This window comes from Ochotona curzoniae, unplaced genomic scaffold, assembly GCF_017591425.1.
Source record: "Ochotona curzoniae isolate NIBS_2020 unplaced genomic scaffold, NIBS_Ocur_1.0 contig_1696, whole genome shotgun sequence".
Classification (NCBI taxonomy): domain Eukaryota; kingdom Metazoa; phylum Chordata; class Mammalia; order Lagomorpha; family Ochotonidae; genus Ochotona; species Ochotona curzoniae.
In genome coordinates, this window is record NW_024465164.1 from 49637 (window position 1) to 121658 (window position 72022).

At 40.9% G+C, this 72022-nt stretch overlaps 1 protein-coding gene across 1 annotated transcript; it reads right to left on the bottom strand.

Moving 5' to 3' along the window:
* Nucleotides 1–24961: 24961 nt before the first annotated feature.
* Nucleotides 24962–60357, bottom strand: LOC121148634 (potassium channel subfamily U member 1-like). Its single transcript, XM_040968833.1, is given in 11 exon segments — nucleotides 24962–25526; nucleotides 28015–28139; nucleotides 29921–30064; nucleotides 30066–30116; nucleotides 38287–38426; nucleotides 41433–41503; nucleotides 45068–45089; nucleotides 47964–48144; nucleotides 48520–48744; nucleotides 51843–51939; nucleotides 60329–60357. Coding segments are annotated over 11 exon segments (1506 nt in total). The 3' UTR covers nucleotides 24962–25105.
* Between the last annotated feature and the right edge of the window lie 11665 nt (nucleotides 60358–72022).

Genomic DNA, 72022 nt, shown 5'->3' on the forward strand with positions numbered 1-72022 from the left:
GTCAGAGTGAGGTCACACACATGATGACCTTGGCTGCAGGAGATGGAGAGCATTGTGAGAGGGTAAAGAAGGGGCAGGTTCTGAGTTCTTGCAATTTCAGTCTGTCCTGATGCTTCAGCCCCTACTGAGCCTGTCTCCTCATGGCTCCTCGCTCAGCAAGTGATCCAGTCGGTGTGTTTTGTTTTGCTTTTTCCTGCACTTGGCTTATACTTCTGTCGCTGCTGCAGGCCTGACTCAAACTTCTGGTGCCCCATGGCTGTGCGTGGGGTCACCTAGGATATGCCCCTGGAGCCATGACTGATGCTCACCAGTGGAGCACATGCTACTGCCAACATCTAAGGGTCTTGAGTGCCGGGAAGGCTGCCAGGCACCTGACAATGCACAGGATACCCCTCTGCCAGAAGAATGTCTTACCCTCATGTGGGTGTATCCTGACCTAAGAGACCCTGCCTTTCCCATACATCTACTCCCCTTGTCATCCATTCATCCATCTTTATTCATTTATCCAAGTTGCATCGATTTGTCCATCCATCAACTTTGCATTCATCAATAATTCCACCAAGCTAACATCTGGATATCTATCCATCAGTTGATTATTCAATCATATTTCCACCCTCTTCTCCTGTGTATCTATCAATTCATCATGGCTATTTTATCTACCCACCGATCATACCTGCATATTGACCCATCTATTCACCCAACCACCTATCAACACAGCCATCCATCAATGCTTCCATCTATCCGTCTATTTATCTACATAAACACCTATCTTTCTTGCTCTCATCTATTTACCTATACACCTATCCATCCATCATCCATCAATTCATCTGTCTGCCTGTTCAGATAATCTACCAGTCATGTATCTACCCGTCCATCCATCATCATAGATCTGTCCACAAAAATCAGGCTATATATATATCTATTCAACAACGTGTTACTTCATCAACTTGTTCATCCAGACACATATCAAATATCAAATAATTATTCATCCACACTACAATCTAGTCATCTATCAATCACTTTATCTACCTGTTCTTATCTATATAATTGCCCATGTATTCATCCATCACTCCATTAGTCCCATTCATCCATCCATCCATCCATCCATCCATCCATCCATCCATCCATTGTTTCCTATCCTTCTTCCCTTTTTCTCTTCTATTGTTTAGAGATCTATCTCAGTGAATATCACCCAGAGATGATGTAGTTGAGCTATAGGCAGTCCCCACACCAGAGAATGATCTAGGTTACAAGTGTCCCAAGCACAAATACATGCTGGGGGCCCTGGATACACAGGAAAAGATGGATGACATGAGGAGCATGCATTCTCAAGCAAAGAGAGAACAAGCGTGTGAGACTCTCACTCCCAATCAGTGCAAAGTAAAAACAGTTTCAGAAAGCCCATGTCCTCTCCCCTCCAGCAGCTGGCCACTGCCCTCATTTAGGGGAACGCACAGCTGCTCTGCCAGAAGTGGTTGAACTGTGTACAGAGAGTAGGGTGAGTGACACCTCTAAGGACTTTCACACTCAGGTTCCAGCCCAGAGCCCACCCTTCCCCCAGGTGGTCTAAATGGAAGTCTGACAGTCAGAGGAATATGTGCCCAGACCTTGCAGGAGAGGCTTCCTGGTGGCGGGGTGGGGCTCATCTATCTGATCTTGGAGGTAACCCAAGCAGCTTGTTTAGCCACACTGACTGTTATAAACATAAAAGCCTGGAGCTTCCCAAAGACCAGCTCCAGGAAGTGGATTCATGCTGGTATTTCTGCATTTGGTTAGAGCTGAGGATGCATGCACCCATCCCACTCTGGGATTGCTGCATCCCTGCTGACCAGGATCCAGTAGACTGGTGGCTCAGGCTCAAACATGTTAGCCCCTGCAGGCATGCACAGCAGGAAGGATGCCAGCCTGAGGGAGAAAGGCTTCAGCCTTCGAAGTCAGGAGCTCTAGGTAGTCCCTCTGCCCAGGCCAAAGCAAATGTGGGAGCATGCAGGACAGCAACAATGTTTTACTTTCAGATAAGAAGGACCATCAGAATCAATTGGGACCTAAGAGCCATTCCAGGGCTTTCCTCAGCTCCAAGCAAACAGGCCTGGCCTGACTCCACCAATGACTGCTTTCCCCACACATCCTCATTCTATGTCCATGGCTTCTCATGTTCTTTGTAACTCACTCTTGGCCAGTCTTTTCCAGGACTCACACCAAGACACAGTCCCTGTGTGCCCATAACCAGGCACACATTCATGAGGCTTGATGACTTATCCAAGGGGGACCCTAGAATTGTGCTCCAAGGCAGCCATTAGGACTTCTAACAGGGATCTGTGCACACCAGAACCCAAAACTGCATTTTCATAGAACATGTGAACAAAGGAGCAAAGCAGCAAACTCCAGGAAGAGGAGACTTGGTAACACCCCAGCAGGTCAGGGCTTTTGCAATAGCACCTTTGGGCCTCTGCCATAGGGCCACCTTCTCTTTCCCATCTGCAGCTCTGTGTGAGGCAGCCTCTCCTCACTGGCCCTCACTTGAAGACCCTCCTCACTTGATGACCCTGCAGATCCAGAATGAGTGAGTGGAGAAAGGGGGCAGGCAGGAGTGGAGCGTGATTCCCCACACTCCAGAGACCCACACGTGACAAAATAAAAAAGCACACACACACAAACACAGACAGAGCCTTCCAACCTTTGTAGACAAATAGTTGTAGCCCTGCCTGGACTGGACTATCTCCAGTTCCTGTCCTCACACTCACCAGTGGGAGTAGTGGATGCAGAAGATCTTTGCATGTTTCCTTCTCTGTACATCTGCCTTTCCAATAAAAATTATAATAAAAAAAATCAAACAGCATATCACACACAGTCGCCTAGTAGCTAACATCCTCACCTTGCATGCACCGGTCTCCTATGAGCTCCAGTTTATGTTTTGGCTGATCCACTTCCCTTTCAATTCTCTGCTCATGACCTGGGAAAGCAATGGAGGACTGCCCAAACCCTTGGCACCCTGTACCTGCATGGGGACCTAGAATAAGCTCCTGGCTCCTGGCTACTGAACAATTCAGCTCCAGTCATTGTGATCACTTGGGGAGTGAGCCGGTAGACAGATGATCTTCCTTTGTGTCTCTCCTTTTTGTAAATCTGAATTGCCAATAAAAATAAATAAATCTTTTTTTTAAAAAAAGGTCATGAAAAGGTTCGCTATACTTTTTTCTGTTAAAATATGAAAGTTTTAATAAAACTTTTATGTAATTATATTTTTTCCAACAATATTGAAATTTTGAACTGGTTAAAATATTTATCAGGTTATTAAATTTAATCTATTTCTATAAATTTTGAAATGTTATGAGATTTAAATAAAATTTCAGTTTATTAAAATTTTATGAAATGTATCTTAAACTATGGTATTAAACTTTCATGAAATATAAAATTTATTTGAAAAACATCCCAATACTTATATTTAAATAAGATGCAATAAAAAATGTTCATTAACCTTTCATAAAATTTCAAATATTTAAAAATTTCAAAATGTTTAAAATACAAACATAATTTGATATTATTTAAATTTTATGCAATATAAACTTTTTGGAACTTTTCGCACACTTTTCTCTTAATAAGATATTTTCATAGTTTTACCCAAGTATTGCTCTCTGTATGATATTTTACCTGAACTGCGGCACAACACATCTTCCTCTATGCATTTTTACTTATTTATTTATTGATTGATTGATTGATTGATTGATTGATTTTATTGAAAAGGCAGATGAGAGGCACAGGGAGAAGGTGAGACGGCAACATGTACTTTTGCAGATTCACTCCCCAAATGACCACAACAGCTAGAGCTGAGCTGATCTGAAGCCAGGAGTCAGGAGTATCTTCCAGATCTCCCACACAGGTGTAGGGTCCCAACACTATGTGCCATCCTCTACTGCTTTCCCGGGCCATAAAGCAGGGAGCTGGATGGGACATAGGGCGGCTGGGACACAAAGCAGTGCCCATATGGGATCCCAGCACTTGCAAGTCGGGGATTTCTCTTTGAGCCATCACACCAAAACTGTAATACTTTTTTTTACTTGGTTTACTGCCCCCGTTCCAGTTTCCCTTGAAACTTTGCTGAGAGCTAAACTGATCAGACCCCATCTCTCCTCTGCATGAAGCCCATGAACGGATCTTGTCAACCCAGGTGCTCCTGGGTGTGACAGTGGATGTCAGAAACACAAAATATGATTTTGCCTACAGTTTTTACCTGGGAAAAGCATAGTCAGCTCACCATAAAGGGAATGCAAAAATAAGTGTTAGTTTCACTAGAATACACTGTTTTTGACCAGGAAATTGAAAAAAAATCTCCAAAGTCCACATTTAGTCCAACAACTCAGCAGACAATAGACTTGGGCATTTACTGCTTTGCAAAAATGTCAAAGGTATAAAGATGAGGAAGGCCTGCTACCTACCCTCAGCGGGCACACGTTCTAGCAAAGAATCCAGCCCAAGGAAAAGACCATTGCATTCTATGAAGTGATAACACTGGGAGTGGTCATGGAGCAGGCTATATGTAGGTGAGCTCAGAGGAGCAAGGGGTGGGCTCTCCTTGGAGAACAAGTGACACTTTGTAAGGAAGAGCTCTGAAGCAGGCAAAAGGGTCAAGGTCAATGAAAACAGAACTGGAAGTCTCAGTAAGGATCCTTCCAGTATCTAAATGGCCCAGATGTGATCACAGAGGTGACTCGAACCTGTGCCCATTTGGCCTGCTGGCCCTGGAAACAGCAGTTCAACTCACTAAGCTTCACTGCTGGCTAGTAGGGTCTACTTTTGCATATACGACATTATATTTTTTGTTGTAGGTTTGATCCCTACTAGTAATATATTCACAAATTTGGTCCTTCCATGTTCACTTGGATATTTAGTCTTGACTAGTTTATTTTTATTGTTGAATTACACACATACACACAAGCACATACCTACATTCCTATGCTTTCAACCAAAATTTAACAGGAAAAAGGACATTGCTATGCTATTAGGGTTTCATCACTGTTTTATAATTTTAGGGAAGTTTCTGCTTTCTGTCAGCTGACACCACTGTTATCAGAAATTAATGCTCAGGATTATCAAATAGCTTCACCATGTATAAGTGGTGAATCATGTTTATTCTCTCTCTGATTATATACTAATAGGGAGTAGCTCCAATGATTCTTCCCGATCTCACAGGAATTAATTCCACTTAGTTATCTTTTATCTGAATAACAACATTCTAGATTTGCATTCATTTAATTCACGTATTTACACTAAACTGTCAGATTTTCTCTGTCAGATTTTGCTGACCAGTTTTGTTCTTTCTGCAAATTCTAGGATTCTTTTCCATTATCTCTGGACTTCGTGCCTTACCAATTTTGTAAAAATAATAATAATGCCAAATGAATCTGAATGTATTTTGTGCAAAACCAGGAGCACAAGTTATGAAATGTCCTTTGAGTTTACTTTTCTGTAAAATCATTGAGTTTTGACAGAATCTGTGTTTTTTATGTCTTCCCACCACACTGTGTACATCAGTATCTTTCCACATGTATTCCCACAGACATCCACTTCTTGCTTTTCTGTATGTCCACTCATTTTCCTTTGCACAAATGCTGTTTAGGAATTTTACTTAAACTGAATATTGAAAGTGGAAAGATGATGTACTGTCATATATTCTGTTGATAACACTGCCCAAGATGTCAAAACTAGGATGTGTTTTTCTGTGTTCATGCACCAGTTCCTTTTAAATGATCCCCTTGCTTTTTCTGTCAGTTACTGCTGTGACCTTCACCTCTTATCCTCTCTAATTTTATATTGGTGATAGTAAAAATTTACTCTAATTACAGTTTGCTGCTGCTAACTAATGCAGAGGATATTCAGAAGCTCAACAGTTCAACATTACCAGTGTTTAGTTCGCCTTTATAGAAAGTCCTCTTTTGGTTGCTATCAAAGCAGTTTTCAAATTAATTACTCCTCCTTTCATTTTCTCCTTATCTCATTGAGCTCCTTTTGCCATTCCTGCTGGACTCAGTCACGCATGCCCAGCTGGGGCTGTACACCCCTCTCCCCTCAGTTGGTTTCTTCCAGTTTTCCAAGGCAGAAGCCCCGCCCACGAGCAGCTAGTGTAGCCTGCTTGCCCATGTGACCCACAGAGCTCTGCTGGTGCGCATGCACCTTACCTGTGCCCGAAGCCGGCCAGAGCTGCCAGTGTCCCTGAGGCCAGTGAGCCCAGGATGGCTGCTCATCCCGAGGCTGGTGGGTAGGAGGATTGCACTGACCCAGATACCCACCCCAAGGCCTGAGGCCTGAGGGTGGCCGCTGTGTCCTGAGGCCAGCAAGCGCCAGGACAGTGGTGGTCCTTGCTCCCTGACCTGAGCTGGGTTGAAGAGCTCCCCTCATAGGAGCCCATCTTCCTGAATTCTCCCATCTCCTGTGTCCTGGCCCTGTCAGCCTCATGGGCATCCCTGGCTGGGCAGAGGTGAGGAGGGCGGGAGATCCTGACCCATGGGCGCCAGGTGTTTCTGAAGGCAGTCTTGTCCCAGGCCACAGCTGTGGAGCACTGCCTACAGTGCATGGGAGATATTGTGCCCAGTGAGTGTACACACTGGACAGGAGGAGTACAAGGGGCTGGCAGGGCAGGAGGTCGCGAGGTCACAAGTGAGACCCAGGAGAACATGGGGTGGTTTAGACAGTGGGACCTGGAGCCAGAGGATGCTGTCCTTGGCTGCCAAGTCAGCACGAGGAACCTGTCCAGACAGTGGCCAGACAAACCAGAAGCCACGAGATGGTACAGCATGTCTGTGGTCGCTGGGCATGGAGGAGGCTGGGAAGCCACCAGCTAGGCCACGCTTGGTGCCATGGCCAGGGCTGGGAGCCACCTGGGCGTTTGGGCCTTGGAGAAGGTAGAGACAACACTCCAGCCGGTCTTGAAGGTTGCTGCTGTGCTGCCCCTTTGCTGATCCTGATCCAGAACCTGGACTCTGAGCCCTGGAGCTTGCACTGCAGGTCCTGGGAACAAGCAGGCTGCTGGTGGAGATCCTCAGGGCAGCCCTGGGGTAGGAGTGCCGCCAGAGCAGCTCAGGCCTTGCTTTCAGTGAATTGCAGGAAGGAAAGAAGGGGTGGCCTTAAAAAACAAAAATGTATGTGGGATTGGGCAAGCTCCTGCTGTGGTTCCCTGTGAACAGAGGCCACTAGAAGGCACCCTTCTGACCGGGCTCCCTGCTGTGGGGGCTGAGTTAGAGCCAGGACAGGGTTGAGGCTGAGTGGCCTATCTGACTGGCATGTCCTCCTTGCCTCCTGAGGAGCCCTGCATGGGTTTCTGGTGGCTACACTTCTACCATGGCAGCTGTACATCCACTGCATTCTTACTAAGTTCCTACTGAATACTTGATATTGTACTAAACTTTAGCACTTGAAGAACAAAGTCATCCTACTCTGGAGAACTAGAAATTTTTTTAAAGGTTTCTAATGGGAGATTGACATGTGAGTTAAAAAGATAAAATGTTACTGAGATATATAATTCATGAGGCCAATAAGGTACATATTAAATAAACATTGTAATATATAACCACAGGGTATGACCTATACTTTTAAAAATGTTATAGTTTCTGTGTGTAACTTATATACTGCTTCGTTCATATGTAATTATTCAGAGAGGAGAGACAGAGAAAGATCTTCAGTCCACTGGTTCACTTCCCAAGTGGCAACAATGGATAGAGTTGAGCTGATCCAAAGGTACAAGCATTTCCCAGGCCTCCACAGTGGGTTTAGGATCCCAAGTCTTTGAGCCATCTTCAACTGCTTTGGAAGGCCTCAAGTAATGAGCTGGATGTGAAGTGGAGCATCTGGAATACTAACCAGTGCCCATATGTGATCCTGGCAAACGCAAGGTGAGGATTTAGCCATGAGGTTCTCACATCAGACCCTATCTGATTATTTAATAACCTCATTTATTTGATCAAAAGCACTGACAGACCTAAAGCTTGCCAGGCTGATTGTTCTGCCATTGGTCTTGTTTATACAAGCTGAGTCCATCGGGGTTTTCCATTGATTCCATCAGCAGATGTTTCATTTTGTTTTGTTCTGGTTTTAACACACAAGGAGTGGTAGCCACTGATCCCTTCCCTAGAGTTGAAGGGAAACCTGAATCACACCATCATCTGTCTCCATATCTTCATTTATGCTGCATGATTTGTTTTATTATTACAACTGGACTTTGCAATCTTTTCTTTAAAGGTGCTTTATCCTCTGTGGCTTTCAGAGATCTCTTGTTCTATTTTAGAACACTTTTATTTCACCCCATCCCTTTACTGCCCTCTATCAAACTACATCCTGGGTGAGTTCTTGTTTTATGCAGATAATGTGAATCCATGATTGTTTTTCTAATTCCAACCAAATCTTACACAATTTGTCCATGTTCCAGGTTAGAAGTAAATAAGCTGAATTTTCTGACTGCAGAAAGAGTAGTCAGTTGGTTACCAAAATATCAAAGGATTATTTATGTATTTCTGGTCTAATATCAGAAGACCTACACTGTGCAAGGAAAATGTTGACATGGCTAAGACCATTGCACAACTGCAAAAATCATACCCTGTTTTACTGTGCTTCACAACTGGAGTGTAATTTAATTCTACAATTTTGAGTTTTTCCCTAGACGTTTTTTCATTTCCCTTCTTTATTCTATCACTCCTTTTAATTTTTTAGTTATGTTATCCCAAGCAGAATTCTCAAAGTATGGTCTTCAAATCCCTGCAGTTTTCAAAAACACCTCAGAAGTATGACAGGAGGTCAGTAGTGTTTTCATAGTGGCGCTAAAATAATATTTGTTTTTTGCACTGTCAACCACAGGAGGTGAGGGGCCTTTTTCTTACTTCTGGGAGTGAATATACAAATGTTCCAAGAACATTTGTTGAAAAGCCCACTGTCTTTGCTTGGGCATGTTCAGTTCTCTTGTCCAAGATGAGTTGGCTGTCCATGTGTGGGCTCCCTTCTATTCTGTTCCCTTGACCATTTCTGTTTCTGTATCAGTACCAGATTGTTTGGATGACCAAACTGCTGGTGTATGTCTTGAAATCTGGTATTGTGGTTTTTCCAACTTTCTTTTTGTTCTTCAAGATAGCTTTGGCTATTCATGGTTGTTTGTATTTCCAGATGAATTTTTATATGATCTAACCTTGTTCTGAGAAGAATGTTGGGATTTTCATTGCTATTGCCTTGAATCTGTATATTACTTTCTGTAATATGGACATTTTGATGATGTTGTTCTGCCGATCCAAGAACATGGTAGACTTATCCATCTCTCCATGTCATTGTCTATGTCTTTATGGTTAGGTTTATTCCAGGGTGTATCAGTTCCTTCTCTGCTATTTTGAAAGGGACTGGCCTTACAAGTTCTTTCTCAGCAATGGAATTAATGTGAATACTATTGTCATCAATTTATGTTTGTTAAGTTTGTGTTCCCTGCTAGCTTTCCAAGCTCATTTATTAGTTCCAGTAGTGTCTTGAATGAATCTTCTACTTCTATATATATAACTATCCTATATATAGAATCATGTCATCTGCAAACAGAAAATGTTGCTTCTTTATTTTCAGTTTGAAATTCTGTAATTTCTTGTTCTTGCGTAATAGCTCTAGGGAGGACTTCCAATACTATGTTGACTAGCAGTGTTGAAAGTGGACATCTTAGAAGGAAAGCTTCCGTATTTTGCCGTTCAGTATGATGATGGCATTGGAGTTTTTATGGATTGCAATGCTTGTGTTGTATAATATTCCTCCTATGTATACCTTGCTTAAGGATTTTTAGCATGAAATGGTGTTGGATTTTATGAGATGCCTTCTTCGCATCTAGTTAGATGATCATATGGTTTTTATACTTCATTTTGTAGATTTTGTGTATCATGTGTATTTATTTGGTAAGGTTAAACCATTGCTGTATACCGGGGATAGATCCCACCTGGTCTAGGTCTGTCATCTGTCTGGTGTAGTTTTGGATTCCACTGGATCATATTTTGTTAATGACTTTTGCATCAGTGGTCATCAGGGATATCAGTCTGTAGTTTTCTTTCTCTGTTGTGTCTCAGTCTGCTTTGGTGTTAAAGTGATGCTGGCTTCATAGAAAGAGTATGGAAGGATTGCTTGTGGAGGATGGGGGTACATTCTTGCACTGTTTGTTAGAATTCAGCAGTGAAGTCATCTGGTCCAGGCATTTCTTGGCTACAAAAGATTAAACTCCTAATTCAATTTATGTCCTGATTATAACTCTGTATCAGTTTTGAATGAATTCATGATTCAGGTTTGGTGATTTTTTTTTGTCCAGCAGTCTGTCCATTTCTTCTAAGTCTTTTGATTTGTTGGTCTATAATTGCTTATAATATTTCCAGATTATTCTTTGTACGTCAGAGCTACTTATTGTTATATTTTGTCTCTGATGGAATTGATTTGTATCTTCTCCCTCTTTTTCTGATTGTTTGGGTTAGTGCTGTGTCTATATGGTTGATTCTTTCTTTAAAGGAACCAGCTCCTTGATTCAGTGATTTTATCCATTGTTATTTTGGTCCCTACTTATTTCATAACTGATTTTGATTATTGCTTGTTTGATATCTTCTCGAGCCCACTGTCCATTCAGCAGCATGTTGTAGTGTGTGACATGGGTGTGACACATTGCCAAAGGATGTGAATCCAGGAAGGTGTTTAGCCAGTGGAGAACATTAATACCTTCTCTTTTAACAAAGAATAATCCTATTTATCTCAAATGAAAAAATAAATTTAAGAGACTAAAAAATCCACAAAGTTACATGATTTCAGTGCATATTTAGGACAAGCTAAAGTATAGGTGTAACTTGCTGCAATAAAAAATTTAAAGAAAACAGATTATATTCCAGACATGAAGACTGAATGTGTCAGTTGAAACACTTGTACTCAGTTATGTTTCAGAAAATAAATCAACATAAAATCACCACAGGGTCAGCAGGCTGGATGATTTGTTCTTGTTGCTGATGATTTGGCTTTGATGTTTTATTCTTTTTTTTTTACATGATGACCATTTATTAACAGAAAATAATGTGGCGAGTCCTGTTCGCAGGCGGCGACCTTGGCGACCCCCCTTCCTGCGGGTGCTGTCGGAGGGGATGGGGGTGACATCCTCAATTTGCCCAATTTTCATCCCCAAGCGGGCAAGAGGTCTGAGAGCTGACTGGGCTCCAGGTCCAGTGGTTTTGGTCCTATTTCCTCCTGTGGCCCACAGTTTGATGTGTAGGGCAGTGATACCTAGCTCTTTGGACCTCTGGGCTACATCCTGGGCAGTCAACACGGCAGCATATGGTGACGATTCATCTCGATCAGCCTTCACCTTCATTCCACCAGTCACGCGGCACATGGTTTCCTTGCCAGAAAGATCAGTGACAAGGACAAAGGTGTCATTGAAGGATGCAAAGATGTTGCAGACCCCAAAGACATTCTCCCCTTCTGACGTTTGATTCACTCCCCAAGTGTCTGCAATGGCTGCAGCTGAGCCTATGCAAAGCCCGGAGCCAGGAGCCTCTTCTGGGTCTGCCACATGAGTGCAGGTTCCCAAGGATTTGGCTGGTCCTGGACTGCTTTTGCAGGGAGCTGGATGGGAAGCAGCACTACGGGGCTTGAGGTGAGTTTCTGTTATATTTCATTTGCAGAGGATTTTTATTATACACTTGTGTAGCTATGCCACACAAACACTCCTGATCCTTTTTGTTTCAGTGGTGTCAGTTGTAGTGTTTCCTTTTTATTCACTTGCTTTATATATTTGATATTTTCTTTTTTCTTTTCTTTGTGATTCTGGCTAGGGTTTTATCACATGGTTTTTCTGCATCCATTGAAAGGATCACATAGATTTCTTCTTCATACTGTTAATGTGATTTGTAACATTTCTTGGATATGGGAATGTTGCTGAATTCTCAGAATAAATGTCACTTGATCAAGATGTGGTTTTGGGTTCAATTTACTCGTCTTGTTGAGCATCTTGGCATGGACGTTCATCAAGGATAGGTGTGTGGTTTCTTTTCTGTTATGACTTTGATTTTTATTATCAGAATGAACTTGACCTCATAAAGGATTTGACTGAATTCCATTTTGCTCAACATCTTGGAATAGTTGGAAAAGTATAGGAGCTACCTGTCTTTTGTTATTTTGTGGATTTTTGTAGTGAGGTCATCAGATAGGCCCTGGAATTCTTCTGAATGGAAGCCTTTTGATTACTACTACCATCTCGTTGCTTGTAGTAGGTTTGTTTAGGTTTCCTTGTAACAGAACTGTCTATGTCTTCTGTATTTGCTCTCAGTAGGTTACATGCATGCAGGCTCTTATGCATTACCTCAGGAGTCTCCAGTTCATTCCCATGTAGCTCTCAGTATTTCCATACGATCCTTTCCTTTTAAATTCTTTTCATGTAAAACAGGATTTATTTAGTTATTTATTTGTTTAAATGCCAGTTACAGAGAGAAGGAGCAAGCAGGCTAGCAAGAGAGAGACTTTTTGTCTGCCGGTTAATCCGCAATGGCTAAAGTAGCTGTCTGTGGGCTGGTCTGAAGGCAGGGACCCCAGCAGTCAGGCCATCTTGTGCTGCTGTCCCATGCATATTATCAGAGAGCTAAGTCAGAGGTGGCACTACTAGAACTCACAGTGATACCTGTGTGGAATGGCGGCACCATAGGCTGAGGATTAGCTTTCTGTGCCACAGAGTCATTCCTGATCCTTTTTATTTCTTTGGTGTCAATTGTAATGTCTCCTTTTTCATAAATTTTTCTCACTTGTTTTTTGTTAGTTGGCCTAGAGGTTTATCTCTCTTCTTATAAATGACTTTTTGTTTTCTTGCATTTTTGGGTGTGTTACAGCCGTGTGTGTGTGTGCCTGTGTGTGTGTATAACATCACTTCAACATCACTTATTTCTACTCGGATTCTTACAGTTTCTCATGCTGCTGATTTTGAGTTTGGTTTGTTCTTTGTTTTTAAGATTTATTTTTGTTAGAAAGTCAGATATACAGAGAGGGGAAGAGACAGAGAGGAAGATCTTCCATCCGATGCTTCACTCCCCAAATGAGCACAATGGCCAGTGCTGTGCCTATCCAAAGCCGGGAGCCATGAACTTCCTCCAGGTCTCCCACATGGGTGCAGGATCACAAGGCTTTGGGCCGTCCTTGACTGCTGTCCCAGGCTACAAGCAGTGCAGTGCCCTGGGTTTGAATCCCACCTCAACTCCTGCTTGCATTTCCTGCTGTGAGCTAGCAGGTGATGGCTCACATAGATGGGTTACTGCTACTCACATGCCCATCCAGGTGATGTTCTGCATTTCTGGCTTCACTCTGTCCCAGACCTGGCTTTGAAGTCACTCAGGAAGTGAGTCAGAGGATAGAAAATTCTCTGTCTTTCTGTCTCTGTCTCTGTCTCCACCTCTCTGACCTTTTAGTAAAATGGAAAAATAGTAGTGATAATAAAAACATCTCTGAATCATTGCTTGAAAGAAGTAACATGAGATACAGAAAAAAAATATGAATCTTGGTTGGTTCATCCCAAACAGACTGCAAAAGATTCCATGCCAGTGACAGTGACCTCAGCACCTGAGATACCTCCTGCTGCTATCCCAGGGGCAATGAACAGGAAACTGGCCTGGAAGTGGAGCAGCTATAACTCCAGACTCAAGTGTAAGATCTGCACTATGGGAGGACTACTACAACACCAGTCCACAAAGAGGTTTTCAATAATTGGAACACTCCATGAATTTTTAGTGATTTTTAATTGTATAAACTTTAGGTGTCAGCTAAAAATAAAATTATTTGAATTAATTCATTATTGGAATGCAGAATTCTGACATGTTCAAAGCATTATATAATTTTTTAAAGATTTATTTATTTTTATTACAAAGATATATAGGGATGAGGAGAGACAGAAAGGAAAATCTTCTGTCCGATGATTCACTCTCCAAGTGACTGCAAGGACCGGTGATGTGAGCATCTGAAGCCGGGAACCAGGAACCTCTTCCAGGTCTCACACACGGGTGCAGAGTCCCAAGGCTTTGGGCTGTCCAGGCCACAAGCAGGGAGCTGGATGGGAAGTGGAGCTTCCAGGATTAGAACCGGCACCCATGTGGAATCCGGCACGTTCAAGGCGAGGACTTTAGCTGCCAGGCCGCCAGGCACCGGGCCCCAGAAGCGTTATATTTTAAAATTAATGATAACATTGGCAATTGGTTGAAACTGAAATAAACTCATCTGAGTATCCTTTCTAAAGCACTTATCAAGTTTTCATGGAAATAATGGGCCTATGATCATTTTTCATATTTATGAACACAATGGAATGATTTTAATAATCTTCTCATGAACAATGATGCAATAAAATGCAAACTCTTTGTAGTCCAAAAAATAAATAGTCTTTTAAATAAATATTTATTCTAAAAACAATTGAACATTAGCTTTAGTAATCTAAAGCTTAAGAAGTGTTCTAGAGTTATTTTTTTTATTTTGATGATGAACTAGTATTTTTAAATTTTTAAAGATAATTTACAATTATAACAGTCAATATAATTTACAGTTCTAGGAATATAATACTTCCTTCTTCTCTCCTTTGGTTTGGTTCAACTTTCTTGAATCAATACAATATTTACACTCCCTGCAGACAGTTACAATTTTATATATAACAACAAATTTTATATGTAGCAGTTATTATTCTGCTACACTGGAAATAGTAAAATACATCCCTGTCAAGGAAAAGCTTAGCGGTAAAATCCTCAGATACTGATAATGACTTAAAAGTCTCCCCTAAGATCACAAGACCAACTTGAATTCACTAAAAACATTAAGCTTCAAATGATTATGAAACTGCATGAAACATATTCCCTGTTAAGACCCTCTCTAAAGTGATAATGAGTGCATACACATTTGAGAACTATGAGCAACAACATGGCTTACAGAATTTTTTTGTCATCCCATTCCTAAGATTATCTAATATCTTTTCTAATTCCACTGATTGTTTTAAATGTGCTCTTTACTATAGTACTAGATCTTTCTTAAATGTTCAGAATGTGATTCTTAAAAGCAGCATCTTATATCCTGGGCAAAGTTTACATGGTAACTTGGAGTGAGAAAGATAGCTTGTTTGATTCAAAGTCCAGAGTCTATTTTTTCCTCTTTAATGATGCATTTTTTTCTTTGAAAGATTTACAGAGAGAAGGAGAGACATGGAAGGATCAGATCGTCTATGCACTGCCTCACTCTGCAAGTTCCGGATCGCCCACGTGGGTGCAGGGTCTCAAAGCTTTGGGCCATCCTCTACTGCTTTCCCAAGCCACAAGCAGAGAGACCTGGCTGGGAAGTGGAGAAGCCAGAACAAGAACTGGCACTCATCTGGGATCCTGGCACATGCAAAGGTGAGGATTTAGCCACTAGGCCATTGGGCCGGGCCTCATATTCTAGTCTTGACACTTTACAACACTGTTGTCACAGACCCATTGGCAGAAGAATCCAGGGAGTTAAGGGCTCAGTTTTGGCTACTAGCAAGAACAAAGGGAAAAGCAGAGGACTGTGAGTTAGATGATTGGCTGTTGAATTTCCCTCAAAGAACTGCAGGATATCAGATGAGTCATTTGGCAACATGGCACCCAGTTTGTCAAACTAACAAAGCACAAGCAAATACAAGGTTTATATAATTTATTTGTAATATTTTATTTTTCATGCATCACTTCCAAAGACTGCTTCCCATTCCCTTCCCCACATGTTCATTTCTCCTATATTATTGAAATACTGTAGTCTTCAACAGGAGTAACAAGTCCATCATTTTGCTATTTAAGTATATCCTGACACTGTAGGTACAGACACTGGTAGCAATTGAAGCATGCTGTTGTCCAGACATATGTCACAATTTCATTGGGAGTTCATCTTTTATTCAGTAGAGAGGCATACTGTGATGTATCTTCACCTGTCAGTACGACAATCTCCATTAAAGAGTTCCTATAAGTGTATATATGTATATACATGTTTATCTAAAATGTGTTTATCTTGCATTTTGTATGAAGCTTGATTTAGAATTGAACTGGCTTATTTTACTGAGCTTAATGATCTCTAGTTGAGCCCATTTTGTTGCAAATGGCTGGATATCCTTTTTCCCCACAGAGTAGATATGCCATATTTTCTATATACATTCCTCTTTCCGTGGCCATCGGGATTGTTTCCATTTCATCAGTATTGCAAATTGTGCTGCTGTAAAAATAGGATTACAGGTCATTTTCTCATGCAGATTTAATTTCCTTTGGATATATTCCCACAAGTAGGAATAACTAGGTCATATGGTAGATCAATGTTCGATTCTCTTAGCACTCTCCATACTGACTTCCACAGTCGTTGTACTAGCCTGCACTCCCATCAACAATGGAATAGGGTGACATTCTTCCCACATCCATGCCAGCAAGTGTTGTTAGTCGAGTTCAGAGTGATGGTCAATCTCACTGGAACTGCTTGAATCTGAGTGTAGTTTTTATTTGTATTTCCCTGATATCCTGAGCATTTTTTCATATGTCTAATTGTTACTTGAGTTTGTTGTTTTGAAAAATGTCTGTTCATTTCCTTCACTAAGTTCTTCACAGGGTTGTTTGTTTTGTTGTCACTGAATTTCTGAAGCTCTTAAAATCCTGGGTATTAGTCCCCTCACAGTTGTGTAGTGTGCAAAGATTTTCTCACATTCTGGTGGTTTTTCTTCACTTTATTTTTCATTTGCTTTGCTGTACATAAGCTTCCTACTGATGTAATCCCATTCATTTATTTTAATGTTGACTGCGTATGCTTTTGGAGACTTTTCTAAGAAGTGTGTCTTATGTATTCCTCTGATATCTTGCTGGTTTCTGAGTGAAAATGTATGTTCTTGACTCATTTAGAGCTCATTTTTGTGTAAGGTGACAGGTGGTATTTTTATTTCTTGATACATTTTTTGGTTTTGATCAGATTTTTTCCCCAGATACTCTATTAGTTGTGTGTTCTTATTTTGGTTATCTTCTACATGTGATATTCTTTCCTCCATATTGTTCATGCTGTTGTTAGGCTTGCTATTGTGTTTTTCAGTTGTGAAAATTTATGTTAGACCTGTTTAATTTTTGTGATAATGTTATTTTTCAATTCTCTGAGCTTTTCTTAACACTTCTCATTTTCTCTGAAGAGTTTGAAGAGTTTCTTTCTTTCTTTTTTCTTTTTTCTTTCTTTCTTACTCTTTTCCTCTTTCTTTTCTTTTTTCTTTCTTTTTTTTTATAGTTCTTATCTGTTAGCACATTAATGTCTTTGTCTTACAACTCTTTGATTGAAATTGTTTTTTGGCCATTTTTGGGAAGAGTCCTGGCTCTTTCATCTGAATACTTAGTTTTTCTGATACTCCTCCCCATTCCTTTCTGCTTTCATTTTGTTTTGAGATTTTAGCCTCTGAAGGACTTTTGGGGGTTTCTGGAAACATTGTATTTGTCTGTTGCTCTGTGGGATTCAAGGTCATCAGGTGGCCAGCCAACTACAGTGTTTGTCACCTGCTGTCACCTTGTACTTTCACTCTCCTCAGCATTTGACTTCCCCAGCCTCAGGCAGGTATTGAGCTTTTCAATTTAAAGCCTACAAATGTTGGTTCCATGTGCAATCCACCTGTCATCTGGCACTTTCACAGCCTCTGCCCGCTGTGTAGTTGCCCAGCCGCTGGCACACAGTGTACAATCAGTACTCTGTGTACTCTGGGTGGCACCGCTCCTACCTTAGCTTCCTACACTGTATTTGGAAATCAAACTCAGGCATTCTACCTTGACACATAAACCGGGTAAGTGATGTCCTCATTGCTAATACAAATTCACACTTTTTCATCAGTATTTCATTTACCTTGACCTGTAACTCACATGCAAGAACTTTGATCAAATTTTAGAATAACAATTTCTTAAATCTATTGCAATTGGACATAGTTATGGTATACAAAGTGAAGAGTCAGCACTTGAGCTCAGTGAGTGATGATCACATCAGATTAGTAAGCATTTCATTTTTAAATATTAAGTAATATTTGATTAAAATAATTACAGATATGGATGAGATGCAGTATGACATGCTAAAGCCGAAATCAATATGTGCTGAGAAAGTCAGGGTGTTTAACATTGTCCCTCTTTGTGCTGACTTGAAGTCTACAACCTATGAGCTCCTGTCTTCTGTTTGTACAGAAATATCTAATAGGCTACTGTGACCTGTGTAACACCAGGAGCTTGGTCCTCCTTTCTAGCCAATGTGGGTGGTTTCCTTTATTGCTTCATTCTCCCTCTGCCCTCTCCTTCCCTGCCCTTAGTTATCCCTGTTGTGTGTTCAGCTGCACAGTTGTGACACACTGTGGTCTTTGTCTTTCTGTGTCTAGATGACTTCATAATGCCCTTCAAATCCACCCATTTTGCTACATTATTTATTTTTATTTATTACTCATTGTATTTTCAAAATCATTTTGCATTACAATATAATAATAAAAATTGGTTAGTTTTTTTAAGAGAAGAAAACACGTGGTTTACCCAGAGGCTGAATGTGGCAGAAACACAGGACCCAGAGCAGAAGCACATTCTGGCATAGAAAAGCCACCATGGTGCAGTTAATATATTTTAACGTATGGCTGTGTGCCAGAGTGGAATGGCGCATAACTCATTTTTGTTTTCCACAGGTGAGGCTCCAGGAGCAAGCCAGAACAGGCTTCAATACACAGCCTTTTGTCCAGTAGGCTAGAGAAACTGAGGTAGGACAGTTTTTTTTTTTCATTTTTCTACATTTATGCATATTCCTACAATTATTTTCGATTCAAGTACACATACCCATGTGTACCACCAATTTGGGTGGAGAGGGTTGAGGAATGGGGGAAAGTGGATAAGACAACTGTTTCCAGGTTGCTTTTCCCTTCTTGTATCTGGGGAAATTGGGGATAGAATGGGACAGGGCTGCTCACAGCAGCCCAGTTGCATCAGTATCCAGAAATGGGGGATGGACAACCAATGTCATCCTAGGGTACCCAATGTGGAGTATTTTCTAACCTATAGTTTAAGTGGTGTTGATAATTCTGAGATACTATTTATTTCATTTCTCTGAAGCTGAGGAAATCTTCCCAAGGTCCATTAGCTGACATAATCCACCTTAGAGTCTCCACTAGCCCAGATAATCACTGTCTAAGCTTGAATGGGAGAGCTTTCAAATTTCTTCTACTCTCCAAAGTACTAGATATAGTTTGCAGGCCTCAATGTACTGGTTCTCATGGTATCTGTGTGCATCTAGGCATGCTGTCTACTGCACAGGCTTCAACAACTGAGCAGATCCAGTTCTGACACATGAACTGCATGGGCAGATCACAGGTCCTGTGATTTTCATCATGTTTGTCATTCCAATACCAGTGATCTATTTTGGGGCTCCCCAAAGAAACCTCACCAGAGGTGAATCAAAACCCGACTCCTGTGTGTTCCAGCTGGTGCAGGATGCAGCTCAGTTCATCACCCACATCAGCCTACACATACACTGGTGGTTGCAGTCACCCAGTGAGTTCCAGTCCAAAGCCTAAATCATATGAAACCAATGTATGCTTGCAGTCTAGCCCTTCCCAGCCCATCACACTTGGTCCTCATGCGTCTTAGCAGCACTCTAGCTTAGATGGGGCAAGCCCCAGTAGCCCCCACCCGACCCATCCTCATCTCTGGTTCTTGCACATGCCATTGTAAATAGCAGACTAGTCCAGCCTGTCTTATATCCCATTCAGCTCTTGTACACCTCAAAGCGTGTTGGAACCTAACTCAGCCTGACCAACCCCACTACCCAGTACACATCCACCTATGCATGCACTGGTGGGTGCAATTGCTGGGTCAGTTTTTGTCTCCAGGCCTACCTTCCACACAAACCATTGGATGCTGTGGCCCAGCCCAACCCAAACCATTATACACTCAGTCCTCATGTATACCAGTGGGAGCTGCACTTAGTATGAGTGACCACCAGTGCATGCATAGTGGATGTGGGTGAGCAATACTCCATATTGGCAAGCACACATATGTCAGGTCTGGGATCACTTCAGACAAGGTTTCTTTGGGATTCCCCCAATTGAACCACTGAACTCAGAACTCCAACCATGGGCAGAATTGTATGACCTTTGGAATGACTGTGGAGTGCTTGTGTCAGATTTGGGCCTCCTTGGTGGCTTAGATGGAGCAGTAGATGGCATACTAAGATGAATCTGGGCTGGCTATTCTTGATGGGAAACTTTGGCTCCACCTGTGGGTTTTCCGCTTGTCCCTGGGCCCTCTGGGCTAATATTCCCTCCTCTTTGGTATAATAGGGCACCACTGGTCTTATCTGGCTGCTTCCTGCTGAACAGAGGTGACAACTCAGGAGAGGTAGGAACTCAGAAGATGTGGTTGGGAAAAAAGTGTGTGTATGGGCATCTTAGCAGGCAGATTGAAGGGGGCATGGGAAACTTCCACGAGGAGAATTCATTGTGACTCATGGCACCTCCTGTATTAGATATGTTGTTCCTGTTCTATTGGCTGCATGATCCATTGGATGTGGTTATGTTGGCCCATATCCTGGACTCTACCACTATCTCTGTGGCTGTGAAGTGGGACCAAATTCCAGCAGATGGTGAACCCTGGGCATGTACTCAATAAACCCCTTCTGAATCTTCCTGTCTAGTAACTGATTCCCTGATGTAGTCACCTGTTAGAAAATTAGTTTAAACGTTTAAATGGACAGAGAAACATTAAATCAGGATGAAGCAGAGAGGACACATTCCAAGAAGTAGGAAACAGCAGAGGGGTACCTGGAGACTGACTCACACAGGAAAGCAGTGGACACAATTGTGTGGCGTTGCAGTGACTGATACTCCAGTGGCATTCAGCTAACAGTGATCCAAACTCCACCAGCAGCCGGAACTCCACCAGCAACCAGGTGGGAAGAGACTTTCAATGGGAGCCAGACAAAGAACTGTCTGTCCTGCTGGTCAGTTTGATTTGACCAGGAGCAGAGATAGAGTAGCAGATCCCAGACGGTCAGTGCAAGAACAGGGTAAATTTCACAACCCAGTCAGCCCCCTAGAGCTGACTGGGCGCCATTTTGAGTAAGGAGGCAAAGGCAAGGGAAAGGACTGAGCATATGCTTAGCTTGGAGTGAACTCATTTCTGACTCAGTGAACTGCATCAGCATGGCATTCTACAGGTTCCACCCAAGACAGGTCTGGGTAGCCCTCAGATCTGATGGCCAGCAGATCAAGAACTCTAGCAGTGGTGTATCAGGTGCCATTTTGTACACTGTGGCAAATGCTTTAGGACTGCATGGGACAACAGAGAACTGTGCATGTGCCGAGCTCACGAGAACTCACTGAGTTCCGTGGATTGCACTGGTCCAACATATAATAATACTGACTGTGGCATCGTAAGTCAAAATAGGTCTGTGTGGCAGACAGATCTAACACTCAACAGGTTCTGGCAAGATTAGCACCACCAACAACCTAGATATATAGGATATCTGGTGTCTCTCTAATCCTGGGACCTACTCCAACCAAAAGTGGGAGAAAGGTTGGAGAGACAATGGTGCAACCTCAGCACGATATCACAGGTGGTGGGGATTTATGAGCCAGGAGTTGGGGCTATGGATTTCTTGCTGGAACTCTAACATAAGAACCCAGACCTGGAGCTCACTGGAGGTTGTGGCACAAGTGGCTGCAAGCAAAAAGTTGTGTACCAATTGCAGTAAGTAAAATTGCTTTGTAGACCTGTGGGTGACAGAGCTTAAAACCTACCCCAAGAAGAAGACTCTGCTAATCAGAGGTACAATGACCAAGAGCAAAAGAAGCAAGAGCAATGAATATTATTGAAAACTCCCCTGCAAAGGAGCAAAATCCTTTGCCAACCTCAGAGTTAATAGAGGAAGACATCGAGAAAGCTAGGCACACAGAATTCATAAAACGCATTGTAAAGCTTCTGATCAACAATGAGAAGCACATACAAGAGTTCAAAGAAGTTAAGGAAGCAGTAAAGCAAATCAAGGCTGATATATCAGAAATTAAGAACACAGTAGAGCAAATTAAAAGTACTATGGAGAGTCTCCAAAGTAGAATGAAGCAAGCAGAAAAAAGAATCTCAGAGTTGGAAGATATTTCCTGTCATCAGGGAAAAGCAAACAAAAAGCTGGAAGCAGAGATGGATCAGGCCAAAAAAGTATTCAAGAATTGAAAGACACTATGAAGAGGCCTAACATAAGAGTTATGGGAGTCCCAGAAGATGCAGAAAGAGAAACTGGTTTTCCAAATATATTTAATGCAATAATAAAGGAAAATTTCCCTAATCTAGAGAAAGAATTGAGAACAACATCCAGCAAGGGTACAGAACTCCCAACAGGCTTGATCAAAAGCGATCTTCGCCACGACACATGATCATCAAGCTCTGTTCAATTGAACATAAGGAAAAGATCCTTAAATGTGCACGTTAAAAAAAATTAGTTGGCATATAAAGGAATGAATGCCACTTAAACTCACGGGAGATCTCTCACAGGAAATTCTACAGGTGAGAAGAGAATGGAGTGACATACTCCAGATTCTAAAAGAAAAAAAAAATGTCAGCCTAGGATAGCATATCCAGCAAAGCTTTCTTTTCACTTCAAAAATGAAATAAAATTCTTCCATAGTAAAGAAACGTTAAAAGAATTTGCCTCTTCCAAACCTGCCCTACAAATGATACTTCAAGTTGTTCTCTTGACAGAGAAGAGGAATAGCACTAAACAAAAACAAAAGCAAATAGGAAGAACATCACAGTAAAATCACAACAGAAGACTAAATCAATGAACAACCCATTCCTAAAATGACAGGGCCAAAGTACCACCCATACATATTAATTCTGAATGTAAATGGCTTAAGTTCAATCAAACGTCATAGATTAGTAGACTGGATTAAAAAACTCATCTATTTGTTGTGTAGAAGAGACACATTTCACAAACAAAAATCAGCGGAAACTATATCGTATGAGATTTGATGTTTTCAGTTAGTTTAATCTCTTCAAAACACTTTCTTCTGATTAAATCATTCAATGACTCATAGATCATAGAGTAGCATCATTTTCTGCAAGAAGGTTCTTGATTTTCATTTCTTCAGCTACACGTTAGTCATTTAGTAGCATGTTATTTAAGTTCTTGGTGTTGTTAATTTCTTTTTTCTCTCTGATGTTTTGTTTGTGGCTCTTCATTTAAGGGGATGTATAGTAGCTGTGTAAAGGAGACTGTCATATCTAGTAACATGTTATTTAACTTCATGGCTATGTAAATTTCTATTTTCTTTCTATTGTTGATTTATTATGACTTTTCATTTGAGGGGATGTACAGTAGCTATGAAATGGAGGCTGACATCCAGATTTGAGGATATGATGCAGTATGCATTTCTACTTCTAGATAAAGATGGACTCCCAATGAAACTGTTTACTATATCTTGACAATAGGATTCTGGAGTCTCTGCCATTGTCCATGCCCACAATGATGGACATATGACTGTGTATGAAGAACTACATTTTAGTAATGATACAGAGGCACTATTCAGTGGGGAGGGAGGAAATGGGGGCTGGGATAAGGGAAATACCAGGAGTCTATGGAACTATATCATAAATTAACAATAATAATAATAATAAAATGTAAAAAAATAAATAAAACTATTATATTTTCTGAAGTGATTGTTAATAATTAAATCTAGCTGTTATTTCATTTGGGGGCTTTTTTCTTTATTTTATTTGTATGTTTGGACATAAAATGTATAAAATTGCTATAGTAAAACAAAGCAGTTCAAATCTGTGTGCTACTAGTTTGGTGCAATGATTTGTACATTTTTAAACTAGAAATGTATGCATTGTCTCAAAATAAATTTAACTGAGGGTACTTTATTTGGCAACACTGTTGGTGACACAGTTTCTTCCTCTGTAAAACAGACATAATATCAAGTCAACAAAGATGTTGTCAAAATATAGAAGCTATAAAGATGTTAAATAAAATGATTTATGAAAAATAGTTTATTATTTTCTTTCATCCCCCTTTTTACCTAGCATATATTTCAGGGATCTTCAAAGCAAAAGAAGATAGAACAAACAAACAAGCAAAAACCTCCTGGAAACAAAATTGAAAGATATGTTTATTTCTCTGCAAAAATTTTTGGAATGCATGCATAGTCTTACGACAATAAATGTACAACAAACTTTTGAAGTGGTGTCCTCTAATGGAATATGGATTCACCTATGAGAGGCTTATCATTACAAAAAAAAAAAACAGCTTGGAGTAAGAACTTCCTTAATGCATTGAACTTTTAGTGTGTTAATCCAGTAATGCTGAGGTTAAGTGCCTGACCTGAAGATAGGGTGTACAGAGCGATGGAGTGCTTTATTTTGGATTGTGGAGATGGGGACATGTTTCCCACCTTTTTTCCCACTGACATCTCAACTCCTGAAGCAGACAAGTTGGAAGGTAGCCTCTTGTACTTGATTTGATTTCACTTTGGCAACCTTATCCCACAAGACTCAGCTATTCCTTGTTAAACACCTATTGGATGCTGGGCCTAAAGGTGGCTCATGTTGATAGCTACATTAGTTGCCAGTTCCCACCAACATTTCCCCATATGGCTTTTCTTGCATCCTACAGAAAGAGGTAGATTAAGAAAAAACATGGCATGGGAGTTGGGGGTTGGGTAGGAGTTGTTGCTGTGGTGAATCTGTACTTTGTCTATTATTTGCCTGTTCTGAGATAGATAGTGTAAGATTCTTGAGTGTTTTTTGGACAGAGTTTGACCCTGTGTGCAAGGCCTTCTCATGTTTAACCTGATAACTTACCTTCCTTGGATCTGAGGAGCTGAGCTGGTGCTGCACATGCTACTGTAAAAGCTGCTCCAGGTACCACACTTTCTGTTCAAGGAGGCACTGAGTGAGGCACTTTCCTTTGGGGGCATTGCATAATAAATTTCTTTATTTATCACATCAGACCCAATTGGGGAAGATCAGAACCACAAACTGAAAGGCATGAGCTCGGCAGCATTCTTATTGTCTCCTTTCAAAGGCACCTGCGGTGGCGATGCCTGGGATCTACGCAGCAGGTTAGAGCACTAAGAGAGCATCAGTGGATCTAGTTGTACTTCGTAAACATTGTCTTCCAGGGTTTCCTGCCTCTGGCCCTTGTCAGCAGCTTGTGTGAGGCCTCCTAATTTTGACTGTGTTGGTGATAGCCTACTGGTTTGAGTTGGGCTTGCTTGCTGAGAGGTCGAATAGAAGCAAGTTCTGGGATCCAAACTGTTCCCTGGTGCGTAGGATGGTGGTGCTGTGCTCCTCTTCTCAGAGCTTATTGTGGGGGCAAAACTTGACTCCGTGTTCAACTCTGGTAGCACTGGCATTGTATCTATAATTTCATATTGACAGGACAAAGACACATCCTCCCTTTCATAAAAGGCCATGCCAAAAGGGATAGCACAAAATACAAGATCCGAGGGGAGCAGCTTAAATTCGTTGGCTGGCCGGGTAATCACAAACCTGTAAGAAAAGCCAGAGAATTGTTAGCTTCTGAAGCTGCAGGGTTGGGTGGCTCCTGGTTCTCTGGCCAACCCAAGAGGCCAAGAGGCCATTTTGCTGGGCTGAAAGATGTATGTGTGTGTGTGTGTGTGTGTGTGTGTGTGTGTGTGTGGGTGGCCTTGCTTCATTGATTCTTGATAAATAGTAAATCTCTATGGCACTCTGGGAAAGGAGATTCCCTGGAATTGGAATTAGGAGGCTGGCTTTCAACTCTGTCTCTGAATCCAGACACTTTTGGCCTTAGTCATGACTTTCCCCGTAATTGGTGGGAGAAGTTAATCTATGGTACTTGCTTTTAAAACACACTCATGAATTTAACTGGCACACTGCTGGGCACTTAGTGATACTTTGTCTAACTGGATGATCACATGTATCCTCTATATTCTGTTCTTGGTTTAAGTGTATGATAACATAATGCATAAGCTGCCAGATTTCACACAGAATAACAGCCTGACTAATAAGAGTTGTGAAAAATGAATGTCAAGAACACTCAGAGACTAGACCTGCATTGGAAGACTGTAGGGAAGCAACTTGCCTTAACTACTAACCAGGTATAAAGCACATTCTTCATTCATGTGAGATACATTAATCAAAAGCTCAATATTCGTGTCAGAACAGCCTTTCAGGCTCATCTTGCAGGACCTGCAGCCTGTGTTTCTCCCCTCCCATCTACAAGATCACATTAGGGATCCTTCTTTCTTCATGGAATAATCCAGCCATTAGGTCTCTTCCACTCCATCCTCTAGAACCCTATTCTGTCCTAAACAAAACTCTCAGAAAGCATATACTCCCTAGAACATGGAAATGGCACTTGGGTTCCTGAAGTCTTCTCAGGTGTCAGGGATCTTCCTAAACTCATGGGAGATGGGTATTCAGAGAAAAAGCTGTCTATAGATTTCTGATTTTTTGAACCAAAAGGGATCTATTTGTTTAAATTACATTTTCCATGAACCTGTTGAAGTACCCTTGTTTAAGCTGAACATTTTCCTAGGATTGTGTTCTATAGACCTCCTAGAGCTGTTGTGGATGGAGGAGAAACTTTAGAGCGGGAGGGAAGGTGGCAGGTAGAAAGAGAATGAAAGAATGAGTGGTGGATGTGGATGTCATTCCTGCTTCCCAGTGCTGCTTTCAAAACATCACTTCTCTTCCAGCCTCCCACTGACTGTCTTCATGAGTTCTGTAGAGCCTCAACACTCTCTCCAGATTCATCAGTGTCATCCATACTCATACAGGTTTATTGAGGTCTTTGAACTCAGAATGAATATTCTTTCAAACTCTAATGCCACTGTCATCTTATGCACCTGTAGTGTCTCTGTGGTTTCTAAGCCCACCATCTGGACCCATCTCTATATCATCTAGCATGCAATGATCTTTTTCTCTAAACCAGTTTCCTGCCCACATTCTGGGTGTCACAATTTACTGGCACTGTATCATCTCAACAATCTTAAGCTTCAATCAATCACTCTGACCACAGTTTCCCATCATCCTTCCTGAGTTATTGCCACACTCAAGAGTTCAACTACCCTTTCATTTCATCAGGATTTCCAATCCTCTCCCTTCACTTTATGGTCTAACGTTACTTCTCAAATCCCCAATAAGCCTCCTCTTCTGCTCCTCTCAGCACTCAGTCTAAGCCTCTATGTTTTTTTCTCAATTCTCTGTAATGTTTCTTCCCTCTTCTCTCTGAGCATTGGCTGAGAAATCCTGCTGCTAAATAAAAACTCTCACTAGCATGTTCCTTACACAGAGCCATAGCTGCTTTAACATCTTTGCTTTGCTTCCTTTTCTCTCTTATGAACAGAAACATGTTTTTTCTTTCCTATTCCAGACCATTTCACTGAGTAATTTGGCTTCCCTCTCCTTTCTCCGGCAACAGGTTCCATTGCTCCATTTCTATTCCATTAACTTTAACTTACTCTTCTTAGCCTTCTAGATGCTATCTCCACCATGAGAATCTTAATGAGAACATGCTTGATAATGCTCATTTGAAATGCTTCTTTCCTTCTCCTCCCACCCCTTTCACCATTTACTCTTCATTCCACATTGTTATCACATTGGTCTTAAAGAAAAGAAAACTGAACATACCACTACCATGAATCATATGTGCCAGCGCAGTTGCTAGATAAAAAGCATCCCATGATCCAGCCAAGTCCAACAAGCGTAGAAGAATACAAGGGAGTCTTTACAATGTTGACAATGGCTTTTCATGTTTAGAAACTTGCATGGACACTGATTAAAGTAACTGCAAAAGAATTCTGATTTAAGATTTTCTTCTCTTTTTCTGTTTTCACTGGGAACAGACTCTACTGTGTTTTGCATTGCAGTTCTTGATGTTTGTAGCCTGTGCCATTATTATTAAATTTGCCTTTCTTGCAACTGTGGACCTTAGGCATTGAAGGAAATTAACCCTGTCTGCTACATTTGGCAACTTGACACACATTTTCCAAACTAGCATACTCCCCTTTTGTTCTCCGGGTTATGCTCCTCATCTTCTATCATGCGGTATAAACCAACACACAGGATTCCAAGATTATCCAATGTGCCACAGAACAGTTGTCCAAAGGTTTCTCTTGGCTAAAGAAGGAAGATAAAAACAAATATCTGCTGGATACTTAAGGCTCTGTAATATCAAGCATCTACTAGCATGCATTGACCTTTGCGAGAAGTTTGGGAGACATCAAAACCATTTCTTATAAAACTCTATGATGATCATATTAATTGGGAATGTAGTTAAGTTTATTATTAGCTTTAAAACTTTAACCTCAGTGGTTAGGCTCGTTATTCTGGTTCTTGTAAGAATTCTAAGCACATGTGGTGTGACGTGTGGTTGTTTTGGTAACTACTAAAAATTAACACATAAAAAAAGGCTTGACAACTAATTTTTTGGGTACATGATAACTTGAGTTGGTAAGCATCCTCAAAGAGTCATGTTATTCCATTCTTACATGTCCTTGACCTTGCTCTCAGGTTTTGTCCAACCAAACCACTGAGAACAGATAACAGGTTCAACAGCAGAAGTTAATGAATCCAGTCAAATGAAAAGACAGTATTTGCTTAATTCCGGTCTTCCTGGGATAAATAGAAAAGTGAGGATGGGAATCATGTGGGTATAAAGAGGAGGAGTCTGGTCTAATCTCCTATAACCTCTAATACAATAGGAAGTTGTCAGCAGTAGTTTCCAGGGCATAGGGTCACTCACAAGTCAGCTGTCACTAAGGAACACAGGACCAGAGATAGAAAAAGACTGGATGATTCCAAGGGACTTGTTGGAGACTCTTTGTCCATGCACATATGCATATAACAAAGGATTTGCCATTTGTATTGGTAGCGTATGTTGAGATGTACACTGGGAACAAAGGCTTGCAAGAGTGGGCTCCTTGTTAAGCTGTCCAGGTGATATACTACAGAGTAACAGAGTTTATTTTCTTGCAAAGACTTATTCCCAACAAGGAACAGCTTGGATCAGACCTCGGGTCAGCAAATGGACCCCTGCTCAGGCACTGGTTGACAATTTAGCTTTAAGCAAGTCCCTGCTTCTCTGAGTTTCAGATTCTTACTTTGTTAAAGCAATCAGTGCCTGCCCTTTAAACCCTCAGATGATGTGAGAAAAACTAGACTGGTACAAGGAAAAGATTTAGTAAATATTAGCATTAAAATTGCAATAAATTTCCTGGTCAGGGCACAATGTCATTGGGTGTCTTATGCTGTTCAATATATGAGATTCAGCCCTATATACATAACAGAGATTTATGTTTCAGAGTTCTGAATGATGGCATGTCCTCCAGGTTCAGGAATCTTGTATCATCCAATAAAGGATGGCAGAAGGGCAAGAAAGCATGGCAGGGTGTATGGTAGGGGTGGGAGGATAGAAATAAAGAACAGTGGAGAGAAAGAGAAAGGGGCCAAAGTCATTCATTAATTTTGGAATTCACTCCAGTGATAACTAATCCACTTTGAAGATAACAGCGTTGATCAGGTCCACAGAACAGAGTCCTCCATGACCCCTTGAACATCCTACCTTTCAATATTATGAGTTTGGGAATTAAGTTTCCAAAAATGAACTTCGGAAACCTCATTCAAGCCATGTCATGTAGAATTCCTGAGGCTTCCTGACTTACTTAGCTAGAAGGTGGGGATAATAGTGGCTGCTTTATTTGCCCCTTAGGATTGTTACAAATGTGAAGGGTGTTGATTGCAGGACTCTATGAAATACAGTGAATTGTAAAACAGCCTATGTATTACTGATTACTTTCTGTGTTAGAAGCTATCTAACACTTCAGAGAGGTTGGATCACCTTCAGAAACTCAAGAGAAGTGAGGAGATGGGAAACTTCATTGTGATAAGAGTATACTCACTTTAACAGATGACAGAATGTTTTGGTCTAAGGACAGAAGCCCCAGCCTACACCGCAATCTTCCAGAGGAGAAAGTACTGCAGCTGTCAGTCATGTCACAGAATTTCTCCTTATCCAGATGTTGTTCCAGCTGGGAGCTTATCCCCTCCTGTCACCAGCATCTGGAGTAATTCTAAGACGTGATAGTTGTAGAAGGCCTAGAAAGTAAGGAGAAGCTGTGATCACATCCCAAGGAGCTGATGTGTGAATGGTGGAGGAGGAAACGCTCGGAGAGTGAGTGGACATCACTGCTTGCAATGAATCTGATGGTGCAGAGCAGTGTTTATCATTCCCATCATCAAAGTCTAATCAAATATGGCAGTTCGGGTGGTATTCTGGATTACGCAAAGTGAGGAAAACACTTAGTTCCTGGTCTCCTCAAATCCACACTGTACAAGAGGGGTGTGGGTCATTAGGCTGCTGCCAAGGATTCTTCCCTTCAAAACATGACCAGGGGAGCCTGGTGCCGTGGTCTAGTGGCTAAAGTCTTTGCCTTGAATGCACCAGGATCCCATGTGGGTGCCAGCTCTAGTCCCGGCAGCTCCACTTCCCATCCAGCTCCCTGCTTGTGGCCTGGGAAATCAGTCAAGGATTGCCCAATGCTTTGGGACCCTGCACCCGCATGGGAGACCTGGAATGAAGTTCCTGGTACCTGGGTTCGGATCGGTGCAGCAATGGCCGTTGCGGTCACTTGGGGAATGAATTATCGGATGGAAGATTTTCCTCTCTGTCTCTTCTCCTCCCTGTATATTTGACTTTGTAATAAAAATAAATAAATCTTTAAAAAAAAACATGAACAGAGAAGAATTTTGGGCCCAGATGCCCTAATAATCATATATATGCAAACATATATACATATATAACATATTTATGCATCTCTATATATGTACACATATTTAATGAGATCACCTTTACTACTATTTTCATTCATATTTGAGTGTTCTTGGTGTGAGTCTACATATATATGTAACATGGGTATGGTCCATTTGGGTTCAGGTACTGGCTCAGATATTATTAATGACTGGATTTAGCCCACTTCTTTTTATATCTTTCAGAAGCGGCTAGAGAAGAAAAAGTACATGAATGGAGTTTTAGAATCAAATAATTTGCATCATAATGAAACCAGAAGGGGACATGTAGGTCAATTTCTTATTGTGAAACACGTTTCACATTGAATAATCCTCCCCATTTTCACAAACTCCCTTTTCCCCAGAATTCAAACCATAATGAGTAGACAAGGCATTCATACACATTGCAAATCCATGATAGTATACCTATTTCTTCTTCTTAGACTAATAAATATGTGGTGTTTTAAAAATGTTCACCCTCTGCCACATCTGAATTAGCTGTTTAGTCCAGTCAAAGTGAGAATTTCTCTGTTGTTACCAGTACAGTGTGGCTCATCTTCCCCAAACTCATGTAACTGTCTGAACAAATTCTCAAAACACAGATAAACAAACAAACAAAGTTGTGCTCCTCAGAGGATGGACTTTGTCTCTTTAACATTCAAACCCTCACAGATGCATTGGATGCACAAATGTTTGGGTGACATAAAAGTACTGATTGCAATGGTCATTGCTGTGCATGGTGAGCTAAACCTCAAGTTGTGGCACCAGCATCCCATGTGAGTGCAGGTTGGTGGCCTGGCTGCTCTACTTCTTTCCATCTCTGTTTACAGCCTGAGAGAGAAGCAAATCATGGCCCAAATTCTTGGACTCCTGCATCCATGTGGGGCACCCAGGAAACTTTCCTGGCCCCTGGCTTCAGATTTGTTTAACTCCATCCACTGCAGCCATTTAGGGAGTGAACTATTGGATGAAAGATCTCTGCCTCTTCTCTCTACGTAATTCTGCCTTACAAAGGAAAACAGAATAAATCTTTAAAACAAACAAACAAACAAAAAGAATACTGATTACAGCCGGCAGGTGATTTCCATCAAATGTGCAAATCCTGCTTATAGAGGCAATGGGTACAAGTTCACCTAAGAAATAATATGAGAATATTTTCAACAGTTGAAAAAACATGGAGATAAAGAGAAGTTGATTTTGGTGGATTTGTTTTTAATCCCTGTGTGTTCATCATTAACTCTTTCATGAAAAACAAAAATAAAAAGAAAAAGGCTGGGATTTTAAAACTTGGCTGCCAAAATCAACTCATCTTTCACTCTCAGCATCCACCAACTCTTAAAAATGCTCTTTCTAAATTTATGTGAATTCAGAGACAATGAAAAGAACTTCTACACTAGTTTTCAGATGAAGATGCCCAATCGAATGATTAGTCCCACACCTCTGTCCCATCCTGCTATGCTGTTGCTTTGTTCTGCTTCAGAACCATACTGAAAAGCACCTGCCAAGTCAACCATGACATCCAGGAGACTTCTGAGGTTGCAAATCCAGGGTTGGGTGACAATCCGTTTAAGAAGCATGTGGCCATCACATAGAGTGATCAAGCCTGATACTGTTAGGGTAATTCTCCAATGATTAATGAAAACCCGTAAATTCCAGGGCTATCCTGATGTCAGTGGCTCTAACCCAACATGTGCGTTACATATTTAACTTGGAGGCTTAGCTGTGGAACATGTCATTTCTTCAGCTTTGACATCACAAGCATTGAGAGAATATATTAAGGAGAATAATGGGATTTGTGTGTCACCTTTGTTCTGGGAGCTCCTCTCCTTTTCTGATTATCCTGGCTTCCCTGGCACTGGCCTGTATGAACCTCTCTTTTTTTCTCCTTTTCCCTCCTCTCTCTCTCTCTTTCTCTCTCTCTCTTTTTTCTTTCTCAAGGATACCTGCAAGTGGAAATGCTCTTGCAATATGTTCAGATTCCTAAACTTGGATAGTTATTCTATAATGTAATCATGCCTGCTAGAGCTTGGACTTCCAGTATTAAAAAATGCTGCAGCCTTAAGATAAAAAATTTGGGGGGACGGCACTACCCACTCATAGTGAACTGTTCAGCTCAGTGACCTAAGAAACAGCTGTGATGTGGGAGACCTTATCTCATCAGAAAAGGAAAAATACTCCACATGCTCATGATTGGTTTTGAAACTCTTAGTGTACAGCCATCCAGGAGTCCTGTAAGGAGATCTGCCTGCTTCATATTTAAATCTTTACAGAATTGAAATACCAGAGGATTAAGAGTGGGTCTAATTGATATAGTGTGTGTACATATTTGCTTTGCGCTGGAGTTTATGATAGACTAGCAGGGCGGTATTTGTTGTCAGCCACTGCTCATTGTATCAGGACATTCAGAGAGAAAGCACATCCAGTTATATTCAACCAAATATCATGGATCTATTGTGCTGATAAAGTTTTAAAAATTATGTAAAAATGTGGGCCTGGGGCAATAGCATAGTGGTTAAAGTCCTTGCCTTGGATGCGCTGGGATCCCATATGGGTGCTGGTTCTAATCCCAGCATCCCTGCTTCCCATCTAGCTCCCTGCTTGTGGCCTGAGACAGCAGTTGAGGATGACCCAAATCTTTGGGACCCTGCACCTGTGTGGGAGACCCAGAAGAGCTCCTGGCTCCTGGGTTCAGATTGGCTCAACTACAGCCATTATGCTCACTTGGGGAGTGAAGCATCAGATGGAAGATCTTCCTCTCTGTCTCTCCTCTTCTCTGTATATTTGCCTTTCCAATAAAAATAAATAAGTCTTTAAAAATGTGTAAAAATGTAACATGAAAACTCAGCATTTCCAAGCAGAACCAAGTTTAAACCCAACCCTGCTATGCCGTGCTACCTCTGGGAGGCACACATTTGTCTCCCATGAAGGGGAGGCAAAGCTGAACAAGCACTGTTTTCTGAGTCACTGGGGAAGAAAGAGAACCTGGAAATGCCATGTCAGGTATAGAGTTCACCAACATGGAAATGAAGGTGGTGCTCATACCTTGATAGGATTGGTCCCTTTCCAGAGGGAGCCTGCTTTGAGCACTGCTGATGCCAGCTTTGCTCCTCCGTGAAAGGAGAGCATAAAGGGAACAGGCCTGTTGAGACTGATATGGCCTCTGCCTCTTCAGCAACCAGCTACATGGCTCCTGTGGTGTCACACTGGGCAGCAGTCACAAGAATGAACCCTAGAGGGCGCTCCTTGGGTATGGGATCTTTTTGGGTGAAAGAGACAGGCAAAATGGACTGGAATGACCAGCTCCTGCCTCAACCTACTTTCACAGGACTTCTGCCTGGAGACCGGATGCCTGTCTTAGAACAGAGTTCCAGGATGTTGTCTAGGTTACATCTCTCTCTTGGTGATGTATTTCAACTTAGAGAGAAACTGTCTTGAAAATATTTGCGAAAGAAAATTTTCTTCCAGTACAACCTTATCCTGGCATATCAGAGAAAAGCAGAGTTGCTTCTAACTGCAATGAATGTTATGGGAGCCACATATTTGTGTCTCTTCATCAGCCCTGAGCACTCTTGGTCATGGATTCCTTTAAGCAAGACTTGGAAAGCCCAGCATTGGAAGAAAGTTGGTGACTGAAGATAAATGTCCCCACGAGAGACATGTGGGTGACAATCATATGACTCAGGAATTCCTTCACAGGTGAGTATGAAAACCAACGATTGACTTACAAGCAATGTATGACTAATGGCCTAACTGTCAACATCTATATAAGAGGCCGATGATGAGTGTTCTCCTAGCTGAATGGATAGGAGAATTCAGTGAGGCCATGTGTGCTGTGACCTTGGCACAATGTCAGTGCTTGAGCAATGTAATTACTCCTTCTATGGCAGATAGTACTGCTATTGTTGCTGATATAAGCTCAACTTATTATCTAAACTTTTTTGGAGAAAGTTTCATGAAGGTCTGTATCTGGGAAAGAATCAAGTATAAATTAGTGCTGAAGAAGAGGACCACTGCGCTCCCCAGTGATGAATGGCCTGTGCCAGCAATGGGACAAAACTTCTTGGGGAGATGGAGGTCTTTGCCTACCTCCCAGCTTCCAGTAATGTTGAGCATGCATCGTGAAGCAACCTGAGCATTTATGAACATATCCCAGAGCCACTCAGCCACTCTAGTTGTTTTATTAGGAAACAATCAGTATTCTCTTCTTGCTTGGGGTTGTTTCCAAATGATAAGACTGAGTGGGTGGAGGGGGAAATTAGTCAAGATCAAATGATAGTCAGAAGAGTATTAATTGGAGACTTGGGCCTGCTCTTGTGTTCTTTCTTTCCATGTGGATGATATGGTAGGAAGGTCCATTCTTAAAAGGTCAAATAGAGGTGTTGGCACCATGTATACCAGGCTAAGCTCCTGCAAATGGAAGCCAGTTAATGCCCTGGGTTGCTTCGCTTCCAATCCAGCTCCCTGATTTTGGGCTAGGAAATCAGTGCAGGACAGCTCAAGTCCTCAGTCCTCTGCACCCACATGGGGAACCTGGAGGATTATCCTGGCTTCCAATTAGCTCAGCTCCAACCATTATGGCCATCTGGGGAGTGAACCAGCGGATGGAAGACCTCTGGCTTTCCTTCTCTCTTTCTCTAGAAAAAGTTAAATAAATCTTTCTAAAAACAATAGAAAGCACAAATAAAGCCAGTAGGATATGCCTATAGCAAAAAGGAACAGAATTAGGCAGAGCATTTACAGACTGTCAACAATGGTTGCTTCCATTCTTTGTTGCAGCAGCGTTAATGTGAATTCATTTTGCAGCATGATCCTTCACTTATGCTTGAGTAGCTAGAACAGAAGTCCAATGGCCTAGTGAGAGATTTAAAGGTCCTATTAGTGTCCTTAACAGGGATGCTGCCTTGTCCCTTGGGGGTTGCCATCCCCAAACTCTGCTTCAATTGACCAAGTGCCAGTGCTAACTCAGGCCCCTTACCAGGGTTTACTCAGGGCAAGCTGTTGATTCAATGTGGGGTATACCCACATATAACAACCTCTATGTCAGTCCACACTATGTGGTTGCTTTTCTGTCTTGCACATGTCGCCACAAGGCCTCAAATTGCAAAGACTTTATATGATTCATTTTGTTTTCCAGCTTAAACAAAACAAAACCTTTCACTGGGCAGACTGGGGAAGATGCAGCCCTGCTCGAACTGCCCGAGCCAGCAGAACCCTGAGTTGATGGGCAGGCTGAGGACAACACAGCCATTCTCAGACCACCCTAACCAGTAGAGGGATGGGGAGCCTTGGGCCCAGTGCTGTAACCTCCTGCCGTAAGAGCAATGCTCTTTAGTCTAGGTGTTGTTTTATGGGCTGTTGTGTGGAGTGTGCTCATTTGTTTTCATTTCCATTCTTTCAGCAGGTATCTGTCCTTCCTGCCTGATTTGCTTCAGTATGTTCCCCTTTTAAGTTAGTGTCAAAAACCTTTCCCCCAATGCCATGGTGTTGGGAGATGGGAAGCAGAGCCATCTTCAGCAGACGAATGTCCTTATGCTGGGAGAGTACAAGTTTTCTTGGAGTGGGTGTCTGAGTAAAAGGTTGAGTTTGATATCGAGGCCCTCCCCTCTCTGTCTCTCTTACTCCCCCCCCCCACCTTTTTGCCTTCTTCCATGTTATGACCCAACACCAAGCCCTTAAATATCATGCCAAGTAGACATGGTGCCATGTGTTTGGACATCCCAGCTTCCAGGATGAGGAGGAAGGGATGCACGCAATCTCCTATTGTTTTATCAATTTCCCAGTCTCAGCTACAGCAACACTGCACAGACTGAAATGCTGCCCTTCTGCCCAACTCCAAATGAAATCTGTGACTTTGCTCTTGCCAGTGTGGGCAGGTCTGATTTAATTAAGTCTTCAGCTTAATTTAAGGCATGAATCTGTCTGCCACTGAACAATCTAAAGAGAGCTGGGACCTTAAAACCATCTCATGCCAACAAGTTAAGATCACCTCAAGTCACCTTCTGCCTGACACAGCAGTCGTTAATTCCAGGCAAGCTAACTGACATATCAGGAACAGAAAATAGGATGGTGCAACAGGCTTTCTGTCAGAGCCACCTCCCCACCAAAGTCACCAAACCCTCTTCTCTCCAGCAGATCCCTTTCTCCTGCAGTCTAGGTTGAGTCTTGTTTAACCCTTTAATAACTCTGAAGTAACTCTGGTAACCGGCTTGGTTAGTGCTAACTATACCTGAAGTACAGGATTCTGCATCTGAGAGCTCAGTGAGATCCATGATACCTCCAGCACAGCTGGGATGCATAGCACTCCTAACGAGTACCAGATGGCATTGATGTCCAAGGGATATTTGTATGCACCAGCTGTGTTCCTCTCACTTGTGTATGCTGTGCTCAAGGCGTGCCTTCAGCTTAAGAACAATGTTGTTTCTATATGGGGTTTCCAAACAACAATGAACTCATCGTCTTATGCTCGGTCCTTCGCAAACCTGAACACCTGTATATTGATGCTCAGCCATTTTGCAACCCTTTCCACAAATCTGAGTAGGAGGAGAAAAGAGGATGTTCGTTTATAGGAGTTAAATGCAGTCATCCACAAATGGTTATATGTGTGTTATCTTGGGGTAGTCAAATCCAAAATCTTTGAATATCCTTGGCTTGCTGCCACCTCATTGCTTCTGCCTGGGGTATGTCTTGTGTGAGAGGTCTGCATGACCTGTATCAGGTCTTCTGATTTAGAGCTTCATTCACAGGTAGCCTCTCCTGGCCATGTATTATAACCTACACCCTTTTGCCCCATCCCTACGACTCCCAACTAACATTTCCTTAGACCTGTGACTGCTTGTTACTTAGGATGTTCTTGCCAAACTCCTCCACTTGGTGCAAACTCTACATGGTGGAGATGTCTTCTTGTTTTATCACTACTCTAGACATCACACATTGTGCAGTGTAAAATTTCACTAGGCATTTGTAGGATGATGAGTTATGTCTGCTTATGGAAATCTTATCATGGATGAAGGTGTGTGTTTATTGCCTGAAGAAATGCTGAGAACAACTACGATGTTAAAGAAAAAATACATATGCCCGTTATATATTTGAATTAGCTCTGAACTCCAGGATTTCATGATGGCCAGTTTCAGTAGGTGCTGCCAGGGTGACGCTAGGCAGAGCAGAGAGAATATCATCCAGGCTGCAATACCAAAGGCCTGGTTGTTGATCCACAGTTGAAGTGGAAGGATCAGAACTCCTTCCTCCTGGTTTTGACTACTCTGGCTTCATGGGCATCAATTTTTTCGTGTCAAGAATGTGAACTTTTTTTTTTTAAATCTTTCCTTGCAGTCATGCATGGAGATGAGATGATGTACATGGATAAGATTCAGCTTTGAAGATCAGGGAGGACTTGGAATGGTAAAGTACTGTTGTCTGCCCAGCTCTAACTTACCCAGTCACCCCTCGGCCTGGGACCCCTTTTGGACCCGACTACACTTACCGTGGCCAGCAGGGAGTCCAGGAAGTTGCCAGAAAAGACGGTTCCCGCGGAAAAGGAAGTGCTAAGGAGCAGGTTGTTTTCTTTCAGGTTCCCCTCCAGCCCACCAAGTTGTTCGATAAAGTGGATGTTGGAAGGATTTTCTGCAAGGCAGATGGCAAAGAAGACACACAAATTGAGAGGTTTAAAAATACAAGGACATCCACAAAACACAGGCTGATGTGGCCCCCTGGTCAAGGGACAGAGCCTCTTTGGGGTCTCTGTGGGATTGGCCCCCACTTGATGTTTCTGTGGGATTGACCCCCCACTTGGAGGCATTTTTTTCTTTTTATGCATCTTCCTCCCTTGAAATCATGCCTGCCCCACCTCCTGGCATCCGTCTGTCCTCTTAGGGACAGTTTGCCACAGCAGGTCCAAGTTGCTGCAGATCAATATTCTGGGTGCCCCATTGCTGTGAGGACGCTTTCAACATTTTGTGTGAAAATTGAATAAAATGGTAGTGATTTTGGTGCAGAACATTTGAAAATCAGGCACATTGCTTTTTTCAGAGTATACATTTTCCTTGACCATTTGATAGATCCCTTGTGTTGCTTGTCTTTCCAAACAAAGCAATTTGGGGACCAAAGGGAACACTGAGTAACTGTACTGGGGCAAAAGGCACAATAGAGGAACCTATGGTCATCCCAGCTGTAATCTTCTCACAATACAATGTCACAGATTTCCACATGTCTGCTGGGATTCCTAGAATTACTTGAGTCCAGATTGAACTGGAGCAGTACTTTGAACCACCTGGTGATCTTGTGACAATGCAAACTCTTAACTCATTCCATTTAGGGTGGGGTCTGGAAGTCCACATATCTAGCCAGCCCCCAGAAGCTATTGATGCTCCTGATTCATGCTCTATATAGAGTAGCAAGGGTTTACAGAATCATTCTAATTGAGGCTAGTGCAATGACAGCTAAATTGTTCATTTCTTTTTTTCTATCTGTCTCCAGCCTGCAACTATTACTCCATACATGGTCTCTGCCATGAATAATACTGATCATTGTTAAAAGTGAGATTGGATGCATTGGCTGCTGCCTTCCTGAACTATTGCTTCAAAAATATTTGTCCAGGGAGAGAACAGCATCAGGTGTCAGACATTTGGTCTGCCACCTGGAGCAGATGGAAAAGCATGCTTACTCTCCATCATATAAGATTGTGATTCCCTAAACTCAGGTTCTTTTTCTATAGACTCTTGATACAGTTGTGTCTTTGCTCTCATTCATGTCTCCCTTTGGGAAGTAAGATTTGAGCAATAAGCACCAAAATGGTGATCCTCTAGCTACTCTTACTCTTGTAAAGAATATAAGATGCAAGTTTTGCTTTGTTTTGAGTTTTGGCTAGCATCCACGAGACCTGTGGTTAACTTCTTGGTTTGTTAGCAGAATGAAGATGTCAGCAGTTCACAGATCTGGCCATTGAAGTTCTTGGTAATACAGATCAAAACAAACCCACTGGACATAAAGGTCAGAATACATTCTTCAATTAGAGTTGTTTATTCCTTAATCCCCTAAAGTGTTAATAAATTGGGGGGAAGTGAAACAATCTTTTTTTGCCCCAAGTACAATAGTATTTTTGATAAAACATGAACAAGAGGGGACTAATCCCACCCCACCTCTCCGTATACTCAGACTTTCTTATCCTTGTGTCACCAGGATAAGAAACATGCATGAAGCTTTGTCCAAATATTGCTGTGTCATCTTATACCCATGGCCTCAACTTTTCTAGCCATGTTCCTGTAGACCTTGGTATGTTCTCTACCAAAATGCTGGCAGTCAGCCCTACAGTTGTCATATCTGTATGGCCCTTTTCAGCCATCCAAAGAACAAGTACTTGAGCTAAGTGACAGGTGAATTGTTAGGTGCATCTATTCTTTGATTGAACTGAGATTAGAAGTCCCAAGAGAGTGAGTGGGTGTTCCTCAGGGCCAGCAAGGCAGTTAACTGATTTTCTTACAACCACTCTAATAGACAGTCTGTTTTTACTTAATGTACTTAGTATGTATATATACCTCAGAAGATAGAGATGGCCCCAAATGGAAGAAAAAATAGAAGTAATTACCAATAGGCTGACAGGTTCGGGTCATAATCCAGGAGTTTCAGATGCTCGAAGATGAATCTTAGGAATGTCTGCTCCAGAATGAGAGCGATGAGGCTAGGGTCCCACCTACTACAATGTCACCTCAAGCTCACGTGGCACTGGGACCTTCTGATTCCTCTCCAACTGCCCCTGATTTGTTTCTAAGACCAAGAGATCTGTTCGTCTATTGTTACATGGCTCCAACTCAGCTAAATCTCTGTCAGGCATTTCACTATATTACAATTCCCTGGACCAGCTTTAGAGATTGACTTTGGGTTGGCTTAATCTGTGTGGGTTGAGGGGGGGCAAGGTAATGTTCTGTAATCCTACAGTATCTTTCCCCTTCTCTTCAATGACTTACTGTGAGTAGTGAATTCTAATGGGTCTCCTAAAGACCCCTCAATGCATATTGGGTAACTTTCCTTGTATTCCCCTGCATAGCTTCCTGGCCCCAGAATTGCTGCCATCAAAGGAAGTCGAATGTTAGTAAGGGGTTGGCATAAGACAACAGCTTATTCTGTCATTGCTCACAAGAGTGTTTCCATTTTAGAGGAGCACCACTCAAAGCTGGGATTGAAATGATGCAATGAGATACCCGGGACACAAAATTTAAAAGCTTCCCAGGTGAGTGCCTCCTCAAAGTCAGCTTTGCAAGATTCACATTCTTCCTAGACTTGACTGAAAGTCCCAGGATGGGTAGAAAAGTCAGTCCAGGGAAATTCTGTCAGTCTTCAGATTCATATCCTCTCCTGTTGCCTAAGACTGAGCCAGTTGTTGGTCTTCCTTCAACTCCTGGTAACTAGAAAGTAGCAAATGAAGATCTCATCTCTAACCCCAGACCTCAGAGGTGGCAGGCTTGGCCCACTTGTCAGGAATGGGTCTAGTGTAACATCCAGCAGACATTTCCAGCTCTCTGGGCTCCATTCTTGTTCCTCTGTCCTTTGACTACATGCTACAAAGAACCTTGGGACATCAGTATGCTTCAGAAGGATTTCTCCCTGCAATTTTGCTCTTGAAACATCACTTACTCAGTTCAGTGATAATGGGGATTCTTCGGTATTTTGGTCTCATCAAATCTTCATTATAGATAGTTGATCTTCTATCTATAGGCAATACAGAAAAGTCAAGGAGAAAAAACAAGATGATAAATGCCAGGAAATTAGCTTGCAGAACCTGACAAGGACATTAAAAAAAAAAAACATGTTAACTTGTTGCTTTATTTTAGCACAGTCCTCTCATTTCCAAATCAAAATATATACATTATGATCACTCCTCAGTCCTTTTTGGAGAATGTTGACAAGATGTTCAAGCTCCCAAAATTCAATGATGTACAAGTCCCTAATATATATTCTTCTTATATGGCTTAATTTTCTAGATTTCTTATAAAGCCTAATACAATGGAAATAGTGTATTGTTAAGGAAACAATGAGAAGAAAAAAACATTCTGTGTGTGTTCAGTGCCGCACACCTGAGTATTTTTCCAAGTATTGTTGGTATAGTTGGTTGTGTGATTGTAGAACCTGTTGATACGGAAGGCTGGTGGTTATCTGAATTTCCTGAGCATCTCCTTTAGAGAAGTGGTGAGAGAAGGATCAGAGTGTGGTGTGTGCAAACACATGTTGGCCAAACTGCTCTTTCAATGAATGACAGCAGTGGCTGAGCCCTCTCTCAAGAGCTGCTTGCTGACATCATACCTAAGATGTGATTCTTCCCTTAGCAGCAGTAGCACTGAGTGACCACTCAGTCCAGCAGGACCCCCCTCCCCACCCCTACTATGTCAATCTGTTTCCAGAATGCTTAGGAAATGGATTTAATCAGCAGCAGCATTCTGGAAGTACTCATGAGCCACTGCTTCCACTTCCTGCTATCACCTGTCTGAGTCTTGTGGATCCTCTCTGGCCTGCAGGGTTACTTATGGCTTTGTTTACCTCTGGAGAAGAGGCTGCTTGCTGCTCTCATAAAATGACACTGACTGTGAGCACTTGAGGAGGCTGGTGCGACTCAGTTATACATGCCTTTTTCCCTGCTTCGGATGTGATATAGTCACCCAGGCAAGGGATGAAGCATCACACATGGTTTTGTCATGCAGCTACCTGCTTGAAGAATAAGCCTGATACCAGAAATTTGCTGTTACACGAAAACTATAGCGAGCAGAGAGATATTGCAAGCTAGGCTGCACTTAAGCACACGTTCTCTCGGTGGGAGTTATGCTTTCAACTATTAATAACTGTCCTGGAACTTCTGTGAGAGTGCTGTGTAACAGGCTGAAAATACCAGGAAAGTTCAAAATGTGTTATCAATTAAGACTCTGTTGCTTTGGAAGAAAAGGAAATACTTGGAGAGTCCTTCGCTAATTTAGGTCATTGGAAGAGGAAGGCAGAATAGGAGAAGTAGTAAATGGAGGTGAGTGACATAGGAAAGCCATACAGGTACAGACAAAAGTGAAAATGATGAGGCATTCAGGCAAGAAAGTAGAGATGGGCAAGAGGAAATCCAAAGGGAGATGTAATTTTTTACAGAAGGAGTGCTGTGTGTTGCAATATTTAACACCCCTTCGTCTCTCCAAGAAATGCAAAAGTACTTCAAAAAGTTCATGGACAATGTGCATTTTTGAAAAAAAAACAAAACATTGTATGGATTTCAAGCTGTTTTTGCACCACAACAAATTTATCTCAATTCCACTTTCACATGAGATTTTTAAAGTACTCTGTGTTAATTGAAAGAACCACGTTAGTGCAGAACAGAGCTGAATATATTTCTAATGTCCACGAAAAATTTTGAGTCATTTAACTATGCTAAGCCCCGAAGCTCCATGTGAAGAGTCCAGGCATTTGGTTCATGATAGAGCCAGCAGTTGCCCCTTATGTTTGATTAAAAACCTTCAAGATTGAGTAGACTAACACAGCTATTTAATAAGGAATAATACCTTGGTGCCAAGATATGCAGTTCATCAGGAAATCTTACTCGTGATGGGACATGAATAACATGGGCTATTTTTCCTTTTAAAATGTGAATTTTGTGAGAACTTGATACCTAGAACTATGCCAGATGCTCTCTCCACTTATGTTCTCAAACTTCACCCTTTCCTGTCTCCCATTCTCCTTCTTCCCCTACTTTCCTACCTCTTTCCCTTCCTTTGTCCTGAGCACAAACATCTAAAAGGCACCTGTTCCACACTAGGGTTGTGGACAGTTCCTGCTGAATCTATTTGTCATATGTTGCTATAAGCATCAAAAAAGTCTGAATTTTAAGGCAGGAATAGGGAATATTTGATACATGGTGAATATATGTTGACAGAGAGGTAAATATTTTTGAAAGATCCCTCTGATATTATCAGTAGTAGACACTGCAGGGGATAAGACGTGTGTATCTGTGACATAACCTCCATGATTGCAGTGTAGTTACACCATCTTTGAAGGTGAGGAAGTCAGAACTCCAATTCAAGTTTGGCATAACTTTTCCAGAATCATGTGGCTTGTCACGGATGAATGGGGTTTCATATCTTGACTAGTGCCAAACTCAAAGTGCATGCCTTTTCCATGGTATCTCTTTTAAAGTCCCTTTAAAATATAAGGAGATACTTCAACAGGTTTATGGATATTGGAATTAATGGTATATTTATATTAGTGTAAAATTAAACATATACATACACATGTGGGTCTTCAAAACATTCATGAGGATGAGTATATTGAAAAAAAAAACCTGCATGCATTTAAAAGTCTTTCTGTGGGAAAAAGAATTTTATTAAAATCAATTTTATTTGAAAAGTAGTTCACTTTCCAAAAATCCATCCCAGTCCTGATTGGGCCTGATGAAGCAGGGGAGTGAAAAATCAGTCTAGGTTTCTTATGTAGAAGATGGTGATCCAAGGCCCGGCAGCGTGGCCTAGCGGCTAAACTCCTTGCCTTGAATGCGCCCGGGATCCCATATGGGCTCCGGTCCTAATCCCGGCAGCTCCACTTGCCATCCACCTCCCTGCTTGTGCCCTGGGAAAACAGTCGAGGACGGCCCAATGCTTTGAGACCCTGCATCATGTGGGATACCCGAAAGAAGTTCCTGGATCCTGGCTTCGGATCAGCATAGCATCGGCCATTGCGCTCACTTGGGGAGTGAATCATCGGACAGAAGATCTTTCTGTCTCTCCTCCTCTCTGTATATCTGACTTTCCAATAAATAAATCCTTAAAAAAAAAAAAAAAGATGGTGATCCAGTTACATGAGGCATTTCCTGCTTCCTCTCAAACATGCACTGGCAGGAGGCCAGAACTGGGAGTGCAGCTGGAACTCACACTTTGGCACCGAATCATGGGACGTGGGCATCTCAAGGAGCAGCTTGACACCTGCTACAAGGTTTGAATGGCATTTTCAGAAAAGCCTGAGATCATCTCTCCTCAGTGAGCAAACCCCTGTCTGGAGAAACTCTCCTTTGAACCTCACTTTCCGGTTTCAGTCCCCTGCCAGTGAACAGCTTTGAAAATCCAGCTTTCAGGGCCCGGCACCATATATTAGTGGTTAAAGTCCTTGCCTTGAACAAATTGGGATCCCATATGGATGCTGGTTCTAATGCAGCGGCTCTGCTTCCCATCCAGCTCCCTGCTTGTGGCCTGGGAAAGCAGTCAAGGATGGCCCAAAGACTTGGGATCCTGCACTCGCGTGGGAGGTACTGAGGAAGTTCCTGGCTGCTGGCTTCGGATTGGCTAGCTCCAGCTGTTGCGGCCACTTGGGGAATGAATTTCCAGGAAGAAGATTTTCCTCTCTGTATATCTGCCTTTCCAAAATAAATGAATATTAAATCTTTAAAAATAAAAGAAAATCCAGGTTTCAGAATCCAGCGTTTTGATTGAATACAGATACACCCACCTTCACTGAAGGGGCTGCACAAATATTTATTTGGGTTATTCCATTGAAGGATCGTAACTGGATTTCTGTCTGTTGCTCTATTCTCTTGTAGAGCAATGGTTAATTTAAGCATGTGTCCAATCATAGCCCCAGTACATTTTACTAATGTCAATATTTTTGCTACCTAATAGCGCATGATATACCTGGAATCTTCCAGCCTTGCAGGGCGCTACTCCAAAAGCTTGCTTAATGATAGATTCCTACTATACATTTCAATTTCAGTAACACATTAAGTTGTCAGACTTAATTACCATTATATATGTACAGATTATGCCACGGATTATTCAGTTTTGTATCGAGGTTTGCCAACCTGTTCTCTGGGTGACATGACAGGGCAGTAATGAGAGCACTAGTGGAAAACCTGATGTTTTCCGGGGACATGTCCAGGAGGCCTGATGTTCTTACTGATCCTCTGGATTCTGCTATCCCTCAATCCTTAAGCTCCCTTGGCAAATCTGTGTGGAAGTCTTGGCAGCTCGGGCTTGGCTTTGTAAGTTTTTAATGGTTGAGAAGATGTGGGAAAAGCCCACTGATCTTAGAGTTGTCACCAGATATCCAATGGCAAAGCCTCTGACACTGTTGACATGTCTTTGCTTTTTGAGAGAAAGGGTTTGCTGCTCTTATCCATGGATTCACTTCCTAGAAGCCTACAATAGCCAGGGTTGGCATGGGAATTCAATTCATTCGTCAAATGGAGGTAACAGGGATCCAACTACACTTGAGTAATGCAGTTTGCATTGGTGTGAAGCTAGCAATGGCAGCAGGAGCCAGGGATGAAGCCTGGAGAGTACAAAGTGGAGTACTGGATTCTTACTCACTAAACTGAACACCACATCCCACTTTTGTACCATGTGGAGTTGTCTTTGGCAGTATAAGAGGTTTATCAGCATCTCAGACGTCTCCCTGCTAGATAAGATATCAATTCTTCAATTGTGATAGCCAAAAGAATGATCAAAAGACATTAGGTGACAAAATCACACCTGCATGAGAACCACAGAGCTACAGAAAGGGAATAAAAACTGTGCATCAACCAGCATCTTCTGAAGCACACTATCAAAGATGTTTTCTACCTCCTGGGAGAATCCCACCTGTTATACTTCAAATTCTTGAAAGTATTCACATTTCTATCCTGAAGCTGGGATAGAAGAGGAATATAGACATGAAACAGGAAGAAGGGCAAGGGGGCCAGACACGTTTCTCTAGAGAATGAGATTGTGTGCTAACAAACTCTAGCTAGATTCCTTCATCAGCAATTGTAACTGGAAAAATGCATGTGCTTTTCATGTCTCCTTGAAATAGGCTCACAGTCTGGCCGTGGCTTTATATTAGGTAAACAGACTTGATGATTTTTACTAGATGGGTCATTGAAGCCTCTACAGACCTGTATTATTTCTACACAGAAAGGAAAATCCCCACCTCAAGGAAGTGTCACAAAGCCTGCTGATGCTGTACAACGCTCCTTCATCTGTCCTTTTCATCTTTGGGAAAAGCAGCTCTTCAGACTGTACTACCACTCAAATACTACAATATCACATTCCTTTCTGTTCCTCTTTCGCAATCCTCTCCTCGCACCACCATCCCCACCATCACATCTCTTCTTCAACCAAACCCATCAGTTGTTCTTGCTTCTTCTGGCCTGTGCCGGAGTACCTGACATGGATTACAAAAGCAGTCTGTTTCTGTTAGAGGAAGGCATGTTGAAAATTGCTAGGTATAAAGGAAACCAGAGTTAGAATCATGGGTTTATGTCTTTCTAGCTGATATAGGAGGTGAGGTTTCAAAATAAATCATAGTGGGAAGCCCTCTACTCACACTCATCATTAACTAAATGGTTTACAGTGTTGTCAGTTCATCCTGGACTTTTGTGTGCAAATTTTCATCTTTACATGGATAATTTTTTTCCCCTTACAGTAGATACTTCTTCTTTGTCCCATTATGGAGAGTCACAACATGCACAAGCGTTTGCTTGTAAATTATGTGCAAATATGAACAGTGACCCAAGTAGCTGAACTAAGGCTTCGTGTGGCACAATGCAACAGCATGTTTTGGGAGCCTCTGATGTTTTTGTTTGTTTGTTTGTTTTGTTTTTGTTTGTTTGTTTTGTTTTAGTTTGGTTTTGTGCAGCACTTTGTCAGCCACAAAGAGCTGCTTTGCAAAGGCTATGACACCCTGATACCCTGGATACTGAGTCAGGTTTGATTGCCTGGTGAGGGTGTGCCTAATCTTGTAGCAGTTTTTGTTCAACAACTGTAGTCCCATGCTTTCGTGGAATCAAAATTTATAACTTATATATCTGTAAGATCCAATGAGAACTGATTTATAATGAACACAACAATTGCTCTGCTCACCGATATTCAAATAACAACAGAAATAATAGTTGTTACAACTCTGTGAACTTTCTTTCTAAAGTAGGAAAACAAGACTGCATATAACTCCCTATGGTTTTGCCTCTTAGTACTAAATTATAGGGCGATGTAGTATTACAATCCTGCTATAGAATTGCAAGAGGTAGGCAGGGTCTTAAAGGAAATCTTTTTCAGGGAAAAGATCTTGATTGTTCAACCTCTTTCTCCCCCGTGTTTCAAGTTCATTAGAGACAAGTTTTCCTCCTTGCCTATTCCATGTTTTCTAGCATCTTCCTGCCACAAGTGCTGCTCTGACCTGTCGTGGTGTGGGCACTGGTGCTGATGCGCAGGGATCTGATGTTCAAGGTAGCCATGATTGCCTCTGTGTCTACCTGAATCTTGCTGCTGGACGGCCTGGAGGGGGGTGATAAGATGGCACACATGGAGCAGTACTCTATGTTGGCCACACGCAGGTCTGCAGGGTAGAGTGCCGATCCCTAAGGAGAGAGAGATGGTTGTAGGGACAAGTTTGTCAGGTGGTGGACTTTGTTTCCCGGCTCAGGGGACTGATGGGTGGCTTGATGCAAAGCCCTTCAGCCTTCACTGGTTTGGTTTTTGTAACTTATTTAGCTGCTATCTGACACAGTTTTCCCTATCATTTGTTAGCAGCTGTGTGTAAGTTTCTCAGAGCCAATGTGTATCTATCCACTTGTCCATCTAGATAGATTTCTAGAAGTTTCAGAACAGTTTCTGGTACTCAACATGTATGACACAAAGGCAAGTTATTATTACTATTATCATATCAATGCTAGTACTATTGTATTATGTATTATATTATTACAAACATTCACAATTATGTGTGGTACACTTACAGGCATAACATAAATCTGTGGGAAATTCCGAAGAAACCGCCATTCTTTCTGCATATAATCCAGAGACCCGATGAACACAATGTCCTTCAGCTCCCGCCGAGTGTAGTTGCTTGCTCTCAAGGGCATTACAAAGTTCCGAAGACCCATCAGTGTGGAGTGATTGTCCCCAAAGACACATGCGACGATGTGGTTCCGAAACTTGAGTTTTGATTTACCTGAGCGTTTCTAAGCAGAAGCATGTTAGAATGTGATCACTTTCAGTGTTTACCCTTGAAATCTGTTCCATCACATATCATATTCTCTCTTTCCACCTCTGCCTCCCTTTCTTCCTCACTTCTTTTTTTTCCTTCTCCCTCCCTCTCCTTCCTTCCTTCCTTTCCTTCCTTCCTTCCTTCCTTCCTTCCTTCCTTCTCTTTCTTATTTACTTAAAAGTAATTGGATACTGGCAGCTTCACATGATTCAAATTGATACACTAAACTGATTAAACAGATCCAATTGAGGAAATTCATTTTGCAAAGTACACAAAAAAATGTCATGGCTATGAGAATTCTATTTCATCCTAAACATTTGAATATGCCTTATGTGAAACATTGCATATTAATACATGCCCCCTGTACTTTTAAGCTGAAAACAATACATTTAAATTAGGTGTCTCCCAAATACTTCTGTAGGGGACTTATGGCAAACCTATGTCTGGTTTCCTTCAGTGATTGGACCACTCACCTCAGGATGTAATAAAAGAGAGCACCCAACTTGGAGGGGGTGGAATTTCATCTTGTATTCTTAAACTACCCTTCCCTTACGACTGAACAAAATGCCTAACCTTTCTTATCACCAAGTAGTTATTTTTAAATGGTAAAACACCCCTCCCATCGGTGAAAATGAACTCATAAGCTGAAAACATTGTATAGGCCACTCTTCACATTTTGGGTATGTACATTGACAGATTGAACGAACACAAGATTATAAACCAAAGAAAACTAAAATGGGTCTGTTCTCAACACAGACGGACTTCTTTTTCCTTGTCATTATTCCCTAATACAGTTAATACCTATTTCCATGGAGCTTACATTGTAGTATTTATAAGTGATTTATAAGTAATAGGTATTTATAAGTAATCTAGAAATGATACTAAGTATCCAAGCTTGTGTGAGTTAGTTACTACTGTGCCATTTTATTTAGGGAACTTGCGCTACTGTGTGTTTTAGCGTACCACCACAAAAATCAAAGGAATACCATGCTCAACACACAAATTAACTTAATTCATTGTAAATCTCACTGAATTTCTAGCTCTTCAAAGGACCTGGACGCTTACACAGGAGAAATGAAATGGATTTAAATTTCATGTAAGGGCATCTTATGCCTTTCCAGGTACATAAAATTTTAGAATATTTCCCTTGTTGATCCCCGGGTAGGTATTCCTGATTGGCGTTAGCAACATCTTTCAGGATAAGTAAGTAACGTGTGACATTTCAAACATTAAAGTGGATCAAATTAGTGTTTACAGGGAACTCTTGCTTAGTAAACTATTGAATCTCCCTGTGAAGGGAAATAAAGATACCTGTCTAGAGACCCTTCCTATACAGTGGTAGAATCTTAACCAAATCTATTAAATAATTCTTTCTAGCTATTCCGATTAGACTTAACTTGAATAATAAAGCCTCTAATGGTATTTAATGCAGTGTTTGAAATCCACCAACTGTTCTTCTGATTGGAGATAAACAATTAAAAACAAGATCTACAGTGGAGTGTGCTGATGGGCACAGCTCAGGAGGCAATTTCGCACAAAACTATGTCACAATTTTAAAAGATGGTGCCTTTTATAAGAGAATGATGTGCTATGTGTGCAAAAGTACCCAAAATCAACCATTTCCAGTTGACTTTCCTGCAGAAAAATATCAAGCTCAAAGACTCCCTGTACTTTGCAATATAGACATTCCTCCCATAGGGATAAAAGTTTCAAAGTCTTAGTTTTTCTAAAGCAAGAAGCCATTGCTTAACTTTACCAGTCAGCTGCCATCCTGAACTAATTCACATCAAATTTAATAAGGGGAATAGCTGTCATAGAGATCTGTGTGCCTAGTCAATATGTGCTAATACAAGGTCTGCTCTTTCCATGTGTTAACCTCTTGGGAGCCTCAGTCTGCAACCAACCTCCCAAACTTTCTGAAGCTTTGCCTTGCACTGAAATTGTGTTTGGCCTTCTTAATGGATATTGATTCTGTGTACTTTACCATAGAATATTGCTGCTAAAATGCTGAGAAAAATGATGAGTTCCTATAGCCCTAATAGTTTTTCTGTTGATACTACAGCTCTGTTGATATTATCTGCTTCTGATCAAATGAGTGATTGTCATGTCAAAAAAAAGAAAAAAAAAAAAAGAAAGCAACTGGATCACATTCTGTTAAGACACAAGGACACAGACCATGATTCACAAGGAATATGTGTGTGTGTGTGTGTGTGTGTGTGTGTGTGTGTGTGTGTGTGTGTGACAGGAAAAAATGAACTAAACTGATTTTGGAAGGAGAAATGATGAGGATGATTTATTGCTAATTATTGCCATTATCTGAAATTAGCCAAAGATGAGAAAATGAATTGTCACTCACACAACATGGAATGGGTCATTACTGTTAGTTGGATTTACTAAATATTTCTTGTGAAGTAAACACCCAAGATTATACTTAAGTTTTTAAATCTGGGAAAAAGCATATATGGGGTTTCAGAAAATTGGTGTCAGAGCCTAGATTAGGTGAGCAGGCTTTGGAAATCCCAGCTGTCGCTATTCCCGTAAACTGAGTGAGTTCACCTCTTTTAGACAGAGATAGGCCGTATCAAGATTGTATGGGCCTGAAAAGCAAAGCAATTAAGAAACACTTTCTTGGTTAAAGTATTAACTATAAATACAGCATTAAGGAAAAGCCAAGTTTAACTATGAAAAGAAGTCCAAAAAATTCAAACCAATAAATTAGAGAAATGTGCATTTACTTTAAAATAGAGCAAAGACTATTCAGTCCTTGAAAGCTGCGCATTTCTTGTGTGCTTTCAAGTTTGTCATATTCACTCACAAATTTCAGGAGAGCATGGCTCTGCAACTGATTCAGCTGACATGTAAAAAGGAGAAATAAACAGATGAGGATATCTAGTTGTATTAAACCCAGAGTTTGTTGAATGCCACATATGTTGCATACCACTTATGTACCAAGGGAGGTATGAATTTGTCCTATCAAATTCGCAGGTGACAGAGAAATGACAGATGGCCATAAGAGAGCATTTAACCAGAGATGCTAGGTGCTATCCTGAGTGTTGATGAGAGACGACCTACCAAGATCACCTTTTCCAGAGCGACTGCTTTGCACCAGTGGAACATGCCGCTGCTGTCCAGCTGCTCATTTTCTCTCTCCACATCACTGAGATAAGTTCTAGGCAGAGAGAAGGCCAGAATTCATGTGAGAACATTTGGGGCTCCACATAACAATGCCAGGATGTCAACCTCATCATCAGAGCCTTGGCCCAAGGTAGAAACAAAACAAACAAACAAACAAACAAATAAACAAAATGTAAGGAGAGTGATGTCTGGGTTGTGAGACTCCAGAATAAGTTTTCATGAAGGGCGACAGAAGCTGAATGACCAGACCCAGTCATGGTTAAAGAACATCTTAGTACTTTGAGCTAAACCCTCTTTTTAACTTACACAATGTGTACTTTGACAACCATTATGTCTGCTCTTAACATTGCTGCCATGATTCTATGGTGGGAATCATGACTAGTTTGTGGCACTTCCATGTAGAACTGAACAGGCAGTGACAGAATCATCACCGGAGACCTCCCTATCCTTAACCTATTTTCTATTCCCAAGTCCCTTCCAGATCTTTGGCCTTAAGTCCCTATTGAAACCCCCTTACATACCAAATGCATTTTGCCCTCCTGACAGTTTCTGTCACTAGCCTCCTCACTGGAGCTTGGACCTGGCTCCATCCTGACCTAGGTCCTGACAAAAATTGTCCACATGACCATCACACACTGCTGCTAGGCACAATGCTGCTCTGCAATAATTTTAATCAAATCATTAGATGACATCTCAAAAAGCGATACAAATGCTAGGGCATACACATTTGAATTTGGGGGGAAACTGAATTATCCCTCTGGAGTCACAGAAAGTTCAGGGTTAGAGATGTCAGAGGTACATCCGGGGAATTCTAGACTCAGGCGGGAGAAGAGCCTCAGAATCCCAGGATATCTAACATAGCATCATGTGCTCCCAACCCACACTGTATTCAACAACCTTCAAAGAGTCCATGCATATCATGAAAACATCTGTGCATAGATTTCCACATTTCTTTGCTTCAAAATAAGTTATCCTTCCCATATATTTTTAAATTTCCCTTTTATTTTACTCAGTTAAATAGGCATCAACCGCATACAGCTATTCAAATCCTTGTTACATCTATCACCTGGGCCAGAGGAAAGGAAATTACCTTCTCTCCATCAGCAGCCAGGGGATTAGAGAGCCACTGGAGAATCAAGCTCACACTTCTAATCACTACTGGCACAAAGTGACTGGTAGCATTGCAGCATACATCTCATTGGGCAGAACTAGTCATATGGCTTCTGCTAACTTTATGAGGGCTGGGGAGCATGGGAAGCAATAGACAAATCCGGTGAGCATTTATTTCTGCCAGACACTGTCAGTGCTACAAATCAAAGAACTACCAAATTGTAGAGTTGGCAGCTTAATACGATGCTGAGGTTGAGACTAGCCATTTTCACAATAGCCCTTTCAGTTAGTCTCTTGTATATGGACAGTTTGATGGAGCCATTGGACTGATTTGGTTCCATGAAATTCCAATGCTGGCAGAGGTGATGAAGGGCCCCTGCATGATGCTTCAGCCTCTCTCACAGCTCGGGTCATTGTGTGCATGGGTGATTACTTGACCTGCTCTGCACATATAGCATAAACAAGAAACAAACCTGCATGATGTTGAGCTGCCAAGATCTCAGAGATTTCCATAGCACAAATCTACTGTAAAACCCTTCCCCCAAAATACTTTCCAAGGCATATTAGCAACAGAAAAAGTCCTTATGAAATGTTTCTGTTGTCAAATAAAATCAAGGGGACATGGTCCCTCTTGGAAATTCACACTGTGCTTTAGCAAAGGAAAGATTCTAAAAAGTCTCACAATAAAGACAATAAATCACATAATCCAGCATACCAGGAGCTCCTCTGGCCACAAGAGCTTTTACTTATCTGCCTCTATGCTTATTTCTTTCTTTACGTTATTCACATATTTAAAAATATCTGTCATTGTTCCCAAAACATCTTTTGGTGGCATTCTGTGCTATGTCACCAAATCCAGCCCTGGCGGTGGGCAGCTTGTGAGAGCTCTCTCCTGTGACTCTTTGCTTCACATCCTAGGAGAAGCACAACCTTTTGCTATCCAAGTTTAAGGATTAGGGTTTACCCCTTGGAGCTAAAACACCTTGTTACTTAGCACTTCGTCTGAAGATAACATGCTTAGAAAGTGGTCAGCAAATTTGTTTTCCCCAGTCACCTTCATTTCTAATTTGCTATCATAAAGTCATAGTTTCAGGCAAAATAAAGTTACTCAAAGTGAGACACAAGTATCAGACATAAGCTTGTGGGACAGGAAGAGGAACAAAGCAGGGAAAAGTTATTGGAAACACTGAGAAGGTAATTTTCTCCTCAGATCAGCCAAAGTCATGATGCAATCCTTTATCTTCTTCTGCACTTAAGGCCTGCCTATAAATTTAGTAGATTTAGTGAGCTCTTGCCCTTTATCTAACTGCAAGATATTGCAATATCTGCCTTGATGTCAGCTTGACTGAAATGTCTTATTCTTCCTGCTTATTGTGCCACACATCCGGTGGTTTAAACAACCATAAATCATGAGCCTATAATCTTTGATGGTGCTGGGAATTTTGTATCTTTCAGGCAACAACTATCTTCTGTCTGGCAACTTTGTACATAGCAAAAACGTGAGGCAGTACATGTCTGTCTTGAAAAACCTGATTTATTGTTGACTTTGACCATTGCTTTTAGTCATATGGGAAAAAAATAGAGAAATCACCAAACTTGTGACTCTAAGGGAAGTTTAAGTAGTCACTTTTTCCCACTGTATCCTGCTTCATTTCTTCCCTTCTAACTCTCTTTCTTTCCTCTCTCTTTTTCTCACACACACACACATCTGTAAAACCTGCACATACACACCCCAGTCAAATAGAAGAATCTGAGTCTAATCTAATGTCACTTTTCTGTGTTTGTTGGTTTGACATCATTTTTTTTAACCTGTTAGAGAAAAAGTTTCAAAAAGCAAATGCTGTTAGATTGTTTCTTTTCTCCTAATGAAGCAGCATCTGACAAGCCAAAGAGGATCTTGTGAACTCCAAGAAATAGTCAGGACCAATCATGGAAGGATCTCCAGAGGAAGAGGGTGCAGTCCCTTTTCTAGGTTGGGGAGATCTTTGTGGTCATTTCCTGTGCCATGAGCTGCCATCTGAGCTGCCACTCAGCAGCGTCGCCAGCCATCCCTGCTGAGTTCACCCTATTGGATAAAATGGGAGCACATCTATCATGATATCTCATGGGACATGATGCATGAAGATATTTCACCAAGTTTGAGTTGGGGATAGTTGCAGCATCATGATGTAGCCGGTAGAACTGCCACCTGTGACACTGGCATCCCAATTTTTGTCCTTGCTGCTCCATTTCTGATCCTGCTCCCTTGCAAATGAACCTGAGAAAGCAGCAGAGAATGGGCCAAGTTCTTGGGCCCCTGCCACCCATGCTTCAGCCTGGACCAGCACAGGCTTACTACACTCACCTGGAGAGCTTTTTCTCTCTGGTTGTAGTTCCCTTCAAATAAAAAATCTTAAAAAAAAACTTTGTGGAAAAGGAAAATGAAAACATAAATTTATTTTGATGGCAAACTTTTAGAAATCCACATGTAATTTTTTATATATATAACACACATTTCCTGTGAACTTCTGAAGGATCATTCATATGACCAGGTTTTATTTTTTAAAGTTTTTTATTCCTTTTAAAGGGTCTCTCTCTCTCTCATCTCTCTCGACTCTCTATATTATATATATATATGTATATATATATATTTATATATATATCCTGGCCCTCTTCCTTCATCCAGAAAGGTGGAGCAGATGGAAAGAGCAAGTACCTTATCAAGAAGGTCGCTTCAACACAGCGTACCCGGGGGTCCTCATCCCCAAGTAGGTAGATGACAAACTTTAAAGGGTATCTCTCTCTCTCTCTGTAAATATATACATACATACAGAGATACAGAGAGAGAGAGAGAGAGAGAGAGAGAGAGAGAGAGAGAAATGGCTAAATCACTACCACATCCAGGGCTGGGCCAGCTGGGAGCCAGGAAACAGCAGGCTATTCAGTGTCTCCCACATGTGTACATGGCTTAGGCCATCATCTGCTGCTTTCCCAAGCACTTTATCAGTGAGCTGTGTCAGAACTGGTGCAATCAGGACATGAACTGCTCCCACATGGATGCTGGCATTGCAGGGATGGCTTAATTGGCCAGGTCACAACACTGGCTCCTAAATCTCTAAATTTATTTTGCATGAAAGCAAACATATTTTAATTCCTTACTGTATGATTTGAAGCTAAGTCAGATGTGGCCAGTAGCCAGACTGTCATCTGGAAAAACCTGTAGAACATATTTGGAAAGACAAAAATTAAAAAAAAAAATGTGCTCTTGGCCATTGAAATGTGATCCACTGCTCCACTTTGCTTGTGACTGGGGTTTCCTGGGATATAACACTTGCAAGACTTAAATTGGTCACTTCAATGCTACAAGAGAAATGCTTCTTCTGCCCAAGAACACTTGAAACCCTCTCTGCCCAGATAGCCTTCTGTACTCCCGTGTTTATGAATGATCTTTGGCCATTTTCAGTGGTAGGAGCACAATTACATGGCCCCAAAGCATTGAATGCATGAGTGTAACTGGGCTTCTGGTGAGTTTTATTTTCTACCCTTCCTGGTGGATCCTGGCATGTTCTGATTTTCTGCATACACAACGTCTTCAATAGACCATGAACCACTGTAAACTATTGACAGCAGAGATCACATTGAATAGCAAAGGATGGTATGACAGTTCCATTTGCAAACGCTGTCTTAAACTAAAGGTGGATCTAAATTCAGGTTATCATTTGAGTCAATGTAATCTTATCTGAGTTCATGTAGGAAAGTGTAAACTATGTTCTAAGGCAAACCTCATCTGCTATGAATAGCACTTTGTTTGCCTTTAAAGCAGTGTTACAGAGGGGTTCTATCAAATCCATGTTCACATTTTCTGTTTATAAAGTCTCCACAAAGACCTATCACTCCTCCGTCCCTCTTCGTTGCTGAAAAGTGTGAGCCAAGATCAGAGTGGTCCAGCACAGGTGAAAAGCAGCAACTGGATGGTGTTTCCATTATATAAACTCAAGGCTGAGCTCACAGAGGAACGTGTCTCTGTAAAGCTTTGCTTTGTGTCTGGTAAGTACAAACTGACAGCTTTTGTGCAGAAGAGTTTCTGGAAAAACACGCATGTGGGTTTCTCGGAGCTGAAATCGTTAGAAGATGCAAGATTAAGGAGAAAGATAAAAAAGATAATTTCCCTCTTTCTCACTCGTTCCCCACAGGGACCATCATTTAAATCCCTTCATATCTTATGAATCTTGTATTGGGGATTTTCTACAATGTGAGGACAAATGAGACATAACCCAGAACAGTTGGCACCATTAATAAAGGCCAGTATCTGTGTCCTGGGCGGGAAAGTTTGGGGCTCAGGGTAAGCTGCATATCTGTTGAGAGCAATTTCCTCTGTCGATCTGTTCAGCATGAAGATGTATTTTGAAGTGCTCTTTCACATCTCCCAACACTTTACAAACACCAAATGGCAGTGTAAGCTATATATAAATACCCATGATAAAGTCCAACTTAAAACTCACGCCACCTTAGAGGTTAACAATCATAACAACAAAATAGAACTACTACAATAATATATTAAGATGACTTTTCAAAATCATATGAATTTTTTTTCTTTCTGGAATTTTCCACTGAATATTTTTGAGCCCTGATTGACTTCAACTAAAGTGGTAGAAGGCAAAATCACCAAAACATGGTAGCTGCATGTGAGAGGATCAACAGTGTGGCTTTAGTCGTCCTTCCGAGTTGTGTGGGTCAATTCAAGAACAATACATCTTGTTACTGAATTAAGAAGTGAAATTGAATTGATCCTCAATTGCAGAAATGATCTGGCCGGGTTCCTATAATGTGCTTGACCCTTTCTAGGGCTTTTAAAGCGATTTGGGGGATTCTTTAACTAAATGCATGACTGATGGAGGAGGTGTACAGGTGGACCAGACTGCCTGCACCAATCCTACATGAAGCCCATTTCCTCCTTTATCATGAACAACGAGACAAATCACAGTGATATTTTGTGTTTGCAGCTGGGCTAAAGTAAAAAGCCAGTAAAGCAATGCTGAGAATTTCATTTCAGAATTTCCTGGGACTTTTGGTGATCTATGGCTTGCTAAGCTTTTGCAACCAGAGAGGGAACAATGTGGACAAGTACATATGAAATCACAAATGTGATTGGAGCATTTTATAGGCTATTGCATATGCTGGCTTCATAGCCTCAAGACCATTTCTGAATCTGAATGATGTTCTTGTGACAACTTTGCATGAACATAAGCATAACGTACAGAGACATACACATGCCCAATGCTAATACTCAGAAGTATGTTTTCCTGAGAAACGTGAAATATTGTTTTTCATGACATTGCCCCTCAGGCTGGCCAGAGAAGGTGCCATGTTGTCCGTGTCACAGTTTACCTAGTTCTTGCTGACCTATTCCTTCTCCAACTTTCTTTTAGAACTATCCCTGTACCTGTTGAAAGAATGCTGCTTCAACTGGCCTCTGTATTTTCTGCTTTTCTGGATTTACCTTGTTTACTGAACTATTGTTGAGGGTTGGCAACACAGTCTCTAATGTCCACAAAAGTACCTCACAATGCCTAATTAGTACACAAAAATCACCCCATGAAAACTAATTTTCCAATGATTTTTCAAAGGCAAACCAAAATAAAAATAATTTGCACTCCTAATTCTAGTGTATAGCTTTTGGTTGTTAGAAATAGTGAAGAAAAATTAGAGTTCCAGAAATTGGTTAGTGCCTTTTTTCTCATACAGTTCTTCACCCTCTCCCAGAAATAATCACAACTATCTCACCATGTTTCATAAAACCCTGGAAAGGCAAGGAAAGGCAAGGAAAGGCAGAAATTAAGTACCCCCATGTTACAAAGTTCGTGTACCAAGTGGTGGCTCAGACACTTGATAATCTGCCATGCTTTGTTTGGAAGGTATGGGAGAACCTCCATCAACCAGACATGTAAACCCAGAATCTTCAGTTAAATGGAAGCATGATTCTTCATATTTGAAGGGAGTTAAGCTACATAAAAAGCATGATCAAGTACCATGGACTGATGTGTATTTACTCAGCCCATTTTCATATACTTTCCTGGACATGAGGCTTGATAATTACAATAATAAGAAACATTTAGCCAGTGCTTACTGATAGCAGGATTTTACACACTGTATTTTTTGCACCCTTTTGATAACATCACCCTCTTTCTTCCACCACACAACCTCAGCCAGCCATCATTCTACTCTCCGATCCTGTGAGTGCTCTCAGAATTTTCACACATGAGTGAGATCATGTAATTTGTTTTTCTGTATCTGGATTACCTCAGTGCAGTGTCCTCCAGGTCCATCTGTGTTGTTGCAATGGCAGCATTTCCTTCTTTTAAAAGAATGAATATTAGTCCAGTGTGAGAATGTGAGTGTATATGACTCTGTGTGTGCCATTTGCTTAATCACTCATCTTTATCTGACACTGAGGTTGATTATGGGACATAAGAGCACAGTAAAATTTGAGATTCTGATTTCACTACCTTTGCATAAATACCCAGAAATGAGATTGCTACATCATGTGTGTGTTATTTTCAATGTTTTAGAAAGCTTCATACTGTCTTCTATAATGGCTGTACATCAAAATGCCTTAAATACTTAATCTCATTCCGGCATTACATAAAGGCTTCTACAAAGTATGCAATGCATTATATAATGCTAGAGCATCATGGTTATGCTCTACTGGTAATATAATGCTTACTTACACAATCACTATCCTCAATCACTGCAGATCTTCTTAGTTTATTGTATCTGCCAAACTGGAATGTTTTCAATACACACACAGTTTTTTCCCTTAAAGTTCAAAATGACAGAACTTCTGGATTCATTATTTAAAATCAAGTAAACCATTTATCCTCCATCTAAAGACTTGATAGGGGTTTAAATGTATTAAGGAGCTGAGGGAGAAAAAAAAAAGGTGGAAGGGGAACAACGCATTGCTAGTGTTCTGCAGATGCAAACACTAAGACCATTTCTTCACCAATTCATTTGTAAAAGGGAATGGAAAAGACACATTTAGGAGAAGCTAAACTTAGCCCCAGCAATATTTCTGTAGGACCTAAAAGGTTATATAAGAGAATGGGTGTATAGCATTTGATTGTTATGAGTATAGATAATGTGATCAATGATGAAAGAAGCTATATTTGCTTGGCTTAACAATATGGGGGAAAGTAGATATGAATTCATTGTGCTGAGGAGCAGTCCCATTGGTTAGTATAGGAGCTGATAAAAACAAAACTGTTCTGGTATGTGTTTTATTTGCAAGAGAGTCTAAGGATACCTTAGGGATCAAAGTTCTTTCAGGTTCTTACCTGCTGGCCAGGCTGCTCCAGCTGTCCATGCTTAATGGCCTCACTATTATATGATTCTGTGCTGCTGAAGCTGAGGGATTTTCTTTTATGTTGCTTTTAATTGCTTTTATTGTACCTGCAATATCATTACAAACTCAGTTAGTTGACCTGATGACCCTTCACAAAGGGTGTTAGCCAATAAGTTTGTATTCTGCAGTTATTTTAAAAAAATAAGGATAGTTACTAAGAAGAAAAAAATGGAGTAGAAATATTTTGCATACAAAAGAGCAAGTTGGGAGCCATGTTAGGCTAATCTTTTGCCAGTGCACCAGTACCCCATATAGTTCCTGGTTCAAGGCCCAGCTGCTACACTTTCAATCCAGCTCACTGCTTACGGCCTGGGAAAGCTGCAGAGGATGGCTCAGGTTCTTGGGTCCCTGCACCTATGTGGGAGACCCAGGTGAGGTTGCTGGCTCCTAGCTGCAGATAGGCAGAGCTATGGCTATTGTAGCTATTTGGGGAGTGAACCAACAGACGAAAGATTGCTCTCTCTCATTTTTTTCTCTCTCATTTTCTCTGTAAAGTTACCTTTTAAATAAATAAGTTAATATTTTTACAAATAAAAGTAAATTGGTAAAATGTCAGAGAATTGTGTGTGGGGGGGAGGGTGGAGCTCTCCAAACTAACCAGCAGTAACCCAAGGAGTATTTAATAAAGTAAAGCAAACAATTTCAGTAATAACAGCATGATAACACCCATGTGGGAGACCTAGGGGAGGTTGCTGGCTCCTAGCTGCAGATAGGCACAGCTATGGCTATTGTAGCTATTTGGGGAGTGAACCAACAGATGAAAGATTGCTCTCTCTCTCTCTCTCTCATTTTCTCTGTAAAGTTACTTTTCAGGACCCGGCGCGGTGGCGCAAGTGGTTAAAGTCCTCGCCTTGCACGCCCGGGATCCCATATGGGCGCTGGTTCTAATCCCAGCAGCTCCACTTCCCTTCCAGCTCCCTGCCTGTGGCCAGGGAAAGCAGTCCAGGAGGGCCCAAAGCTTTGGGACCCTGCACCTGCGTGGGAGACCTGGAAGAGGCTCCTGGCTTCGGATCGGCCTAGCATCGGCCATTGCGCTCACTTGGGGAGTGAATCATTGGACGGAAGATCTTCCTCTCTGTCCCTCCTCTCTGTATATCCGCCTTTCCAATAAAAAAATAATAAAAATAAATCTTTAAAAAAAAGTTACCTTTCAAATAAATAATTTTTTTTACAAATAAAAATAAATTGATAAAATGTCAGAGAATTGGAGGGGGTGGCTCTCCAAACTAGCCAGCAGTAACCCAAGAAGTATTTAATAAAGTAAAGCAAACAATTTCAGTATAACAGCATGATAATTAAAACAGAAAATATGAATGATGGATTAATTTGCACTAGTACCATATCTAGCTCATCAACAAATCAGTAGTTTGAAAAATACTGTATATTCTCAGGACTAGAGAGAACATGTTCATTTGTGCGTAATGCATGCACTTTAGAGCAGAATGTAATTCTCTGCATGACATATATATATATATACACATTGCATTATGTGACACAGTTTCATAGGCTCTGGGATTCCCCCAAACCCTCCCCGTACCCTTACCCCCATGGTGGATTCCTCCACCTTGTTGCTGAATTACATTTCAGATTCAGTCAAGATTCTTTCATTGCAAGCATGTACCAAGCATAGAGTCCAGCTTCTTATTGTCCAGATAAATTCAACAGTTTCTTGGGGAGACCATCTCTGGTCTGAAGGCAGAGCTGGCAGAATATCATCCCGATCAATTTAAAGCCACAACATAACATCAACGACAATTTACAACATTATGGAATTAATTGACATGGTATTGAGTAACCAATATGCTAAAAAAAAAAAAACCACGCAGTTTCTTAACCACACCCTGTGACTACTTCATTGACATTTCAATTTTAGTTTATATACTACTGGCTTTTATACGCCTTAAAATGGCTATAGATTACTATTCAGCTGTCTCATGTATATTTTCACTTTAGTATTTAGCAGTTCATTGTGTTGAAGCATTAATTTTGCTGAACTTGGCAGAATTTAGGATAGTCTAAACTGGGTTATAACTCTTAACAACAGGTGAGGTGCAGAACAATTTTAGGAGGGGTGTGCAGAGAAATCTTTAATACCTTAGTGAGGAGTAACTAATCTTTGTGTCCTACCTGGTAAGGTATGTGTGAGTCCACGCTGACCATTTCCTGTCTGGTTCCAAGCTTTCCTTTTTATTCTCTATCTGACTCTGACTAGTCTAATTTGTGTGTGTGTGTGTGTGTGTGTGTGTGTGTGTGTGTGTGTGTGTTTATGGTGGAGCTGTGAAGCAATCCTGATGGTCATTGCAAGAGAGGGTGTGGATCCAAAGTTGGAACTAAGCAAGGACCAGAGAAAACTCCTCCCCCTAGTCCCGAAGGAAGTTTATTATTCTGTTTCTGCAGACCGCTCAGGGTTCCTGGCTGTTGTTCTGATGACCTTGGATCATTTAAAGGAAGGATTTGGTCTTCTTCCATCCCGTGTGGTAGATCCAAATGGCAGTGGATGACCTCAGAGTTCTCAGCCTCTGAAGGCACTCCAATTCCCCGTAGTCTCTTTGGCAGTTGGGATATAGTTCTTGGTGCAGGGTTGGGATACAAGCTTCCTCCTGTCCCCCTGCTCCACTCTGGCATTCCCCCCTTGCTCTGTGTATATGACCTCCTCTTACTAGGTTGTCAGGATTGATCTTGATTCCCTCTGTATGTCTTTGTAGTTTTACTGTTGTCTAATGCTGATTTGAATCTGTTGTCTATAAGTTACCTTTTATGTTCCTGACAGGCTGATACTTCACGTCTTCCTCACACATTCTAAGGAGATGGAAGATTTCTCTGCCCTCCCACCCCATTTCCAAGTAGCATAGTGTTTTAAAGGTATATTGGGTTTTACAATTTTTTGATGTAGATCATAAGCACTCTGATTCACATTGATTGTGGGTTCATTGGTTGTTTCCATGTCTTCGGTATTGTAGATTATGCTACTGTAATATATGGTTACTCCTCCTAGGAATATACCCAATCTGCATGTGAGAAGGGGGATCTGGTGACAGATTCTAAGTCAGTTATTTGAAGTGTGCTCACAGATCTAAAGGAAATCATGTTGAGAAAATAAAAGGGAAAACTGAAAGGATTATAAGAGTGTTATCTACCAAAACGGAAACTATGTTATGGAGTGTCTGTTATATGTTATGAAGTGCCTGTTATACATTATGGAGTGTCTGTGAACAGTATGATAATTAAAATAGAAAAGAGTGCAGCAACTCAAGATGAGATTAATCCATGTAAAAGAAAGTGTCAACAAAGTGAAAGGTAAGTGAATGAAAAGTATCCAATCTGAGAGACAAAAGAAAGATTAAATAAGAACAGAATCTAACAGATCTCTTGGATAACTGGGATATTGTCAAATGAACCAACATATCTAATGAAAGCCCCCAAAAAAGGAAAAAGAAAAATGAGTAGAAACAACATTGTAGAAAATAATTATCTGAAGTTTCCTTAAATTAGATGAATACACACTAACCTTACGCAGCCAGGAATTGCACTGATCACAAGTGAAATATTGATATCCACCTTCCTGGACATATTGTAATGAAGTTGGTTTAATCCAAAGATACAGAGTCTTGAAAGCAACAAGTGAAGTGACTCACCATGTACACAAGGTTCTCAATATGACATAGAGCTGACCTATTATCAGACACAATGGAAGTGGGAAAGCAGGATGCTGGTGTATGGGGCAGGTGGGTTAGAGCTGATGAAGAATCATTGGCTGGGGTGAAGCACAGAGGGCAGATTGCAGGAAAGGTTGGAGGAAGGGGTGATGGTGGAGGGGTGCCTAGATACCTTTAGGCACAGTGGAGTGATGGAGACAGTAGAGCAGTATTGCAGTGACCAGATGACCCAGCAGCAGCTGGCAAGTGACAACCCAAGGTCCACTGGCAGCTGGAGCTCTGGAGACAGCCAATTGTGTGTGTGTGGTTGGGGTAGGGAGCTTCACCAGGGGCTCAGGATATGAAAACAGTTAGGGAATCGCCAAATTTTCTAATTTGTTTGACCCAGCCACAAGCAGAGATGAAGCAGTGGACTCCAATAGGCTGTGCAGGCACAGGGCAAATATTACTGTACAGACCCACAACAGTGCTGTATCTGGCACTGTTTTGTGTAGTGGGGCAAAACTTGTGGGACTGGAGAGACAGCCAAGAACAGGCTTATTTCTAGCTCAGCAGATTACACTGATCACACAAGGAACGCAGTGCCAACTTTGCATCCTGCAGGTTCAACACAAAGTGGGTCCATGTGGCTCCCAGATCTAACAACCAGCAGATCCAGAACTCCACCAGTGCCACATTGGGTGTCATTTTGTGTAGTGGGGCAAAGGCTATGGGACTGGAGGAAGAACAGTGAGCTTTGCATGCACTGAACAAGGAGTGATCAGGCATCATTTTGTGCACAGGACCAAAGGCTGTGGGACTGGAGAGACCATGATGAGCTACACATACACTAGAGTAGGAGCGAGTTCACTTCCAGCTCAGTGTTTTGTAGTGCTTCTCCAGAGGAAACAGCTCCGATGTGGCATTCCACAAGTTCTACCCAAAATAGGTCTGGGTGGCCCCTACAAACCCATTGGTACCATGTCAGGAATCATTTTGTGTAGTGTGACAAAGGCTGTGGGACTATTGGGACAGCAGTTAACAGCAAAAAAAAAAATCATTTCAGACTCAGTGCATTACCCTGATTTTCCAGAGAAGATCATACTGACATAATACCTTGCAAATTCCAACCAAGATAGATGCACATGTCCCTCAGATATAACAGCCAGCAGGTTTGGGCAAGATCAGCACTACAGAAAACCCAGTTATTTACAACAGCAGATGTTCCCCTGATCCTGGGCACTGCTTGAACTGGAAGTGGGGGAAAGACTGTATAGACAATGATGTGGTCACAGCACAGGATTATGCACAGTGCATAGTGGTGATCCACAAACTGGGGCTATGGAGGGAGTCTGTGGTGGAAGCATAGCACAAAAGCCCAGCCCTGAACCTCACTAGAGGGAGTGGCACAAATGACTACAAACAAAGAGCCAGGTACCAAGCACAATCAATAACATTAACCTGTAGACCAGCGGGTAAGAGAGTGCAGAAATCCGCCCCAAGGAGAAGAATATTTCAGCCAGAAGTACAATGACCAAGAGCAAAAGCACAGACAGAGGCATAATTAAAAGTACTGAAGACTCCCCTGCAAAGGAGCAAAAGCCTTTGCCAACCTCAGTGTTAATAGGGGAAACAGATTTCAGAAAACTAATTATAAAGTTTTTTTTACAATGAGAAGCACATACAGGATTTCAAGGAATTTAAAGAATAAGACATACAGGGACTAGCAACACTGAAGCAAAATTGAGCCATATTGTGGGGAATGAAGGACATAATATAGCAAATTAAAAACTCAGTGGAAAGTCTCAATAAAAGAATGAATGAGGCAGAAGAAAGAATCTCAAATTGGAAGACATTTCTTGTCAAAATGGAGAAACAATCAAAAAGCTAGAAGAGCTGGGTCAAGCTAAAAAAAGTATTCAAGATTTAAGAGACGCTATTAAAAGGTCAAATATAAGAGTTATGGGAGATCCAGAAGGCACAGAAAGCTAGGTTTAAACCTGTAACCTATAACATTGACTGAGATTGAATCAATAATTAAAGCCCTCTCAACCAAGAAAGGTCCTAGATCAGACGGGTTTACTCTTGCATTCTACCTAATGGTTCAAGAGGAATTTACCCCAACTCTCTACACGCTTTTCTCAACAACAGAAACGGAGAGAATACTTCCAAAAATCTTTCTATGAAGCTAACATCACCTTAATACTAAAGCCAGAGGGAGAAACAACAAAAAAACAGAACTATAAACCAATATCCTTGATGAACATAGATGCAAAGATCCTCAACAAAATACTAGCCAGCAGGATCCAACAGCACATCAGGGAGATTATTCACTCAGACCAGGTATTCATCTCAGGCATGCAGAGATGGTTCAACATTTGCAAATCAATGAATCTGATACATCACATTAACAAATTGAAAAATAAAAATCATATTATCATCTCAATAGGTGCAGAGAAGGCATCTGATAAAATGAAACACCACTTCATGCTGAAAATGCTAAGCAAGATAGGCATAGAAGGAACATACTACAACCCATCAAAGCAATTTACAAAAACCCAATGCAGCATCATACTAATGGGGAAATATTGGAATCCTTCCCATTAAAATCTGTAACTAAACAGGGGCATTCAATGTCACCACTACTCTATAATATAGTATTAGAAGTCATTGCCACAGCTACTAAGCAAGACAAAGGAATTAAAGGACTCTAAATTGGAAATGAAGAACTGAAATTATCTCTATTTGCAGATGGCATGATTATCTACAGAGGAGAGCCAAAAGAGTCAGTCAAGAGATTACTGGATCTCATAAGAGGTTTTGGCAGAGTAGCAGGACACAAAAATAAGAAACACAAATCAATGGCACTAGTGTATACTAATAATTCCATGGGTGAGAAAGAAATTGTAAGTGTAGTCACTTTTGAAATAGCATAGAGGAATTTAAATACCTAGGAATTGAGCTAACTAGGTGCAAGACCTTTATGGTGAAAAATGTAAAACATTAAAAAGGATTTAAAAGAAGACATTGAAACAAGGAGAAACGTACCATGTTTCTGGAGTGGCAGGATCAACATCATCAAAATGAACATATCACCAAAAGTAATATACAGATTTAATGCAATCCCAATCAAAATCCCAACATCATCCTTCTCAGAAATAGAAAAGATGATACAAAAGTTCATCTGGAATCGCAAAAGATCACGAATAGCCAAAGCTATCCTGAAAAATAGAAATCAAGCTGGACGAATCACAATTCCAGACCTCAAGACATAATATAGAGAAGTGGTTCTCAAAACAGTCTGGGACTGGCACAGAAACAGAGAAGATCAATGGAACAGGATAGAAACACTACAAGGGAGCCCGCACATGTGTAGCCAACTAATCTTTGACAAGAAAACTGAAAACAAGCCAGGCAAAACGCCTGGTCTATTCAACAAATGCTGTTGGTACAACTGGATAGCAGCCTGCAGAATTAAGAAGCAAGACCCACATCAGTCACATTATACGAAAATCAGCTCTAAATGGATCAAGGACCTAAATCTACACCCAGACACCATCAAACTATTAAAGGGAAACAGAGTAGGCACACTCCAAGATTAGGAACAGTGCAAGACTTCTTTAAAAAGACGCCAAAAGCACAGGCAACCAAAGCCAAAATGAACAAATGGGTCTACATCAAATAAGAAGCTTCTGTACACAAAGGAAAATGATCAATAAAGTGAAGAAAATCCAAGAGAATGGGAGAAAATGTTTGCACACTACACAAATGATAGGGGAGTAATATCCAGGATTTACAAAGAGTGTCAAAAATACAGGGACAGTTAAAAAAAAAACTGTTAAAACTGGACTAAGGAAATGAACAGACCTCTTTTCTTTCTTTCTTTTTTTTTAAGGAAAGAATTCAAATGGCTAACAGATATGTGAAAAGATGCTCAGGCACACTAGCCGTCAGAGAGCTACAAACAAAACCATAATGAGGTACCACCTAACTCCAGTGAGACTGACCTACGTTCAAAATTCTACTAACAACACCTGCTGGCATGGATATGTGGAGAAAGGCACCCTCCTTCACTGCTGATTGGTGTGCAGGATAGTACAACCACTGTGAAAATCAATAGTGCTTGGAGAATTGCAAATAAGACTGTCATATGAACCAACTACCCACTCCTAGGAATATACCCAAAAGAAATGAAAACTGTTTATGAGAAAGGTATCTATAATCTTATATTTACCACAGCACAATCTATGATAGCAAAACGATCAAAACAATCCAGATGCCCATCCAAAGAGGGGTGGTTAAAAAAACTGTGCTACATCTACTCCATGGAATGTTATTCAGCTATTGAGAAGAATGAAAGCATACTATTTACAAATAGGTGGTCCCAACTACAGACCCTTATGCTCAGTGAAATGAATCAATCACAAAAGAACAAATACCATATGTTCTCTCTATGATAAGGAAACCAGCATGGAATGTGTAACTTCAATCATCTGATCCATACTGGTTTTTTTTTTTCCTGCATCCCATGTGTTTTAATGTTTTTTATTTCAGTTTCATTTATCCAGATTCTTCTCTTTTCTTGTTGAATTCATTGCTGGCTCATAGGTTACACAGTGGCATCATTATCATTTTCCCAAGAGACTTTTGCATTTCCTTTTTGTCACCCATAAGTTGGTTACTTAGTGGTGCAATTTTTTCAACTCCATGGTGCTGTAATTTTGGTTTTTTGTTATTGTTTTTATTGTTCTAATTCATACCAATTGTTGACCTTATTTTGAGGTTTCTCATTTATGGGAATGTATAATGATAGAATAATAGAGACTGCCACATGCAGATGTGAGAATACAATGCAATATATATTCCTGATTCCAAATCAATCATGGACTCCCAATGAAACTGTTGGACATGATTGTACAATATGATACTGACTGCCTGACATTGTCTGTACCAACAATGTTGGGGCACACTTAAATAACAGACTGATGGAATCATGACTCCTATAAAGGACTAATACTATTGTAGCAATGTGGGAAAAATCTGTTGGGGTATGGTATTTTTCTTGGGGGGGGAACCCCAGTCTCTATGAAACTGTACCACAAAACTCAAAATTTCAAAATAAAACTTTAGCGAAAGAAAGAAAGAAAGAAAGAAAGAGAAAGAAAGAAAGAAAGAAAGAAAGAGAAAGAAAGAAAGAAAGAAAGAGAAAGAATGAATTTAGGACTAGAAGGAAACTTTTCCCACTCCACATTTCCAGGAAAAAAGACTCAAAACAAACCTCACAGCTAACATCAGCCCTAAAGGCTGAAGGATTTTTCCTTGTGGTCAGGAAGAAAACAATAGTAAAGGTTATCTGATTTCTAGTCTGCAATGTACTACAAGTTTTTCCATAGCAATTAGATACAAAGGGAAATGGAAAGCAATCAAGAAATCTAATAGAACTAATCAACAGATGTAACAAGGTTGCATAATACAAGATCAATATACAAAAACCAATTTAATTTAATTTGTGCTTCATAGTGTCAAAAAACATGGCAAACTGTAGCAATCAAGAGAGTATGCTTCTGGCATAGGGCTAGAAAGATGAATTAATAAAACAGAATTAAGAATCCAGAATCCTATGCATTTATTATAAACTACATTAAAATATTGTATTATTTATTTGATAGGAGAGAGAGAGAAAGAATTTCCCATCTGGTGAATCACTCCCTGGATGTCTACAACAACTAGGATGAGGTTATACAATAGACAGAAACAAGGAACTTTATCTGGGTCTCCCACAGAATGGCAATCACTCAGGTGCTTGAGTCATACCCCTTGACTGCTTCCATGGTGTGATGTGCATGAGCAAAAAGCTGGAATTGGGAACCAAATAGGTACTCAGACTCAGGGACTCCAATGCAGAATGTAGGTGTTCCATGGGGCAGCTTGTTATACCAAATGCTAACTCCCTATATAGTCACACTTTCAAAAATGCCATTAAATCCTTTGATACCAAATGTATCAACTCAAATTGAATTACAGATCTACACAAAAAAGCCAAAATATGATATTCTGAGAATAAAATACTGAAATAAATCATCATGATTTAATGTTGCTCAAGCTGTTATTAGATATTCCATAAAAGCACAAATGACAAAACGAAAAAAAAGTCATTAGATTTTATCAGAATTAAAATGTTGTGTTTTAAAGAATAAGAAAGAAGTGAAAATAAATCACAGAATAGAAGAAATAAAATGTTTGCCAATCACATGATTTTAAAGACATTTGTATTTAGAAATCATGAAGGTCTTATATATTTCAATAATATAAAGAATACAATTAAATTAAAAAGAGAGCATTATTTTTCAAAGATAATATGTAAATGGTATGTAGGATCCTCAGGAAGAAATTTAAATATCTGAATATAAAGAAAATTCATACCAAATTATAAACCACTTAATAGCCATTAAAATATCTGTTAATTTAAAAAATGCAAACTAATGGGACTCTAGAGAAATCAACATGCAGAGAGAAATTTTCATGCACAAAGTAACTCAAGTGCTTTGCTTTATGGAATGTGAAACAGCTTAGCAACTGTGCAAGCAGCCCACTGGTTTCTTACCAAATAGGAAAATATAATTAATGTTAGTTACATTTCTGGTTATATAGACATAAAATAAGTTGAAAGCAGAAACTTACACAAAACATCTAAGCACCAGTCTTCATAACAGCATTCTGTGTAATAAATATTTATCATTGATAAATGGGCAACCAAAATGACATGGGTTGCACAGAAATGCACATGTATAAATAATAAAATATTTTTGAGCCTTGAAAAATAGGATATTGACACATGCATAAAAGGAGTCATGGAATTGAGGTCATATACTATACATCTCTTTTTGAAAAAATGACCAAAAAAAGGCACATTTAGATGAGCTGTTTCCAAGTTTGTAAATAGTATAGAATACGGTATTGTCTACTATTGAGCATGGGCTTTTATCAGAATTAAGTTTGAGAATTCCTTGTATTGATCATTGCATGATTCCATTCATACACTAAAACTCACTGAATTATATTCAATGGATATAGCATTTAATTTCATGGTATTTTAACTATATCTCAACAAGGCTGTTATTAATAATAATGATAGTGAACCTAGACCCTAAATACAAGTAGAACAACATCATCAACAACAACAAAAACAAAAACTGCTGGTACAAAACGGGGAGTTTCAGGATACCTCCAGACTGGAGGCTGTGACAGTGGGGATGGATTCCATGAACACATGACAGAAGGGGACTTAAGCTAAGAAGAACAGTTTCATTAATTGTTAATGTAGAGGTCCCAGAAGGGAACAGACTATAGGGTTGAGGAACACCTGCTGTAAGAGGGATCAGGGAAGACTTGCTGCCCATTGCCCAATGACCAGAATGCCAAGTAAATTCACTGCTCTGTGTAAGCAGCATGCTGGGGAGCAGAGGAAGGTCAGAGGTCTCATTATAGGAATAGATCTGGCAAGAAATTCAAATGCTTAAGTTATGAAGATTAAATTCTGAAACACTGAGGTTTTTCTCAAAGAAATCTGAATGCACCTGGAAGAGATTAAGTTTTAAGACAGAAGGGACTAAATCATCATAAGTGCTTGAGATTAATGTTCCTTTCTGCACTGTTATAGAAATGGTTGTTCTAATGCATTGAGTTCAAGTAGAGAAAAATAAAGAAAACTGCATTCCCTTATCACAGCGTCAGAATGATCAAACCTTTAACTTCTGATTCATGCAGGAAACAGGGTGCTCAAGGAATGATCGTGAAGTGCCTTTCTTGTGGATAAGCAAGAAGTCAAATATAGTTTATGGGATAACAAAAAGCAAAAGGCAGAAAGCATGCTTGGGACTGAGTTGGCACTACTATGGTACCTCTAACTTTCAGTTACAATTCTGAATCTCTTTGGGGGAATTAATTGGCATAGCCGTTTAGGAAATATAATGAAATAACTAGTAGTTCCT